Source organism: Micropterus salmoides, unplaced genomic scaffold (assembly GCF_014851395.1).
Source record: "Micropterus salmoides isolate LMB-PRFRI ecotype aquatic unplaced genomic scaffold, ASM1485139v1 Ms_hic_scaffold_4, whole genome shotgun sequence".
In the NCBI taxonomy this organism is placed as follows: domain Eukaryota; kingdom Metazoa; phylum Chordata; class Actinopteri; order Centrarchiformes; family Centrarchidae; genus Micropterus; species Micropterus salmoides.
In genome coordinates, this window is record NW_024043372.1 from 13,113,003 (window position 1) to 13,185,091 (window position 72,089).

Sequence of the window (72,089 nt, forward strand, 5' to 3'; positions counted from 1 at the left end):
TGCAATAAATTATGGTGTTTTATGTATTCAGTGTTCATAAATAAAGTATGTTTTTAAGTGTAGTTTAGATGTGTTAAAAAAAAAATTATGTTTTGTAATCTAAAACTGTATGCAAACAATGGTCAAATTTGGACGTTTATTAATGAATGTCTTGATAAACATTTGTGTTTGTGTTGCGTTAATTGAAATGTATGTTATAGTTAATAAATTGCAAATCTTAGCAGCACAAAAACAAAAGAGAAAGTAAATATAGCTAAACCTTGTTGTTGAAACAATAATAATAATGTCTTTGTAAATGTTTGTCTAAGTACCTAAAACTGCTTCTTTGTGTGCATGTCTACTGGTGGACTTGCTTAGCTTCATTTGGCTATGCAAACAAATCAAGAACTTACCTTTGAGATGCAGAGGTCCAAACCAGACTGAAGTTGTGTATTCCTCCAAATGGTTTTGTGTTTCTCTCTCTCTGTGCCTGTAGGTATAAACTGTTGGATTCCTCTTGAGGAACAAGGCTGGAAAGGGTTGGTTCCAGGTAGGTACTGTGCGAGACAGAAAACAAACATATTGGCCCTCTTCTCAGCTGTCAAAACAGAAGCTTTGTGTTTTTGTAATTGTGTGTGTCAATGAGCGGGCAACCGGTGGAAATATGATTGTACAGAGCCTGTCAAAGATATCCCTGCACACCAGGAAAGTCAAACACAATAGACGATCAATCTGCAAATGTTTTCTTCCCTCCCAACGCGGGAAGCTCCACGGAAAAATGTAAAAAATGACAATGATCCGAAAACTTCACCGAGACAAGCGGCATGAAAAAACCCCCCAGAAAAGGGCTCTATACAGATAGAGCGATAGTGGAGAACTTACCTTTTTTTATTCTGGCAGTTACCTCCTTCTCAGTGAGAGCAGCTGGACAGTTTAGTTAGTTTGTTATAATTTGGCGCCTTGTTGTTTTCCGTAATATTTCTCAAGGGTTTGACAGTATAAGTGGAATGTTAAGTATGACTTTGGTATGAAATCAACGCACTACACTGGAAAACGAAGGAGGAGGGAGAAAAAAAAACACTTTCAAGGAGGAGCCATTGGTGCGCGTCAATCAACAAGCTTGGGGGCAGTGACTTCACTCCAGGATCCGCCCACTAAAACCCTGCACATTGAGGGGCAGCTTCCTGCCTTAAAAACCAGCCTCTGACAACATACTTTACGTACATACGCCAATTTATCCGTATTAGATTCAGAAATCCAAACAGACCATATATGTCAGGCTGGATTTGGGGGAATGTGTAGGAAATGCAGTGGTAGAAGAAGTACTCAGATCCTTTACTCAAATAAAGTAGTAACACCACAGTGTATTAATAATACAAGTAAATTACAAAGGTATTATAAGCAAATTGTTCATCCAAAATAAAAAACATTAATTTGACACAGTGGCCCTCTCAGAGTTTTATATTATTATATATTACTGGAATATTGTTATTGATGTGTTAACATATTAGCTGAAACATCATATTTTATAAGTTGTTCCTGAGTTTTGTTTGTGAAATCTACTGGCATAAAAAGTGCAATGTTTGCCTCTGAAATGTGAAGAAGAAGTATGAAGTAGTATGAAATGAGGGTGCAATTACTTTAAAAGTATACTTAAGTACTTGAGCAAAAGTACACAGGCCTAGTTAATGTATATTTCATCACTGATTTAATGATGCAGAAGACATCTATCCTGGTTCCAGGCCTCTCAATCTTTGAATACATTTTCCAGCATTGACCTCTATGATATTTCATAAGTGTGTTCCATATTGAGTTTGCTGTGTTATTAGTGTAACCTCCATGTAAACATTTTTTAAAAAGCTTGATATAATTATACATTTGTATAGTATGCTTGCTTTTTGAAATAGCAAATCAAAACTTTAATGGAATAAATACGTTTCAGTTAGTTGTTTGCCAGCTGAGGTAAAATAAATAATGCAATACATTTTTAAAAATCAGCCAATCAGACTGTTCTTCCCACATTAAATACGCTGTATGTAAACAATTGTTTGTTTGTTTTTTCTTTGAAAATTTCTAAAAGAAAAACTTTGAGCCTATGCCATTTTCCTTCTCTTAGGGCTAATGTATGAGGTGGAAAAACTTTCTATTATTGAGAATGTGTTCATCAATATAAACGATATAAACTTAGACCCTGTGGACACACATCCATCCAGCAACAGCTCCTTCTGTTGGTCAACAACATGGTTGCAAAATCTTAACATGTATTTAGCCATCTTAAAAGCAGAGCTACTGTATATGCAGATGGTGTGAAAATGACTCCCTTATGGATTTACTAATTGTATGAGCATTTATAAATGACAACACTGATCTTGGCAGTTGTTTAGCAGGAACTCCCGTAACTGAAAAAGACAATGGGGGAAGAAGAACTCACCTTACAGCATCTGTCAAGAAGAGCTGCCAGCTTCAGGCTCCATTTAATCTGCGAGTTTGGACAACTGCCTGAGCAGGTTCAGGCAGAATACACACCTCTCACGTCCTCTCAAGGCCCTCGGCTCAAACAGGTTTTTCATCCTGAATGAATCTCCTCTCAACATGTGAGGAAGCTACTGGAGAACAGCGTGGGTGTCTCTTAACACTTGCAACTACAAGGAAGCTTTTATCTGTCATAAAATATATACATACACACATAAGGTCCCTGGCTGCAATCAAACTGGGAACTTTGTTGCCACCGGACACCCAAAATCCATTAATTTCTATTATATGATTTTAATTAAGCACTTTTGGTAACAGAAGCTAAACAGTTACTAAGACAGACACAAGAAGTGGTCAACATGCAACACACCAGTAACATTTACAATAAATGTTGACTTTAAGGAAATTACTTCACACGCTTTATTAAATTACAATAAGCCTATAAATGCAACAAAGGCAGTGTTCAGAGAAATAAATACATTTTACAAAATAGAAACAAAAAACACATAATAGAAAAATCTACAGGAGCAGAAATCAGACCCAATCGTGTAAGATGGGCAGAGAAATCTTCGCAAAAGTAAGAGTGAATACTTTGTCAAAGAATTTAAAAGTAGATACCACGAACTAAAGACACTCCTATTCCAACATGTTATATATTCTATATATGTTACTCTGACAATGCCTGACAACTGGAATTTCTGTTTCAAAGTCAGTGAAAGATGGACAGCCGGTTGTGTAAAACAGCTGTTTTGAGGCTTATACTACATGCTGTACTTCAAATAAAAGTAATTTTTTTTCTCTTTTTTTCTTAAAGCTATCAGTTATTTTGTGAGAGTTAACTGTGTTTAGGTTGTTGATAACTCTTGAATTTGGAACTACACATTCTCGTTATGACTTAATTTTTGGTGTGTTTGCATTTCAGTCACATCAGAAACAAGACATTTATATACAGCCCAATACACAGCAATGAATTGCAACACAACAAAGCCAAAACACAACACAGTTCAACATATTTTAATGATGCTTGTAAACACCCACATTATCAAGGTGTACCATCATCCCCTCAAAAAGCCCACAACTCTCCAGTCAATGGCGTCGTTTAAAGTGTGTCTGTCTGTGATTCACACAAATTCAGACGTTTCCTCTGACAAACCGAGACAAAAACCAGGACTCTCCTGTGCTATGTCGTGTGAGATCAAATGATAATATGAGACCAGTTTTTTTTCTTATTTCTGGCGGGAATCACACGCACATAAGGGCGACAGCGCAGCAGCAGGTATTGTCACATTCAAAGAACCATCATTTGTTAACGGCACCCACCACAGGAAGCGTTGAAGGTGGAGTCCAGAGACATGAGTTGTTCTAATGTGAGTGTATGCGTGATGCATACTGGTTTCAGTGTGAGTAGACAACTGGGGATCCAGTTATTCACAGGCGATTTTACCATCAAAGCTGGAGAGCGCGATGGCAAAGGCCTGCACGGCACACAGTGGGTAGTTGTAGTCCAGCGTAAAAATGTCATCAGCTATTCGTCCAAACTGCATCACAATGTAGTCCACTGAAAAAGGCAAGACGTTCTTTAAATAGGCAGGCAGATATTTACGTAATTAATATGATTCAGGTTCATTTAACGGACAATGCCAACAACTTGGTGTTTAACAGGTATGTTTACCACGTTGACCTTTTTAATTTAGCATATTAGCATGCAGACATTTGCTAATTAGCACAAAACACAAAGTTCAACTGAGGCAGAAAGTATTGGACAAATTGTCTACTTTATTTATTTAAACCTTATCATTGCCAGACAAAACTAAAGAGATCTAAAGTTACGCTTTGTAGATAATAGTAGCATCAGATAGATACATAGATAGATACATAGATACAGAGATAGAGAGATAGACAGATAGATAGCATCAGATAGAGAGATAGATAGAGAGATAGATAGATGGACAGACAGACAGTACTCACAGTCTTTGGTATGGACTATCTGGAAGTTCTTGATGGAGGCCTGGGTGACCCTGCCGTTGAAGTTGAGCACATGAGACGCCGTTTCTTCATTCCAGACAGGCGTCTTGTTGTGAAGCTCGATCATATTTTCCATCCTTCTATTTTGGTGCCTTATCAACAAGCCATCACATTCCTATGAAGAATAGGCAAAACATATGTCAGGAAAACTCCACACCAACAAGAGTAATATTATTTTACATGTTGGCATGTGATGCTCTCACAATTAACGCACAACATGCCATAAATCAAGCTGTGAGCAGTATGGATATATTTGTTGACATTGTGCATAGCAGGGGATTCTGGGATGCCTGATTTGACTAATGAGTCATCTGATGGTTTTAAGCACATGAATCAACAAGTCAAAATATCTACGGTTGGATGTGTCCACTTGATAATCCCAATTACACATTTATTACTTTTTGTAAACTAAAAAGTACAATTTAACACAAGACATATAGTATTAAGAATTTTTGTATACTGATAAACATTCAAGCAATGACCTTACTAAACACAGAAATTGTATGCATAATGGACACTGGCCATTTATACAAGGCCAATTCTCTCTTGTTTAAATCCAGTTGGGGACCATAAGAGACTTTAATGGACATAATGTAACAGCCCAGTCATTTTGACGATTATTTTTTTCTTTCTTTTTCATTTCACTCTACTCTCTTGGGCAAATACATATATATCGTGACCAAGAATTGGCATTTAATGTATGGAATAACAGGTATATCTGAGAAGAAGAGAAAGACTTACTTTTGGAGTTGTTTTGTGTGTGTGTGTGTGTGTGTGTGTGTGTGTGTGTGTGTGTGTGTGTATTTATTAAAGACATGTATACCTGTTTCCCCTGTGAAACACTCATTATGTATGAACTTACTCTATTGCCCCTTGTGACCAAGTCTGTTTAGTATTTTATTCCATTCATTCTTCGGTCTTTTTGCTCTACTCAAAGCAATAAAAAAAGTTTATTAAAAAAACTTACGTTTCTTGGTCGGAGAGGTACTCGCTCGTTGTCCTTATTCATTCCTGGAATAATAACCGTCATCCTTCGGGGCCCTTTCATTCCTAAGACATTTGTTTCCTGATGCCACAAATAAATCAAATCAAGATTTTCACATTTTACCACTTTTGTTTTTTAAATCAAATGTACCCCAAAAAAGTATCCATTAATTTCTTAGATAATAATTAACTTACATAGATGATGCCTGCTAACTCCTGCCGTGCATTAGACATGTCTGGAAGAGCTCTTTCTGGATTCAGAGCATTGTCAAATACAGTGAACTTAGTCCCCATTAAATTGGACCTAGACAATATATTAATTAAAAACTCACAGTAAAAGAATACTATGGTGATATTACACATTTTGAATGCTGCTTTTGAATGAATGATCTTTGAAGTGCTTTACCTCAGCTTTCCAATAAAATTCTCTCCACCTCTAGATAAATTTGTGGCATCAATGGAGATGAGGTAATTTGAAGTTGCACATTTCTTTCGTTTCCTTCCAGCCAAGAGGAATGTCTACAAAGACAAATAAATGACAAGCAGACCAGTTAGATTTAATGAGAGAGAGCAATCCTAAAATGACAATTATATTACTAAATGAACTAATACAAAACTATTGACAGAAATTATATTTCACTTATCTTATTTAATGGTGTGTCTGTTTTTGTCCAAATCTGGAGGACTACTCATTTACATCAATGTTGCTCTGATTGCAAAACATAATATCTGCTAAATGCCAAAACTATGAACTATCAAACTGCAATAAAGATAAATCCCTGACCTTTTTTCCATTGTCTAGGTGAAGGTAATACAGAGGGTAAAGACTCTTATCCATCCCTCTCTGGTCACGAGTCAGTCTGCATTTGATGGTCACACCCTGCGGAGCCGGCTGCATCACAAACTTCTCCAAGTCGTCAAACTCAATCTCAGGTGATGGAGATCTCTCCTGGTCAAGAAGCATGAATATATTCATTTTGATTAAAACCATAAATGATTAACCTCTTTCACTGAAATTAAATGTTGACTTGCCTGTGTGGCATGGCAATAATTTACTTAAATGTATTTTTTATTTATGGGTCATTTATACCTTTTTCTTCTTCCCTTTGCCCTTTTTCTTCTTAGACTTTTCTTCTTTCTCTGAGTCAGAATCATCACTCTCTTCTGCCTTTCCTGAAACATACAACACATTGTTACATACTTGTCAGTGACTCAAAGGGAGGATAAAATTAATGTTAAACCTGCCTTTCTTCTTTGTCTTCTTGTCTTTGTCTTTGTCCTTGTCCCCCGATATTTGGAACATGGATGCTGAGGCGGCAGTGGGTTTCTTTTTTGATTTGGCTGACTTTGTCTCCTCTTCACTCTCATCACTGTCTGATTTGGCAGCTGCTCAGGGAACAGGTATAAAGATTTTTAATTGAATTTGATGCATGATGCAAGATGCATGCTGTACTGTACTATAAAGTCAGTTAAGATGTGAGGTCTCATTTGCAATAAAGGATGTTCAAAGGCTTAGGAAAAGGCAAACCATAATGTTTTCAGCAGTGACCGTTTATCAAAATGTAAACACCTTTCTTCTTGCTTTTTGAGTCTTTTTCTCCATTTATCTGGAACATTGAAGCTGGTTCTTTCTTCTTGTCCTTCTCCTTTGACTTGGACTTTTTTTCTTTTCCATCAGAATCTTTTTCCTCTGAGAAATGAGACACAAATAAAATTTTAAAAATGTTATCTGTCTTGAATGTGATACCAAACTAGAGAATCATGGGCGCACACGCTGAGGAATTCAATCTCTTTTTTTCAAAGGCAAGTACAGTACATTTCGTTCCATTGTGTATTAGATAGTGGACTTGGAGAGATGTATGAAATGAATGGAAATCAAATCCAAACTGTAATCAAGCAGCATGGAGCAGGATTTGAGACCAGGACAGATTTGTAAGAGCAGAACAAATTTTGAGTGTGCAATCCTGATTCTGTGTGAGCTCAGTTTAAAATTTGCTCTCCCTGTTTCTTCCAGCTGTTTTGTAAAATTCTGAATGCTTGAGAACATGAGAGGGATTCAGGTAATAACATGGAAGATATCTAGATGAAGGTTGCCACATTCCTCACTCATATCTAGTGGCACAAGTCTTGTGCCCTCAAAACCTTGATTACACTCACAATGCTGTCAACGCTCACTTTTAAAACACAATGACGAATCTGTCCCAACATGCTCTCATATCTTGACTTGCTGACTGATTATTGCCCAAAGCTTCCTGTATAGTTTTGGTATTAATGAACTTTTGCCTTTTTACATATCTAGTAGATACAGAGCAACTTTAGCACTCTATTATAACTTCTATCTTTATAGAAGTTTCTGCTGCCGCACCACCAGATTGACTTTACATTTAAATTCATCCTAAGCACTGCTTCATTGAATATAGTATATTTGTTTTTACCATTTTTAAAATTGCTTCTATAGTAATGTATATTGTCTGCTACATAGAAGAAGGGAGTTACAGACTCATTTTCACTCTATAACCTGTTGTATTGTGACAAAATAAATCTACCTACCTACCTATTAATTCGGAGTCATGTTTCTGGCCATCTGTAAGTCCATTATTGACTTTTATTTTAGTTTGTGCTGAGCAAGTTAACAGACCTTTTTTGCTGAAAACAGCTGCCTCAGCACAAAACAATGCTATGAGAGTGGAGAGAGTGAACTAAAACATTAAGCTCTGAGCCAGAAAACCAAACCAATGAGCTGAAAGATGCTAAAAACCTCAGTGAACTGACTGCAAATACAGAGTCGAGTGATAACTCTCCGTTTGTTCATCACCTTACCGTTCATTACCTTTCAACAAAAGTAGTCATGTGAACCGATGTTAATAAAAAATAAGTATTATAGGTGCTTAAACAAAAGCTTTATAGGCCTAGTTCATCATATTAATAGTACCAAAGGTGATACTTGAACTTTTAGGATAAAGCTTTTATAGACGTGGAGAATCTTCTTTGAACAATATCTAATACAAACATGAAAATGCTGATATTGTACTGATATTGTGCAAGAGACAGGGCTAGCTGCAGTAGCAAACATATTGCCAACCATAAATTAGGCTACCTATATAATGAATCAATTTCAGTGGTTACCATACACTGAGCACCTGGCTTTCCTTTGCAGGAGGAGCAGGGAGCCACAAACACAAGTTAGAGCAGGTTGATCTGAGGTGGAGGAAGGTTAAGCTCTGAGGCAAAAGCTCTGGAGATGATCCAGCCAATTTATTACAAACAGCAACATTCTGGGCTATATCATACAGTAATTCAATAATGACGTGACAAATTGCTCAATTTAAAGTTATATCTCTGCAATGTTTTTCACTTGATTTTAGCTCAAGTAAGACAAAGGAATAATTAGCTACACTTATCAGAAGCTGTGTAAGACAGGTTTTTCCACATTCTTACTGTTTTTTCAAAAGGAAGAATTAGTGACATTGAGCTAAATGTTAACGTCAGCATGCTAACATCCTCATAATGACAACACGCTGATGTTAAGCAGGTATATTGTTTACCCTAGAGACATGCTGCTAGCGTGGCTAATTAAAAAGGTTAAGTGTGAAGAAATGCCAAAATCTTATTAGGACTTACCAAAATGTTCAGTCCTCTTTTAAAATCAACACCAACTGACACTAAAGTGGAGAACATCATAGCCTGAAATTATGAGGATTTGACTGTTGCAGTCATTTTAATTACACTTCCCACAGTTGATTACCTAAGGGCAAGCTACTCACTTGATTGCTGTGTTTGTTTCCTCTGCAACTAAGTCAGTGTTTCCACTCACTCACCATTACACAATAAAATGATCTAATCCTCTTAATCTGGTCTTAAAACTGTTGTTTAGATTACCCTGTTGGCCTTGTTTGGCCTTAATGACAAAACCATGATCTTTCTTCTTGCAATACCTTTGGGTTTTGATTTTTTATCTTTGGCAGAATGTGCGGGTGGAGAGGTGTCCTTGATTGTCTTTTTCTTAGTCTTCTTTTTCGGAGTGTCTTCTGCATCATTGTCATCATCATCGTCATCATCTGTGCCTGAACCTGCATAGATGAACAACATTTATTAAACTATTTTTTACATTTGAAGTGTTTATTTGTATGACATTTAATTAAAGAAAAGTCTTCAAGGTTTTCACACTACCTAGTTTTAACACGCCACTAATGACGTACCTTTCTTCTTTTTTGGAGCACTTTTGGCTTTCTTTTTTGGCTCTTTTTCTTTTTCCTTTTCTGGTTCTTCTTTATCTTTTTCTGGTTTCTTTTTCTTCACCTTCTTTCCATCTGTAATGTTGATAAGGAAACAGCGGTGTAACCAATGTAGTGAGATTACAGTAGAGATACAGAAACATGCAAAATATCACAGTTTGTCATCTACTTTCTTCGTAAGAAATGATTAAAAAATCATAGCCTCTTCCTCACTTTGGATGGCAGGACTGTCCTCTTCGGATACATCTTCACTTTTCTTGGTCTTTGTTTTTTTGGGCTTGGCCTCTTTTCCATTTAGCTTGGCTTCTGTTGAGCCATTTGCCTCATCTTTCTTCTTTTTTGGCTTCTATGGATTTTCTTTAAAGATACAAAACAGATTAGAGGTGAGACTTGTGGAAGAAGGTCAGGAGAGAACAGATGACAAAACTGAACATGAGAAAAACTGGGAGACAGATAAAACAAATTTTGGAATATTTAAATAAAAATTGCAGCATCATGAGATCTTTATCAATAATAATGACTCACCAGTCAGATGTAAAGGGAAGCAATGGGTTGAAATGAAAAGAAAATATTTAGAGGGATTGTATTATTACTACTTCTACAGCTCAACATTGTTGATCTAGCATACAATAGAAAGTATTCATTTTATGTTACACGGTTCGCATTAAAATGTATAAAGAATATCTTTATATTGTTCTGTAATAGCAAATGTAGTAATAGACATGTTTAGCTTCTGGTAAAGCTGTATGTTGAGCTGCTGATGTCAATTTGGATTTACTGTTTAGGTACAGGAAGTCAATGAAGCAACAGGCATGATAACAATGATACAATCCCCACACCTGCATTTTCTAGAATTGAAAAATCTGTTACTATTTCTGATAATACAGCAACACATAGTTAAACGTTTCGTTACTGTTTTATTTAAAACTTGCTCAGGCCTCCTCCTGAGTACTAACAAACTAAAAATAACACAATTACAGTAAATCACAAACACACTTTACATCACACATATTAGAGGATACAAGAAAGCAAGCCTCTTTTTTGTCTGTTCTGTATTTTTTTTTAAATGTAAATCTTCACTACTTTCTCCAATTTCCTGTTTTCAGCTTTCATCTGGGCCTTTAGACACAAGAGCTTAAGGCAAAGTCCAAAGGGGGCTCAAACCTACTCCTCTATGTGACCAGACACTTTCACATAAAATATATCCACGTTACAATTACTAAGAAGGGAACCCAGTTGTGTTTATACCAAGTATTTCATAAGTGTGAGGAATCTGAAGACTAAACCTTTGTAAGTGACAGGCACAACGTGTCACTGTCCCAAGTCACACTGAAGGAGGTCAGTGTGATTGCGGCCAGCAGAGACAGTAAAGGTAATCCTATTAGAGGTAGATCCTGCATCGATGGACTATCTGTCTATCTGGTCTATTTGTGTCCACAACTCTTAAGTAATGGCAGATTTGACATTTGTCATATTGCAATTAATTGCTGGGTCAAAATTGTCAAATGTTATTTTACACAAGTTTGAACTTTTTTTGCAGAATTACTAGACAGTTCTTCACTAACAACTTTTATTCTTCTCTATTTCTTTTCATAAGAAAAGTGTCTTGTGTCATAAGAAACTTGCTGCTGCCACAGATCATTTTCATGTGCTTGGTTATTACTCTAATCAAAGCATTGCTAAAAAAGTGGGTTAACTGTTGGCAATACAAAAAAAATCCTTTCATAATAAATAAAATAGACATTAAAGAAGGAAATGCAAAAAGGAAGTTACATTTGGTTAGTTGCAGTCACATTTGGTTTGGACGTCACCACAGCAGCACTATAAGTGGTTTGGGTGACTGGATGCCTAGAGTGATGCTTTTCAGTTTCGAAGTCTTGTCTGAATAGGGTCTCTGTTGGATAATCTGTAAAACTCTAATACAATACTTCCCATATTGGCGTTTTTATCCAGTGCAGTTAACTCACATGTGGGTCAGAGATTATTGTCTATGTAATTGTTCTTCTACATGTGTTTGATTAATATTTAAATAACTGAAGTATTCTACATCACAAACTAAACACAAGGCAATAAAAAGATTGAAAAATGTCTCATGAAAGCATTGCACCCCAACTCCAAACTCTGCACTTTAACTGTAAGATTGTTGTATGACAAGAGCAGAAGTGGTATTTGACCCTTATTAAAGTAACTTTTGTTACCCCTCAGGTCTCACTCTACAAATATTATTACATGTCATCACTAGGCAGCTGAATAAACACTGAGAAGTAATCTTATTTGATAGAGTCAATTAAAAAAAATCCACAAAACCACAACCCCACCCTTTTACCTTCTCTGCTGACATGGCAAGGCCTCCGACTTTCTACCACCGCTTCTCCTTAGAGGTTAGAAAATAAAAAAGCAGGCTTCTCAGCAGAGATAATGAAAGAGTGAGAAAGCCTTGCACTCACTGCGTCTCCATCAGCAGAAAGTTGTTAATAGGATTTATGTATAAAGCCATCTGCTCTGTAGAAACACGTCAACGGGTGAAACCAACAAAGGCTCAGGGGGAGGGAGAAGACTTGTTTATCACATTTGTCCAATATCCGAGACCTGAAACTCATTTTTGTGTCCGGGACATCCGTGTCAGCTTCACACCTATTGTACTTTAGATCAGACAGCCAGCAATGTCAGTAAAGTCTATCATCTTTGTTCACTATTTTTTCAACAGTTTCAATAGATGGAATGGGATTCTATATTTTCTTAACCTTAAATTTAAATAAAATATTTTCCTGCAGCAGTGGGTCTGAAGCAGAATCCTCATCCTCTTGACTCCTGGGGAAAAAACAATGATAAATGCAAGTTGTTAACAAAATGTAACAATATTACTAAGTTAGCCATTTGTCAGTATGGTAGCAATTCCAAAGTTCCATCCATAAATTATATTATTGTATAATTTTAGTGTCAACAAAATACTCAATGTTCCTAAAAGGCAGGCTTTTATTTTGCTATACCGTACATAATCTGAATCACCTGCTTGTACATGTGTGATCTGAAATAGGGCTATACCTAACGATTATTTTCTTTATTGATTTACCTGTCAATTATTTAAATGATTAGCTGTTTGGTACTCTCTTTCTTAGCATCATCTAGGCATCTTAGGATCCATGTATAACAGCAGTCAAGATGGTGTCAAAAGCTTCTCATCTTGCACTTCCCATAGCCCAGTGAGCTCTGTGGTATCAAGTGTGATTGTTACATTAACAGGTCACAGGTAACAAGGTATGGGAATCGGGCCTAAGTAGGTCTGCCTGACAGCAATGATTAAAGCCTCACCTCTCTTATTGGTTTAGTACCACTTGGCTAGTACCAGCGGAAAGTGGGGGTGTTAAAGCAGTAAAAACCATTCAGAACACCACAAGTCCTCAGGGGATATCTAACACTTAGATGGCTTCATACGAAAACATCTTAGACATACATGTGCACAGTTCTATATTGTTGTGTGGTAATGTTGACATACCTGTCCCATGTCCAGGCCTCTTTCACGATGTGATTGTGGAGGGGCATGGCTGATGTGTAAAAAAGTTACATCCAGATTTTGGTCTTAATGAGCAAACAGGTGAAAGAGAGTGTACAGACAGAAGGACATTCATTGCAAATCACTGCATTTAAACCTGCATGTAAAAGGTATATCAGTATGAATGTAAAAACGTGCATTACATACAATCTCTCACCATGTATGTAATTGGTTTTCTAAGCAGCAGTGTGATTGTCTCCATCTGGCTTGTGAATGCCCACAATGCTCCATACACATCCTGTACCCCACGGAGGGGTCATATGACCCGACTACTAAGAGGATTTTTAACAAAGCAACAGGTCCCTCCATTGACTATCACACAACCAGGACGCCCGACCCTTCAACTGGGATTACACTAATCATCTACTCACCATCTGTGAGCATTTCTAGGATTTTCATTGAAAAGCTGTGGATGTTCCCAAGGAAAAGAAATATGGCTCGTGTGTGAATTCACTTTACTGGGGGAAAGTGAAATAGTTTCAGATTAAACAAAATGGGCATGGTTTAAATTCACCTATGTTTAATTAAATCATGAGCAGAGGTTAACAAACGATCACTTTATAATAAAAGTCTTCTTTGCTGTCAAGAAAACAAATTTACTGTCACCAGGTTTATAATAACAAAATGATATGTTAGTTTCACCAAACATTTTCCTTGTTTGTTTCCTTTTGCTATGTGCATTTCTTTACCAAGTAAATGTCTTGTCGATCATGGGGTCTTTAGCTTTTATATGATATATCTGAATATGAAAAACACATATCAAAAACAAATGATAAAAGTGCACAATCATCAAGAGTCTTGGTATTAGAGAGGGTGGTTTATGGCCAGAAGATCTCTTGTTTGAATGCCTGACAAGCTGGAAAAATCCAGGTATAAAGTTGGAAAGTAAAAAGGAAAGGGTCTCACAGCTTCAGGTAAAATGCCTTTAATAATATAATCTCCATTTCCTCCAGTGGAGCAGCTCTGTAGCCTGTATTTGACCAAGAGCACAACAGTATGAGCATAAAGCAGAATGTGTTAAAAAAAAAAAAAAAAAATTCAATACAGTGTGATGTCCTCAGTCAACCACTAGATGTTGCTGTACCCCAAGAGACGAAAAACAATGCAAGAAACAGCTGTGAGGCACCAGGGGGCACATGGAGGTACTGTAATTCAATTAATGCTTGTTTATGTAAAATAACTGACTAAACCTCAATCGTGAAAGGTATAAAATATTTATAAATATCCATCGTAAAGATGGTTTTCTACAAGCTCAAACCCAATCTCAGTCCTGTCAGGTGGCAGTCTCATAGCTCACAAGAGGCGATGCGAGAAGAGTAATCACAGCTGAAGTGAACAATAACACATGATAGAAAATAAAGAAGGAAGTGTAACGTGCTGTAGTTTTATAAGACCAGACCCTTAGCATCACTGTGCTGCTCACGCTGTCCAGTCTGCTGACTGTTGAAAAGGGTCTAGACTAATGGCTTTGCTGGCATTTCTGCAAATGCTTGACAGTAACATGGCAGTTGGCAGGCGGCCTAAGGAAGGCCAGCGACCTCAAGGGAGCAGCGGAGAAGCCATCAAGATCTTAAAGGGACAGAAACAGTGGGTTTCTCACCATACCGTGTTCATACGGTGTCAGTTGTGTTTTATTACTGCGTGCAAGATGGTAAACATTGTTGAAGCAATGAGAAGCAGCAGGGTTACACTAGAGGCTTTAAAACCCACTCTTACTATACAACTGTAACAACAAGCCTGAATGAAATGAAAACACATTAATCAAAGTTATGGTGAAACGGGGACCATTCAAAGTAGTTCTGCAACAGTGCAAACACTAAAGAAGAATTATGTTAAATACATAAAGGTAGAGCTTCCATTGGCAGTGACCTGTGTTTGAGGAGGGAGTATGATGATGATATTTTAGTTCACCCGCGGTTTTAGTGCTGAAACAGCACGTTGTTGAGGACGTGAACCTGGTGGAACTGTAAAGCTGGGTGAATCATCAACTCAGAGAGGGCCCATATCTCAGGAAGGACAAACAATGAAGACGAAACAGGAAAATCTAGAGTAAATGAATCTATTCCCAAAGGAAGGATTGTTCAAGGAAGGTGGAGGGGTACAAAAGAAGACAATGGCAGGAGGTCTCGTCCATTCATTATAAATGGAAAGATGTTATTCAGGAGCAAAAATAGTCTCTAGGGTTGAAGGTAAAATGAAACTCACAATCTCACATTGTTAATTCAACAAGGTCACATCCTGAAAAATGGAGAGAGATGTTTTTCTATTCTGAGGTTGTAATCACTGGTACGGAAAAAAGTATACCTTTTGGACTGACGGTGGCGCCAGAGGAAAGTGTGGTTATTGAATCAAATCAAGGCCGCGGCTCAGCTTGTCAGGCTGAGCTCTACATTGCTAGGTTTTCTTTAGCTATACTTTGTCCTTGTGAACTAACAATTCTTGATATTTTTAAACATGCTAATTGTTTGCTAACGTTAATGTTAAGATTGGTTTACCAATGTTACGTAGCAATTTGTTTGATATGAAACTAATTCTCAGAAGCCAGTAACCCCATTTCAAAGGTTTACAAGGAAAAAATTTACGAGAAAAGTTACAAGATCCATTTGTTATCTCTGGTTGTGATCAAAAACTTAGTTGGTTCCCGGACTAATTAAGTCCAACTGAGAGATAGGCCATCACTTCATCGATATTTAAGTTATGAGCATCTCAGAAATGGACTAATTAGCAACAACACTTATTCACTTTCCAAATATCCAGAACACATGATAATTTCACCTGATAATAAAGAATTTCAAAATGGTATATACATTTGTATTTTATACCACACTATATCACAACATTTATCTTTTTTTCCTATATGGAATTCTCATGCTTATAGTCTGAATTCATTTGTTGATGTGTACTGTTACTGCAACATACTATGTTAGCATTGATCTCAAAATTCTGAGGCTGGTGAGAAGTTGGCCATTTGTTTTAGAGACACACTGTCATAAATTGAGTTATGGAACATTTAACCTGTTAAAGACATTAGATGAAAAGGCAAGCATCACCTAAATCTTCTGGGAACCATGCACGTCTAAACCAAATTTCACGGAAATACATTTTATTCACTGACCATTGACCAGTATTGCCACTCCTGACATCAATCACATGGCTGAAAAATCTACTAGGCCAGCAAAAATATACACAGACCTCAGAACTCCATTTGATACTGTTTTGTTAGGAGACCTTTAACAAGTTTTGTTTTGGGATATGATTTGGTAAAAACAAAACATAATAAATGCACTTTTTTAGCTGGTCAAGTGAAATGTCTAATCAAAACTTCACATAAATATTGTAATGCTTATATGAAACTACTCCACTTATATTTATGGGTAATATCCCCCTGAAGGTTCCCCGAGTTTCCCACTTTGTAAACCTGTATAAGAATTTTCTATTGCAGTCTCGGGATCTATCAAGTTATCAAGGGTTATCAAGTTTCTGTCCCTCTCAACATAAAAGTGTCTCTGTACGCATGTGGTCTTCACTGGACCACCAAGATTGGCTTGTTGAGTAGATAAGAGACCAAGCTGAAACAAAAGTTCCCCATGAAGGCTCCAGTAGCAATGTGCAAAATCTAATAAAGAGCATATTGAGAATACTCCTTCACGCACGCTTCCCAGCAAGATAATAGGTGATCATATTATAGGTTTACAACGCATAATGCATTACTTGCCCTTATTGACCCATAAGAGAAAAGGAGAGGCCACTGAAATGCACAATGACGTGCACAATGCACAGTTATCATATGACTGCTGTATTGTGAGCCGCAAATGGATGGTCCCCGTGGGCCCACTGCATATATGCATGCAGACAAGATATTAAGTAGAAGTGTGACTAACGAGCTACACAAGAGCATAATAATAATAATAATGATAATAATAATAATAATAAAAATAATCATTTGAGGATTTATGTGATATGTGGACAAAGTCAAATTTTTATGATGTTGTAATCAATGCACAGTTTATTAGCTGGACGTTTTCATATGATATTCAGTATTTTTGGCAGCTTCCTGCATGTCAGTATTGTGTCAGTATTACTATAAATTCCAAACACAACTGTGTTTTTATAAGCTCTGAGAAGAAGCAGTTGTTTCTCATCATTTCACAGCTTACAGTAGGTTATGTAATCTTTGCATCCTTCCTTTGGCAAACAGTAGTTCACAACTTTGCACAGCTTTTAGCTTTTAGGAAAGACTGTCTCACTTTCATTCGAGAATGTTGAAATAATATCTGACATTTTTAACAGGATTTCTGTGTGTACTCAAATGTCAACCACTCAGTACTGTCCTTTTTTAACTTTTGGGCACAGTGGGGTGAGACAAACCTGAAAGTGTTAGCAAATACTGTTAAACACAAATCTCCTTCCTGTATGCCCTTGGCTGTACACTGTATGCTCCATATGATCTGCAATGAGAGGTTTTACAATAAAGCAGGCACACCATAAGAGGAAGAGCTTACTCATAGGATATGAGAATGAGAACTACTTTGTGTTTGTGAAACCACTAATTGTTTTTCTAAGTGTGAACATAAACCTACTTTTGTGCATACTTGTTTAAAACTATTCAGTGTAAATGTTGTAGGGGATAACATGGCAAGAGAAAAATGGCACAATTGGTCCCGCTATAAAGTGTAGAGAAAGAAGCAAAGTGGAAGGTTAGATGAGAAACCGTAAGCCACTCAGAGCAGAAAGAAAGGCAAGGCAGCCAGAACCTTGTGTGAACTGTAACACAAGCAGCGCTGAGCCTCGTGAGAGTTTGACACACATCTGAAATTGAGGGCAAAGTATCCAGGAAATTGTGCTGTGTCGTGCGTTTCCTATTCTCTGGGTGTTTGTGATAGAGACCAGCCTCTCTGGAGTGATCCAGACTACCTTGGATCTCTAACAGATAAACAGATGCCTTAACGACTGAGCTGGCCCGAGCTGGCATTACCCTGACAGAGAGAGAGAGAGAGAGAGCGAGAGGGTGACAGGAGAGACAGTGCAGAGAGCCAGCACTCCTCTCGCAGGCTTGTCCCCTCCGTTTTTCTGAAACAGGCAGTGCTCTTTTGAAACGGTGCCAATGGAGGCTGGCCCAAGCCCTTGCAGCTGAAACTTGTACAAGCTCAGTCTTCGCGAGACAAAGTTAAGATTGGTACAGGGAGTTTGCAGCTCCTCTCCCCTTATCTCCTCTTCTTCAACCTGCCTGAGATGTAAGCACATTGATTCATGCTTGCTTTTTTTGTTGCTCATTTAAACTACAAATTCCTCAAGAATATGTACAGAAACTGTCTGGAAAGAAGACTGCACAAGGAGAGAAAGGATTTAGAGTATGGGAAATAATTGCTTTAAAAAAAGGAAGAGTCTGTGACGTCACACAGGAAGCTGTCTCGGATTTTGCCTGAGGAAAGATACTGATGAGTGTCCGTGGCACTCTGCGGCATGGACATTTGAAATTAAATTGTTGTGCCCTATTCAAGACTCGCACATTGGATTATTTTAGTGTTTTTAATTTTTGGGGGGAAAATTTTCTTTGGATTTGCTCGTTCCCAGAGATTGACCCTTCCCTTGCCCTTATTTTCACTTCAGAGCACCTTGACATATTCTGTAACTTGAGGATGTATTCTGGTAAACATCCCAGACCACTCGTTTGGTTTGTTGTGTTGACAGTAAACACTGCTGTTACAATCAAATTAAATCAGAACCGCACGGGTAACCGTTCTTTCCATCGACTCTGCAACAAATCCGAATAAAAACACAGGCAGGTGCAGAACAACTAAAGACGTCCGGAGTGACTAACAAAAATGGGAACTATGAGGCATGTAGTACCTGGGATTGATGCCAACTGCTGACAAAAGGCTTTACTGCACTGTTCTGAGAGAAGCCTTTAACTCATTTGCTCTGAAATGCTTCAGGAAAATCCGGCACTGAATTGTTTGGCCAACTGAAGATAAATCTGTCAAACCTTTTGGCTTTCTTACAAGACAGCATGTAAGTACTCATATCTGATTCCTTTACTCAAGCTTATTACTTTGTCTGTCTCTTTCTCTTTGTATCCACCCCCCCAGCCCCAAATCCTATTGTCAAGTTAGATGTCTACTTGATGACACATAATCTACAGTTCATGTGACGGCTCCTCTTTCTGTGGCTAACTAATTCTGTGACTTCGCGCCAAAGCAAAACTCAATCTACTTTTACATCTTTAGCAGGAGCATGTAAGCACAATTTAGTAACTGCATGGTTTCTTTTGCTGCCTCCCTTTCTCCTTGCTGTCTCTCCATCTTGGCAGCGGGAAAAAGTGGGCAGGGAGAGAGGAGGGCATGGCCCAGAAATTGCTCTCAAGCCCCAGCCCCTGTTCAAGTGGGGTTGCTTGCTGGTACACTACTCAGCCTTTCCCTCATCTTGCAGACGAAAGAGAGGGATGTGGAAATGCATTCTTGTCTGTTTTCTAACCCACTTTTTTCCCCCACCGCCACCATGGCCTAATTCTCTGCGGGAGAACATTAGCCTGGCCTGTACAAAAAACCTCACCTCCAGGTATTTCTCATATTTGATTCTGCTTCTTTTTGGGCCTAGATATTTCTCTTTGTACTTAAGTCACCCATTATCTGTTACTATTGCACTTTTACACTTCTTTTACTGTCACCTACACGTGTCCGCTTTGCTTGCACCGAACACAATCTCTACATCTCCACTGTTTCTGTTCGATTGAGACACACTGGGATTTTGTTTTAAATACTGTCATTTTTGGTTTATATGTCTTAAGAAATAATGAGCAAAGCATTTGTATATAGTTAATTTAATGGGAAGTCTGTTTACATAGCACTGTTTGATAAAACACATGCCCTGAGTAAAAAGAAATTTTAGTGGTTATGTTACTGCCTCTTAAAGGACTGTAGTAAAAAGCAACGTTTAAGTGTAATTTACAGCAAGTCGGAGCCTAAAGACACAACAACTTCAGTGGCTTGAACAAACAAATTTCACCCCATCAAAAGCGATTATTAAGGTTCAAACAGGAAATTCTCAGAGATAAAAGGCATTTATCTCTTTTAAAAAATATATACATTTTGGTTTCTGTGTTTTCTGGATTGCTACGTAGGTGTGAGAAATCTGCACCAGAGGCAACAAAAAATATCCTTCAGCTGTACTGTAGCTACTGCTTGTCATGCATTTTACCACAAAAAGAAAAAGTATTCCACATGGGTGGAAGAAGTATGTGGTTTGTATATCATACAGGCAAATGGTATAATTTTCTGAAGTGTTCTTAAAGGCAGTTGTTTGATAGACCTGTTCACAAACCAGTATGAACCAGATCGCTTTGTTGCAAGCATTGTTCTATACATGAAGGGGCTTGTATTGTGAGATTGCAGGTTCTCGGTTTCAGATTTGCTTGTTTGGGTTTTTTTTAACCACAAGAAGCGCGAAAGCTATTAAAAAACAACTTTAACATTAAAATGAGTTACATTTACAAAAACAGCAGTCTTTTTTACTTTTCAGATTACACCCCTACATGAACCAGAACTATTGCGAACTGACTGTGTTAACATTTTGGCACGTGCTACTTGGTGTGCAGTTGGCAGTCAGCTTTTGGCTTCATGTTTGAGTGTGCAATAACGAAAGATTATGGCATACTGTACTGTACAGATAGGGTGAATGAAGAAAAAAAGGGGGAGGGAGCAGGAAGGATGGGCAGACAGAGAGAAAATGAACTTATTTCCTCCTCCCCCACAGTTCTCCTCAGATGAACTTGCTATGCTGCTTGATGACATGTTGTTTGGAAACCCATATCCTCTGCTATTTGCATTTCTCTCCTCCCCATGCTTTGAGTGACTTTGTGGTTACCAGGATCAAAGTCTCTTTTTGAGGGGGTGTGTGCTTTTATCAGGTCATACTGCAGTCATCCATTCAGCTCTTCCTGTTTGTTAGCAAAACTGATTCATGGGCTATAAACAGCATTTGATCTGACTCTTTTGACTCTGGCTGTTGTATATAAACTACCACTTCTTCGCCATTTTAGTTTCAAGCAAAAGCCATGAGCGATCCATCTTGACAATAATGTCTGGATGATCCTGGTGTTCCACCGGTATCCTAGCATTTGTTTTAACCTGGAGTGGAGTGGAATATTAGGTTTCCCGTGACCGGACAGAGCCACGTATGACAACAGTTCACTGAACAAACTTTCAAACTCTCTCCTGCGTTTTCCTAAACTTCAAACTAAACATCAAGCTGCTAACTTTGACTAAAACAAACCATAATATGTACTTGCAGAGCTTTATTTCACCCTGGGCTCTTGAGAATGTCAAAGAGCCATCTGTCGCCAAAAGACAGGAAACTTTCACTGCCCGTAACAAAATATACAATAATATTAAATGGTTTCTGTGTTACTATGTCCAATAAAACAAGGAGTGCCAAAAGTCGTATTTTTTGTCAACTTAGATGATAGTCGTTACAAGTAAAAAGTATATTCTAATGTAGTAAATGCCCACCGCCTTTGGTGTAAGGGTATTCTACAAGTTTCTACACTGTGCTTTATTTAACAAGCATTAAGTAGTAGTAGTGGCATAAGTAAATGCGTTATCTCGTTGTACAAGTGGCATGGTAACTCTGAAAACTTTTGAGAGAGCTAAGATCAAAGCCCGCACCAAATGTACTTCATGTCCAGACACATGCCATTTATAAGGTCTTAACATCCTCTTCTACTAGAGGTTTAATCTGAGTCCCTAAAACAAAGCCAGTTTATCTAATGATGCTCTGTCATTCTGCAGGGGACCATTATACCCTCCAATTAGGAACAGATAAACTGTGTAGTCCAGTGGCTCTCAGCCTGGGGCTCGACCCCCACAAGGGGAAGTAAGATTAATCAAAAGGACTGTGAGATGATTACTGGTGCAGGAAATAAGAAAATTCTGCTACAAAAAATCTAACTTTCTGAGAATGGAAAATCACTATTTGATTGAAATGATCACAGATGTGCTCCTTATCACATGTTGCATGACTAAATATATACTGCCTCTAGTTAAGGGGTCACAACCAAGAAAAGGTTGTGGGCCACATGTGCATACTACACAGTTGCTGACAATATTTCCAGAATTACAAATGCTTTTGAATTTTTAGTCTTTAAAATACCCCTAAACTTCTAAGATTCAAGGTTTTTAAAAGTTCTCATCCAACCTAATATTAAAAGGAAATGTAATTTTGGAAAGAAATATCAAAATAAAAGACAACAGAGAGTACAAAGGAATAAAAAGGAACTTAGAAGAAATTACTTTGTGGGGCCAGGTGTGGTATAATGTATTATGTTCCCTGCAATAGGCCTATGACTGCAAAAATGGTATATTGAAAAACTGCAAATTAAAATTTTGAACAGTTGAAACACTTGATTTTCCATGAGGATAATATTGTCACAGTCAGTTACAGCGCCAAAAAATTTTTCTTTAGCTTGAAGTCTCTGATTGAAGTGTCCTGATTGGCACCATACATAAAATTAATTTTTTTAATGTTTTTTTAGTTTTTCCAGTAACTTTAATGTATTCAATGTCAGTCAGTATAAAGGCAGGCTGGATAGAATTTGTGAGAAAATATAGAGGACAGCTCAGTTATTTGATACTCCACCTAAGTTACAATCAATTTGGAAATTATTTTCTAAATAAAGACAGTTACCGCAAGTGAAGATTTATAGCCTGCTAGATGGACGTAAACTCCGACTGGCCTGAGTTTATTAAACATCACAGATGCTGAGATTCAAAACAAAACAAACATATAAGTTTGCTTATGGAACAATGGACCTTTCTCTAGATGAGTGAACACCTAGCTCACATAGCATAGACACTGAACATCTGGCAGTGAGCTATGTCACCATTGCTTATTGTGTGGTATCATGCCCCCTGTCTGACATGGCATCCTCTCATTGCTTGGCTACAAATACTCTCCTCCCCCCTCAGTGGTGGGTTCTGCCATGCTGCATCCACGACATCACCCCCTTTTTGTCTCATTGAGATTCAGCTTGGCATGCAGACAATGCCCATTTCTTGGCACCAAATATTGGAGAGAGCCGCATAAGAGAATGAACCTCAGTCTTTTCCCTCACAATCGTCCCCCGTATTCCGCCGATCATCATGGACCAATGCCAACTTGTAATGGGTATTTTTTTGTGCCTTCGTCTACTAAATTCTCAGTTTGTTCGGCACCTGGGCATTTGACAACATGGATATCTTTAATAAGTTGAACGGTTTCCAATGTAAGACGAGCTGGTCTAGACATCTCTATCTGAAGGAACAGTGAATATATTGATTGGCACGTTGATTGTTCTGAGTCTCAGATGAAGGTCATGGATTTATAACACTATTCCTTCGGCAACACAGCAGCCATTTTTCTATCATCTGCAGCTTGGGGATAGACTGTGAAAGTCAAACCATCACTTCCGGTTGTAAAAAAAAAAAAAAAAGAGAAACATTTGCTTTAGCTCTTGGTTCGTAATGGAGGTGCTGCTAGCGTTTACCTCAAGCATAGCTTTTGTTAAAAAAAAGTTTATGCACAATCACAAACAGGATATTTGGAAACAATCAAACTAAGGTAAGAAAATAAAAGCGTGCCTGTTTGCATGCCTCACTAGCCTGTGGTAGAGAGATGTATTCCGCTTTAAAATCAAACTTCTGTCTAAAGTTATGGTAGCGCTTTAGCAATAGAACTGATTGCTGATATTTCATTGAAACAATGTGAACAATTAAATTTGAGATGGGATTATTGGGAGAAACAGAGATGTGAGTCGCATCATGTTAAATTATGCAATGTGGCGGTTAGGTGTGTTGTCTGAATAGACCAGAAGGGAAGAAAAGACCATGTGGTTAATTCTTTTCTTTTTTAGACTACTTTAGATATTAAATGACGTTTACATTAAGATACCAAAATATCTACCTTTGAGTTGAACTGACTGTCCATATTGTAGTATAAGCTTTAAGTAGTTGTAGTTTTAATTACTGTAGTTGGAAAAGCAGTTGTCCGTATCAATAAATTATCCCAGAAGTTATTAATGTTTCACCAGAGAACCACACAGTGATGGCCCATAAACACAACAAATTTTGTATAAAAAATTTATTGTATAAAAACTTTAAATCACTCTTTCACTCCATCCCCTCTAGCCAGTTAGAAGAGTTTGATACCATTTACAGTCTAATTAATTCAACATCTCAATTAAGGCCTCCCACTCTCTGGTGCCCTTGTGCCTTTTCAGTCCGGCCCGATGAGCATGCCCTGGCACCACAGCCGCACAGCCTGCCAAAACATTTCAATCACTGTCGGCATTAATTAGTCTAAAGAGGAATTCAGAATGTTAATGAACTGCCCAGCCGCTTTTCAGCGACCATGGTTCACATGCTAATTTATGCAAAGCGCCCTAGCCGTAGCACGGATTGACCATCGCTGTCTACCACAACAGTGTCTGGGCTCAGTCAGCTCTGCCAAAGTATGGCTCTGTCGGGCCCCAGACAGCTCTGCCCAGCTTGTGTCCCAGACGCTAACTGGCACAGTAAACAAGACTCCTTTTTCAATGGACTTAAAGTGGCTTTCACACCAAGCAAAAAGGCAGTTTTCAGAAGTCAGACCTTGAGCCTCCTCTACCAAAACATCTCAAGCAAAAACGGAAATCTCTAGCAGGATTTTTTGGCAGGCATTTATGAATCAGCAACGATCAGCTCTGTAAAATAATTTATAAACAGGCAATTCCTTAAGTCAGTCTTAACATCCCCTATACCTTTATTTGGGGAAAATAAACAGGTATAGGAGACAGAAGTTAACAGGTTGCACCACAGATGTTGGGTACAGGTGCCAAACAACACCATAAAATGGCCGAGGTACTGCCATTTTCCATCTTTGCTCTCTGCTTTGCTGTGGATTAGTTTCGGAAGGGACCAAACTGGAGGGAGATGTGCTTAAACCTTGACCTTTAGGGAAAAATAGCTGAAAAGAACCAAGCTTAGTTTTATAGTAAAATGGGTACTATTTCTTGGCACAGCTGCCCTTCAGTATGCCATACCTGAAACTAACTGATTTTTACCTTGCAGGGTTGCAATGTCACAGTTTCTGTGGTGATAAAAGTGTATTTTATCTTACAATATGCAGGTCACTAAGAAAGCATTTATTTTGTACATTTTCATGGTTTGCTAATGTGTAGTGTGTTCATCACCAGTCATTCATAAACACTGGCCAAATACATTTGTGCTGACCAATGCCAGTGTTCAGATACTGTATATCACTTACATAAACACAGTAGCACCATCGGGCTGTTTGTAAGCCCGGTGATCTCAGGCTACAATGTGGTGAGTTTAAAGAGGAAATTGCTCCTAGAAGGTCATGCCTGATAAAACTGTTACAGGCTAACTCATTCCATGGCAGTGTAATGTGGTTTAACAGTGTGCACATGTTTTTACTGTTTTTTTCTGTAAAGTGCTGCTCTAAGCACAATTTGAAATGACTAGATGTGGTTAAACCTACACAGAATATTTAATATTTTTTCCAACATTGTTTGCCCCCACGCTGATCTAAAAACTCACTTATTCTCTCTTAATTTTTGTCTCACAGTTCGACTGACAAGTTTCCACCACTACCAGCAAAAGTATCTGTCCTTAAGGCTGAGGTAGTAGATTGAATAGTTGTGGGGTTCAGGTCCTCCCTCTGTGATAACTATACAATCTACTGTCTTTCCTAAGGAGACAGGATGATCTGCAATAGTGCCAAAGCCTGTCTGCACACGAGAAGCTCCGTGGATAAAGGATCTCATGGACTGACTAAAGCGATAACCCATCCCTCACCTATGAGGAGGACACTGCAGAACAAACAAAGACTTTATATATTTACCCGGTGTAATGGTCTACTTTAACAACAAGTATTGAAGTTTGTACATATAGTGGAGTCTTATTTTTAAGGATATTCATTGGTGGCTGAAGTTGAGCCTAGCAAGGTGAGGTAGTAGGTTGTATAGTTTGTGGGATAGAGTAAATCCTACTCAGGTGATAACTATACAGTCTCTTACCTTCCTTGAGAGGTACAATGAGTGCTTGGAATGAAGCTTACTGTCACTGACTGAGTGGCGAAGCAGCTACTCTAATGCCATCTTTTGGTCAAAGAGTATCATCGCTCTGGAAATTATCTGACACCGTTATTATGTGCATCTGGTGTTATTAATGATAATAAGCTCATAACTGGTGGAGTAATGTGCTGCAGATAATGTGTTGCATTGCATCAGTTTTTCATCAATAATGAACTTTTAATCCATATTTTCAGGATGCAATCAGCTCACCAAAACAATCCAATAAAACACAGCCTGCCTCAACTGTCTATCAGAAATATTCATCAAACCAAAAATGCACTCTTCAGAGCCCAATTCGTTTGACTCATTAGCTCAATAAGTGGACATTAAATAATCATCAACTGCAATAAACACATAAATGAAAAGCAGTGCTATTTTCTGTTCTGTGTATGTTCTTGTTGAAGTGACTAAGTTGACTGTTTTGCATTGTTTAATTAATTATTATTACTATTTTTAAATGCTTGTTAAATTCCCTGTTTTGTGTCTGAGGACCCCCTTGAAAATGAGCATCTCAAGGGGTTTATCCTCAAGTTAAAATTTAAAAAAATTTTGTGGCCTAGAATAACCAAATTAAAACATGATGATTTGTTTTGTCAGCTGGAAAAATATCACATACTGATGGTATTTGATGCCAGCTACAATATATCTATATACAAGTCAATATTTTACCATGTTTCATGTGTGAAATCTGTGACGCAGTTTATGAAACATCTTTTCAGTGATTTTCATATAGAGCAGGTCTAGACCATACTTTTTGTGCTATTATTTACAGAGACCCAACAATTCCCACCATGAGTAAGCACTTGGCGACAAAAGGCAAAACTCGAGCAGAACCATGGCCCAGAGTCGGCGGCCATCTGCCTCGACCGGTTGAGGTTGAGAGTGAGAGTGAGAGTGAGAGTGAGAATGTGAGTGAGAGAGACAGAGAGATATAAATCCATCCATCTACCTGCATTTAATTTGACTTTAACTATCAGGAACCATAGGGAAGCTCATCTGCATGCTTGTCATCCTCATTGGGGTCTCGATCTGACTGCAATTTCACGTCGTAACCGACTTGAGTGGGCAAGTGCTTACAATCGATGGCATCTTGCACTTTAGAGAGGAGTTCTCTTCACAGATGAATCCCGGTTTTCACTGTACAGGACAGATTGCAGACAGTGACACCAGATACTGACTGGTTTCCAGACCCCCCAATACAATGAAACTGCACATTTTCGAGTGGCCTTTTATTGTGGCCAGCCTAAGGCACACCTGTGAAATACCCATTCTGTCTGATCAGCATCTTGAAATGCCACACCTGTGAGGAGTGCTCACTAATACAGATTTTTGACAGATTTGTGAACAATATTTGAGAGATATAGGCCTTTTGTTTACATAGAGAAAGTCTTGTTAAGTGAGATCTGATGTGAAATACATGAGTTTCAGTTTTGGGAGTTAAATTATGGATTGGACGTATTGATGAGTTGAAATTGTGTATTTCTCAGTGGAGTTTCAAATAACTAATAACTAATAAGTTTCTTTTTTTAGTTCCTCCTTTTGTTTATTTCTTTCTTATTGCTGCTTATTTTGCATTTTAGTGTATAAGATCGGAAAAAATATTCCTATTCCTTTTTCGTTTGTTAATTGTGTGAATTATTTTGTGTGAAAAGGATGGTGTAAGCACGTAAGATTTTTGCACAGAGCATATTCACACAAATTGTCATTTTTTTGGTACATTATAATGTCAACCGAAATAAACTATTCTATGTAACTACAGAAATTAGGAACTTCTACTGGATTTCTGAAATAAGAGTAACATTAAAACACTAAAACTTTAAAACAACAGAATAATGAGATAAATACTGATGAGTCAAAGATAACTTGAATTAAATCGATGTACCTGCAAAAGCAAGTGTCAGCGACTGTCCTGTCATATTAGTTAAAAAAGCTGGTACAAAATGGCGACATATATAGTACATATTTTATTCTAAGAAAGCTGATGGTTTGGTGTCTTTTTTTAGTATATTTTTAGTACATACACACACACACGCACACACACATATATGTATATGTGTGTGTGTGTGTGTGTGTGTGTGTGTGTGTGTGTGTGTGTGTGTGTGTAACTGTAATTTGTAAAAAATTTACAAATATAAAACATTATTACAAAATGCAATGCACATTGCCAATAGCTGCCATTTTAATGACATTAACAGGATTTAGGTTGGATTTCTTCCTTAATTTGGCAGACACGCATCCATAAGCATTTACTCTTGAGACAATATATATATTAAAAATAAACTGAACTGACACAAATAACAAAATCTGTACAGTACACAGTTTATCCATTCATCCATCGTCAACTGCTTAACCTGTGTACAGGGTCCCAGCTGACATCGGGCGAAAGGCGGGGTACACCCTGGACAGGTCACCAGTCCATTGCAGGGCCACACACAGACGAACACCCACTCACACTCACACCTAAGGACAATTTAGGGTCACCAATTAACCTAGTCTGCATGTCTTTAGACAGTGGGAGGAAGCCAGAGCACCCGGAGAGAACACCCATAGACACGGGGAGAACATGCAAACTCCCCACACAGAAAGGCCAGGGCAACCGGGGTTTGAACCCACGACCTTCTTGCTGTGAGGCAGTGCAAACCACTGCAACACCATGCCACCTCGTTATTATATTAAAAACTCATTTAAAAAAAATAGCCAATGCCATCCATTAGAACAGCTCTGCAATAAATTCTACATTGGTGAAACTTTTAAAAAAAGATTAAAGATTAAAAAAAGAAAATACAAATTTAAAATGTTTCGCTGAATTAACACCTGTCTGATACAGTCTGAACAACAATAAAACATTTTATGTTTTAAAAAATAACTTGTTGCCGAGCTGTTATATTGGATTATATTACACTGTGCATGGGTTTCTATTTTTCTGGTCAAGTGTACGCAGTACAATGCATGTTGTCATGGTAATGATGACAATCACACACAATCACACTTAAGATGTCTCAATTCACCAGTAAATGTGGACAGACCTGGTTTACATACATAGAATCTCGAACAAGGGTATTCAATAAGAATTCAAAGAGGTCCAGTTAGAGAAAATTTCCTGAAGCAAAGGTCCGGAACATCAGAATGACTAACTTGCTTCATCATTCAGTACCATAACCTATAGTTGTAGCAACATGTTTTTAGTCAACAACGGACTGTCAAATCAAATAATATTTAAGTCAGTTTTCACATCAAACTGGAGGGATAATAAATAATAACTACTATAATAATAAATTCTAAATTTAAGTAAACTAAAATTGAAATAATGAAATAAAAAGTGTAGCTGAAGTGATGAAGTGTAGTCTTAACCAATTTTATAATAAACACTCAACACATCATAACAAATGAACAGCTGTAATGTCTCCTCTTCTCTTTCCTTCCCTCTTACAGAGCTACAACTCCTACTTTCACTTGTTCAGTGAGAAACGTGAGCTCTAGTTTGTCCTGCCAGCTAGGATTGGAGTTCTATGAGATATTCTGGTTTTGAACTGCCCTTGGGAGGAATGTACATGTAAAAATCTACAGTCTGGTGAATCGGGTGAATCTCGCGGACTCGACTCGCTTGCTTCGGAATTCACAGATTTGATTGGCTGAGCAGCGTCACATGAGACGATTGGAGCACATGCGATTGGTCTGTGAGTTTCCTCGTCCGCTAAACCCTATGGCTAAACCAGTACAGTAAATGCTAGAAAAGCTGCGCAGGTTAAAATAGAAACGCTCCGTCACGAGATAGTAAGTCTCAAAAATAAAGCGGCTGTAGGTCGGCGGTCTGGAGAGGACAGCGGCTGGGTCCTCGCTTAGTGACCTCTAGTCTAGAAGTTGTATCCTTTTCTAAAGATAGGTAAGAAGGTAATTTTTGAGACAGAAAGAAACATGAAGAACCGAAACTTGAACAGAAACAGAAAAATAACAGTGAAACTTTGTGAGAAGCTAAAAGTTAAATGACAAATGGAAGTTGCCCTTTTCGTCTGCAAGACAGTTTTCGCAATACACGCAGGCACACATGCATGCTCAACTGCATATATAGGACACACGCAGACACACAGATTCCTGAACATAAAAGACAACAGATCTTTCAGTAAAGATGGCTACATTTGTTTACTGTATCAATACACAGAACATCATCTTTCAAAATCCATTCAAAAGGTAGCTTTAGGATTTCAATACAATCCACATATTTGAACTGACTTTCTTAACCTTTCACACAATGTTAACATGTTTAATTATGTACAACAGTGAGTCAAACTTGGTCCTTAGGAACAAAAAAGCTCTAAAACAAGGAAATATTCCTTCACTCATTTTTTAACACTTACTTACTGTTACTATTGTAAGTTACTACTAAGATTGTTGTCTGTTGTCTGGCTTGTCTGAGATCCTTGATTTTCTTCTCCGCATCCAATATATCCTCTCCAGAGCTTCAGGTATGCAGTCCTGATCTTTTGTATTTTGAACGCATACACAACTGGGTTTACAGCTGAGTTAGCATGAGAAAGCAGGATGCCAATGTAGAAAGCTGTTTTTGGTACATCATTCGGTCCACCAAAGTAAACAATGCAGTTCATTATGTGGAGAGGGAGCCAGGACAGGGCAAACAGAGCCAAGACCAGAGACAGAGATGCTGCCAGCTGTTTCTCTTTCCTTAGGTAATTCTGAGATTGTTTTTGGAAACCGTTGCCTGGTTTCTCTCGAAGACTTCCTCGAATAGTACAGAAAATGTAGCCATACAAGAAAGTTATCACCAACAGAGGTATCAGGGTGCAGAGAAAAAAGTTGAAGTAAACCAGGTATGACATTGGGATCACTGATATAAACCGGCAGGTAATAGTAGAGTTGCCTGGGTTAGGCAAGGTTTTATGCTCGTACCATCCAAGCATGGGAGCAAAACTCAGTGGTATTGCAACAAGGCAACATGCTGCTACTGCAAGCCAAGAATGTCTCTGTGTTACAGTCCTTTTGTACCTATAGAAAAAAGCAATAATGATTGGTATCATCAATTAAGGTTAAGATAAAATAGATACAAATGTAAAGATTATGAATTTTTACCTGAGAGGGACATACACACGGAGGAATCGGTCCACTGCAATAGCCGCGAGAGACAAAACTGAGACCAGGGTCAACAGGATGACCACACAGCTGATGAAGAGACAGCCATAGAATGAAGTCTTGACTCGTCCGTCCACCAGCACAGCCAACGGTATGGCCACACAGCCAACCATCAAGTCAGCCACAGACAGACAGACAATAAGGCAGAAGGTAGGTTGCTGAATGCTTTTACTGGTCCACAGTGCCAAAATAACCAACATATTACCAAGACAGCAGCTAACAGCAATGAGCACCTCCAACAACGTGTAGATCACAACCCCTACATCCATTATTAGTCCTATCCAGCTAATGTTTGATGGTAAAGGGTGTGGCGTGTCTGAATGTGAGTGTGAGCCTGAATGTGCTGAGCCATTTATCATTCATCTCGGTCTTGTGAAACCTTTTGAGGAAGTCCCTAGCCAATCTGCTTTTTCTGTGTGTGTGCAATGCTTTGCAAGCGTATGTCATATTTGTTTGTTAGTGTAAGATTGCATTTCACTTTCAATGCTGTAATATGATACAATCTAACTGTATGCTTTTGTACTAGATTATATGGATGATATTTGTGTTAAAGTCTATAATAAGAGCCCTTATTAGGTTTCTGTTGTGAGGAAATGAGACTAACTTCTTGAGAACAAATGGAACTGATTTAAATTAAAGATAAATATTTGCCAATACTAATATTAATTTGCATTCCTATTAGCTCACATAAGCAGCTTTAAGTAATCCTAGATGCATAGAAATTTTATGATTATTTACAGAGTCAGGGACTCCTTGTTTTGAAACTACCACCCTGGAGCCTGAAAGAACCACATTCAGATAGCGACACTGAAATCAACAAGTCAGCGACAGTGGCAGGGCTAGTCAAGACTGAGCTGGTTTTGTGCTGCATTCATCATACAGTGACATATACTGTCGACAATAGACTGAACAATAATTAAGGATTTTTTAAAACATCAATATGACATATAGGCCTAGTTTATTTTATAATAAGCACTGAATGCATAATTGATAATTGATAACCCCCGCTCCTCTCACGCTGATCCTAATCTAAACCTATGCAACCTTGTTGCGGTTGTGGGGGTGTTGGTATATGCATCATCTAATGATACACAGTTAATAATAAATCATCTCAGCTGTCTCACCATAAACAAAATATTAACATTATTGGCAAACTAAATTACACTTTCCTGTTACTTCCCTTTTGGATTGTTTATGTATTAGCACCACATTTTCAGCTGGAAGACATTCTTCCACAGAACTACAAAAAAATAATAAATGAAAAAGCCATCACAGAAAACAACCTTTTTAACTCGTCTTATCTGCAGTAGAGGTGTTGTACTGTGAACACACATCCATCACATAAGAGACCTGGTTTCTATCTTCCTACATAGAATTGTATTCTTTATTGGTCTCTCCTTGCTTGCCTTTTTTATCTTCATCATTTGTTTGAATGAGGGGTTTGGGGAGGGAAACTCTTTTTTTTTCAAACTGTTTTACATTTTCTCAGCTGGGTTTTGCTTGTCTTCTATTTTTACATGACAATGTAAAACTGACTTATGGGCCAGTATTGTGTGATCAAGTAATTAAAAACTGTGATTACTGTGTACAAGCTCATAAGGGTCAGAAGGGGCTGACCACTTTCACTTGCTTTATCATCATGAATGAAGCCTGAGTATTTCTGAGCTGGCATTTTTTCTCTGTGACAAGCAAAGCCAATGACTTTACCAAAAATGTATGTTATTATTATTATTATTGTTATAAGTAAATAGCCAACTATGAAAGTGATGATAGCCGCAGTACAGAGAGGAACTAAATAGCCTAGTTCTTCTTGAAAATGTTTTTATGAAGCAATTTTACCCATAACACTCAAGAAAGAAGGAAGCACAAAATCAACCACCACCAACACACTGGTTACTTCTCAGCCCTCATGTTCACACTTCAAACATCTTATCAATCACAATCAGAACTGTGTAAACGCTTTAAAAATAGACTAAAAACTGTATTCAGCAAAGAATTTTTGCTATCATACCAAAGTTACTGACTGGAAAAATTGACAGAGAATACTGGAGCCTTTACCAAAAGTCATAAAATAAAGAAAAGTTTAAATCATCCAGAGAAATAAAACTGTTACGCTGAAATATGTGAAAAGTAATTTGAGATGGTAAAACCACCACACACAAGAAGTCAAACCACATAATGTTAAGGTAATAAGTGACAATTACGATTACTTTAGCAAATTATTTATTATATCATAAAGTACATTTTCTCCATCCATTCAGCTCCTTAAAATAGGAAGTTCAGCTAGCATCTTGTTGAGGCTGTCAGTGTTACCTAGACTACAGTCTATGTTGTTAAGATAATGGTTAGCTGCCTCAGCTGTGAAGCTAGCTGTTGGCGGTAACTTAGTTACAACTTTTACAACTAGGCTTGGAGTCAAAGTGGGCCGGGTATTCGTGTTATCCTAGTAGGCTAATGAATACTTTATAGACTGCATAGGCCTACTGTCTGGATTCTGTGCCATGTTGTTAAAATGCCTCCCTTCCCTCTTTGGACCACAGTCAAAATGGAAAGTAAAATGATATATACATATGCAGTGTAGGTATTCAAACTTGTGCAGTAAAAGGTATTCAAACATATTATGTGTAGTGTGTGTAAATTTCTTCCACAAACAACGAAAACATGCATGGAACTGTTTTGCATTCTGTAAATCTTCAACCCTGCCTTGTGCACAATTTGGTTATCAGGATACCTTGTCATTTGTTATTGCTAAATATGTCTTTGCTCTCACCTCCCTTCTATTGTGCCATCCTGATCTTAAATGGACAATGTTCATCATCAAGCAGTGTTTCTGGTGGCCCTAAAACCCATATAATCAGTAGTTCAGGCAGTTAAGAAATATATATATCAAGAGTCTTTAAGGCTTTGGGGTTTGAAAAGTGCTGAATCCATATGAATGTAGCCCGCAGAAATGCAAATCTCTCTTCTCTTATATTTCTAAACTAGACACTTCATAGCGGGCAAACAACTTTGCACATGTCAGAAAAGTTATCTTGTCATTAACTTTATGGCATGTAAACACATTTCTTATCAGATCTATTTATTTAGCATCATTGTAAACAGTTAGGTTGAAATCTCTAATCAGCATGATTTTAATCAGGTTGAAGAAATATTGCCTATGTAACTGCAGCTATAGTTGTTAGGGTTTTGGTTTTGTGTTCTGTATGTTTCCTGTTTCAGTTTTGCTTTGGCCTGTTATGTTGTTGTTTCTTCTCATTTTGCCATTTCCCATGTTTGTTGATTGTTGATTCATTCCCTGCCCCTGTGGTCTAGTTCTGTGTTCTGGTTTAGAATTGTCTGATACTTGTGCATGCGTTCTGTTATATTCTGGTACTTTCATCCTAGTCTGTTGTTGCATGCTTTACTTCCTGTTTATTGTGAAATCATCAGTGTCTGCAGTGTCGGCGTCTAGTTTTGCTTCCTATTTTCCTGATTACCTAATGTCTTTCACAGGTTTGCATTCATGCCTGTTTGCTCCACACCTGAGAACAACTGGCATCTCACCGCCTGGCCACCGGCCTGCTAGAACACAGTATGCTAGCCACCAGCCAGCTAGTAGCTTCCAGGCTGCTAACAACCAGTATGCTAGTTACCAGCTAGCTAGCAGGCTAGCTTGTTCACTGGAGCCATACAGGGGATCCCTGACCTGCCCGGTTTCCCGGCGGTGGTCCGATCGACCCCTGCTCGTGGTTCTTTGTTGGTGGTCCGAACAACTCCTGCCCCCAGGTTTCAGCCTTGTTTTGTGTCAGTGTTTCTGCCTGAACACATGGTGCATCCTGACAATAGTGAGTGTTGTAACACACACACATTCTTCTTCTTCTTCTTCTTATCTGGTTTATTTTTGACCTACCCTTTTGTGTACTTGCCTAGCAATTTTGGATACCTTTGCCTTCTTGGACTGATCATCTGTGTACCAAACCCTGCTTTCCCTAAAATACTTGCATTCTACCTGCTCTGTGAGTTGCTTTGAGTGTGTCCATCTGTGCCAGCACTGATAGTATAAATGTATAATGGTAGGGGGTAGGCTATATATTTTTAAGATGGTGCACATGATAATTCAAAGACACTAATATGGCCTTATATAGGCCAAAACCCTTAATAATAATTAATAAAATGTCTGAATTGGTAGCAATTTCATAGGGATAGATACTAACAATTGATCACTTATGCTGCAGAAGAATGTAATTTCTCAGTCATGTTACATTCATTATTTTTACATTACTGGAATGGGTGGGAGGGAACAAGCAAATCACAACAGGGTGACCAATAAAAGTACACACACACACACACACACACACACACAGACACACACACATATATAAAATTAGTAATGGTGTTCTTGAGTGCTGAACCAATATCTTTGATACATACTGCAGTGCTTACATTTACAGATATTGCATAATAATAATGCGATAATGCATGTAGACTAATGCATGATGCTTGAGCTCATGAATGCTCTAATGCATAGACCAGAGCCTGAGATCATAGCCAATGTCCTAAAACAACATCCTGAGTCATTGTTATTCTTTAAAAAAAAAGTCAGTGATCAGACTGAATATATTTACAGGCAGGCATTGAATCTGCTTCCTTAAGCAGCTGAAGACCATCTCAGTGATTGCTTGCTCAGTGATACTTGCTGCCAAAGTGTTTTCATGCTCGGATGGACAATTAAATTAAGTTTTAGTAAGTAATAGAACTTTTGGATCTAATTCCTTCCTGCATTTTACCCTGCAGAGTCCAAGTTATAGAACGGCTGGACTTCATGTGGAGAATAAACCAAAGAATAATTAAAAATTTGCCATTAAAATTAAATGCAAACTACTAATTTTAGTAGATAAAATTAATGGAATTGATGGACCTCAACCACCTGTCACTACAGAACTTCAATTAACCCCATGTCTCTCATGTGTCAATATATGTATATAATCATAAGGTATCTATGCCCTACAGCATATCCTGTTTATCATCTATACTCATGCTCATACTCATACATCATGCTGTATTGTTGTAGTACTCGAGACCGGTCTTGGTCTCTAGACCGGACTTAAGACTTATAAGACCATAACTTTGGGAATATAAATAAATTGCTCTTGCATTGTCTGATATATTTGTTATCATCCTAACTTTGATTGGATGTAAAACGTATTGCTTCAAATGCAACCAATAACCCTAATTAAAAATGTGTTGTTACCGTTAACGACTGTCACTCCTCCCCGCGATGGCGATGCTTACATTGATTTTAGCTCTTAGTGTTTGTATGTGGGTGTTTTAATGGGAATGTGGATCTGTCTTGACTCGGTCTCGCCCTCCCTCTGTGTTGGTCTCAACTTGGTCTCAGTCCCTAAAAGTCTTGGTCTTGACTTGGTCTCGGTTTGGGCGGGCTTGACTACAACACTATCATGCTGTTTGGAAGATGACATGAAACTAGTAATTGATAAACTTACTGGGTAAGGGTTTACTGAGGTAATAAATCAAGTGAAAAGTAGGGTGATTCTGTCAAATACCTTTTATACAATTGGTCATTAGAAAGACTGCAGGTTTAAGGCACTTACATACACTTAAGGCTTTACTTTTCAGACCCAGTGCTTCCTTGCTTGTCTACAGCCAGCATCTAGTTAACTTAGCATAAAGACTGGGAGCAGAGGAAACACAGCCTTGTTCTACCTAAAGGTAACAAAATCAGCACCTACCAACACTCCTAAAGCTCACTAACTAATAAAGTATTTTTTGTTTTTTTGACCCGCGCAAAAGCGTTAAAAGAACACATGGTTTTTACGAGGGTATTGTTCTTTGGCTGAGGGCAGTGACTTCCTGGAGCTTTGTTATTATTGGGAAGTCGAGTGATACTGGATTTTTGAGAATACTGGCTAATGGATTTTTGACAGTTAAGAGTAGCATAATATATTGGCCTTTATTTCTTTAAGAGAACTATTAGTTAGAAACAACTAATTTTGACAAGGATCCCCTGCAAGTTTGGTTAATAAAGAATTATGACCAAAGCAAGTGTGGAGCAGTTGAAGCAAACTTATCGGCACTGTCTGATGGACAAACTATGCAATATCGACTCTATATACTCTATAACACCATCTTTGGTATCAGTTATTTGAGACCATGTAATATTAAACTCTTATCAAAATGCATCCTTCCAGTTATTACATAATGCTGACACTTCCTCTCAAAAACCACACACGCACACAAACGCACACACACTTAATGTGAGAAACTATTGCTGCAGGGTTGCTGCAGAAAGCAAAGTCCCCTCCCCTTGATTTTATGACTTGTATTTACAGACTAGTGAGAGAGTGAGAAGGAGAGAGAGAGTAAGGATGTAGAAGAGCAGTGATGCACTGGTACCCAGTCCGCGTTGCGCTTGTTGAGCAAGCTGAGGATTAATCATCCGACATCCCTTCATGAGCATAAGGGCCACTCATTGTGTGAATGTGGCAAAGAGGAAAAGTACACTTTTTTTTCCTATTTTTTTTTTTTTACAGCCATGGGATATAAATAATAAAATGTTTTTGCTGAAGCAAACCTCTACGTGGAGGCAAGAAGTTAAGCAATTAGAATTTTTAAAAAATCTGAGTAAAGGTAAGCGAAATTTGTGAATAGTAAAAATGTCTTCCTCTCCCGGTATAAAGCCTCGGGAGCATGTGGACATGATGTACATCTCCATGGAGACAGCCATTGCCTTGGCCTCTGTGCTAGGGAATGTGCTGGTGGTGCTGGTTGTGTGTGTGAACCGGGCTCTCCGCAACACCACCTTCTGCTTCATCGTGTCTCTGGCTGTGGCTGACATCGCTGTGGGGGTTTTGGTCATCCCTCTGGCGATTGTCATCAGTCTGCGATTTAACACTCAGTTCTACACCTGCCTCTTCCTCTCCTGCCTGCTGCTGATCATCACCCAGAGCTCCATCCTATCCCTGCTAGCTATCGCTATCGACCGATATCTGCGAGTCAAGATTCCCACCAGGTGAGGAACTGTTGTAAAACCAATTGGTTACACTTACCTTTGAAAGGTGTAATTTGTTTTTCCTGATGATTTAGACAGAAAGAAATTAAAGGAAAGTAGAGATTAGTTAGGTTAAGATTGTTCTGCATAATGAATATTGTGATGCCACTGTCTGGAAAACTATTGCAGTCAAAGTAGTAAGTAACAGCGTTTGTGGTAAGAACAATTATATATTCACAACATACTTAGAGCAACAGGAAGTGATTGCCTGCTCCAGTCCATTGCAGCTTTCTTGCTAAAATGAAAGTATGATCCAAACTATCCCTACTCTGAAATATGTTATTGACATAAGCGCTATTTATTTATCAAACTCTATTCACTAGAAAGTATTTTTTTATTTATATAACCCAAAAATGTTTCTTAGATTGTACTTAGAAACAATATGTTGGTGAGAATCACTGAATTTAACTCCTTTCTCATAAAAGCAAATTAAATCATTTTTGGATAATCTTTAAGAAAAAGTTGCTCCAGGAATAATATAATATTTTAGAAGAACACAAAAGTAACAATAGCCTCTAATCATAACCTTTCATTGCCTTTAGCATCAGAGAGCTAAATGTGTGCTTTTAGCCTCAGAGTAAATCAAGAGGAGGAAGTTCTTATTGTTTATGTCTGACATTGCACCATATATCGTTGCTTGATTCAATGCAAATCGATGGGCTGGACCTCAAAAGCTTTTAAGCAAATTGAAATGTCCTTGTCTGACTAAGTAACTGACATTTGTTAAGAGACAGTCCATACTACTTTTTGTTCATCAGTTGGAGCTTGATGTCAGAAGCTGGCACTTGAGGAAAATGCTTCTGAATAATAACCTATGGACTGGCATTTGTTCAAAGAAATACTAATCCAGTAGTATGGATGTGTGCATTTGGGTGATTGAAAAATGTGTCTTCATTTCTTCTCCAATAACCCTGCCCAGGTACAACACCATAGTGACCCAGAGGAGGGCATATGTGGCAGTTTGTCTGTGTTGGATTCTCTCCTTCCTAACTGGATTGGTTCCGATGATTGGATGGAATAACCGTGATGCTCAAGGAAACATCAGCATTTCCAGCGAAATTATCTGTGAATTCACCACTGTCATGAGGATGGACTACATGGTGTACTTCAACTTCTTTGGTTGGGTGGTGGTACCGCTGTCGATTATGATTGCTCTGTATGTGGAGATCTTTAGGGTGATCCGGCGACAGCTCAACCGTCGTGCTGAAGCCACTTGTGACGGTGACGGAGACAGGTACTATCGGAAGGAGCTGAAACTGGCCAAATCATTGGCCTTGGTGGTCTTCCTCTTTGCTGTGTGTTGGCTGCCGATACATATCATGAACTGCATCAACTTCTTCTGCCCAAAGTGTTATATACCCAAGTTTGCCATGTATGTAGGCATTTTCATGTCCCATGTGAACTCAGCACTCAACCCCATGGTTTATGCATTCAGGATAAAGCCCTTTCGTGTCACACTGATAAAGATCACTCACCGTTGCATGTTATGTAAACCCACAGAGCCCACCATGTGCCCCACCAGCACACCAGGCCTGACGGAGAAAGTGGGTGGAAACCTGTAACAATACCTGCAGTACTCTTGGTGTACATGATTTACATTGACACTTGTGGGATTATGCGCTATTTAGAATATCAACCCACTATTATTAACAGACACAACAAAGTACTCATGGGCCAAGTTCATTTCTGACCTATTCATATTTATTTGACATTGTTAGATTTTGATCCTGCAAGAAAAAAATGCATTATTTTGTTTCCACTTAATGCTTCCTTGATTGATTCATATTGAATTATAATATCTACTGTATGTCAACATAATAAGTGATACTACAAACATTTCATGTTCAAAAAGCTTAGTGGTAAATTCACCAAAATAAACATTCATAGTGTCTTCATTTAATTTTCTGTCAAATCAGTTTAAATACATTTTGGAGTCTACATCCAGGCCAGCATCTCTGTGAGGCTGTATTAAGGAACAGCGGTGCTTTGAGCTAAATGCTAACATGCTGATGCTAAGCAGGTAAATGCACTGAGTTTAGTGTGTTACCATGCTAACATTTTATAATTAGTATTTGGTCACAAATTGAAATTTTTACATTATGATGGCGCTTGATGAATATTCAAAGGTTCAACAAAGTTATTTCAATTCATACAGAAGGGAATATGAAGGTCTGTATTAACTTTCATGACAACCCATCCTGGCGATGTTGCGATATTTCACTGGATAAGGGAAAACTTTCACTTAGAAGAAAAGAAAGGGGATCACCAAATTCATTAGGATTCATCCCTCAGGGCTTCATACATGTCTGAGCAAAATTCAAGTGGTGGACGGTCAGATAGGCTGATAGACCGACGTTGCCGTATAGAGCTAAACAGCTAAGACTGATTAGATGAGATTAGATCTAGAACAAAGAATGTTACAGTGGATGTTTGAGTAGGCATATGTACAAAGCAGAAGTCTGAATGAGATCATTTTTTGGGGGGGTAAGGTCAATAGAGAGCACAGTGTGTTCTGCAATTTTGTGTTTCATGGAAAACTCAAAAATTCAATATACAGAGAAGTGAAAAGGTCCTGTCTGCACATTTTTGACTGTGATTTTCTTTAACAATAAAGTCACTTAACCAAATGGAGCAAAACTCTGGCAACATAAAAGTAATCTAGCAATTAGTCTTTATCACTTGGTGCAGATACCTCTTCTGCTAATTCAGCTAGTCTAAGTTATATTTCAATAGCTGTGGCATGGTGTTGAAAAGGCTCGGAAGCATTCAAGTAAATTACCCACAGAGCATTATGCTGAAGTGATTTATTTCAACTCTAAAGCTTTGTCTAAGCCAAGCTGTGTCAGTTCTGCTTTGTCATCACTTTGACTTCTTTCTGGTTTCAGTCCATATCACACTACTTCCACTCACAGAACTTAATGCATAAGAAAAAATGTCTAATTTGGTTTAGATTGTAAATGTTTAAATGTTTTTTATCATATGATATATGGATTTTGTGTGTATATTGCAGTGAGGTCCACTGATAAATTTATTTTGCTCACATTTATGTACATTCACCTGTCAGGTATTTGGTGAGACTTCTACGGTTAAATAGTTTCGCGTGAACTTGCTGTCATCTGAAATGTTCACCCTCTATCTCTGTCTCTGTCTGTCCCTCCCTCACAAACGTATCTCTACGTATTTCTCCAGCTGTCACCTTTATCCTTGTTGAGGGATTTCAAACTGCTAAGTGTGGTCTAATCCCCAGCCCTCGTCTTAGTGAGGTAGGTGCTGTGAAACCTGCTGTTTACTGCCTTCGCAGCACACACTCCTGTGGCTGGTGGCCTACCGAATGCTGAAAGGGCACAAGAATGGTGTAGGTGTGGAGACAAAAAGGCGAAAGTCTCCATTTTGTGTGCACATCTTGTCTTCATCCTGAACAAATCTTCTTTGAGGTAAGAGCCTTCACATTCATCCTAAAACATGATGTGAATAAAAGATGTGTGAAGCTCCATAAGAGACACGATCTGTACTTTAGTTTCCAAAAGCAATGATGATACTTTAATATTAATTATCTGTGTTAATATTTTCAGACAACTGAAGAAAACTTTCATTTTCAGTATCAATCCACTGTAAAATGGCTGACACGGACGGAGAAGACAGTGGCCAAAACCTGGAAGATCCACAGGAAGAGGTGGACGATGAAGCCTTGTTACACTTCGGCAAATATGTTGAAGCCCGTCGTGCGCTACCTTGGGAGCAGTGGACCACCAGAGAAAAGGCAAACTTTTATATGGACCGCATCTTCCTTGGGTTCTTGATGACGTGTTTGCTTGTGTTCCTGGGAGAATTTGTCTATAAAATGTGGTATGTGACAAACAAAAACAAGGTTGCAGAGTTTGTGTCAGAGTCAGCTGTGATTCTGTTCAACTGGCTCTTCACCCAGGACAGACAGGAGGAGTTGGCTGAATTGTAGGTTGTTAATAGAAGTTGACTGCTTGGTTGTATTATGTATTTTCTACAATGTTTTAGGCACATGTGGTATTACAAATGTCAAGTAAAGAATCAACTTATAGCTACATCTTAACTGGAGATACTGCAATGTATTAATGATTTCTCAAATTAATTTTTGATGGTGAATTAATGGAAATAAATAATGTATGCAATCGACTGTGTATTGTCTCATTTGTGTATTCAACAGCCTAATTAACATGTTCTGTTCAGCCTGATAACAAAGCAACATGCATTGTAAAATGCCAAATCAGTATAAATCTTTCCTAGTTTGATTCTCTATAAAAAGTTGTTTAAATTGATGTCAGAGTAGATGGAGAATATGTATAAGCGATATACAATGTAAATTTCCAAATTTAAAGTAATTGAAGCATAGGTGTCATTTACACTGGGGACTTGTCCCCACCACTTTTTGAAATGGCTGATTTTGTCCCCATCACTTTTTGAAAGCATTTGTTAAAATGTTCTGAAAAACAGCTAGCAATATGAAATGTTAACCAACCGGTTTATTTGCACAATAAGAAACATGCAATGCAATGTCAATATAGAAGAAACAAATGTGCATCGGCCAAAAAAAAATGTATTGACTTTGAATTGTCACCTGCCACCTGAATTCTGTTTCCCTTTATATAAATAAAGACATTGCCACCATAAATTGGTGCTGAATGTCTCCAGAATAAAGGCAATTAAGTGTTTAAAGCTGAAAAAACCCTCCACTCATATTTCAGCATTGAACGTTTCTGCAAAATAGTGTTAAAATAACTTCTTGTCTCGTTCTCATGAACCTAATATTGTGCCTCATCACTTCTTGTCACCCCTAATCTCAGCCCTTAGGTCTCCACCACTTTTCAACGCAAAGTGATGCCCTTAAATTGAAGAGACACTTTAAAGGGAAATATTAGGTTTCAGGGGGTTAAAGTAACCTCTGCTAAATTCAGTCTCTTCTACTAGTTTACTCAAGTACTGTACAGTTTTGAGGTAGTTGTACTTTACTTGAGTATTTGTTAGTTACATGCTACTTTATACTTCTCTTCCATTTTAGAGGAACAAATTATACCCGTCGCTCCATTACATTTCTTTGACGTATAGTTACCAGTTACTTTGAAGGTTAAGATTTTAAATAAAAATTATATAATCAGCTCAAAAATGATTCATTGTTATAGATTAACCTACAAAATAATTAAATTATATACATATTGAATTAATTAAAATGCTGCTTCCCAAAATGCTAAAGTAATAATAAACCAATAAAAATTAATCAAATTAATAGAAGGAGTTTAAACCAAGTGAGAACAGAAAGGTGAGAATAAATGGGAAAGAAAGGCAACACGCATTATATGGCCTGTCTTCACTGGAGAATATTCTATTTATCACCTGTAGCAAAAACGATGGTGAGAAATAACTCATAATAATAAATAATGATAAAACAGTGATTTTATTAACACAGTTAACAGTTTATATTATATTAACAAGTTGTAAAATACATAGTGTGAGTAAATTATGAGATAAAGGGAAGAGATTTCTTTCATTCATTGTTTTATGGAAATGCCAACGTCATCCAAATGGACCAATGAAGTCGACGCATTCTGCTCTTCTTCAATTTCCGGTACCGCCTCTGTCTCTCTTCCAGATTTCTTCAAAAGCGTGACCGACGTTTCGTGTCTGTTTAGACTTAAAAGTAAGTCAGTATTTGAATAATTTAAACGGTGTGTCGATTGCTTCATGTCTCACAGTGTTTCTGTTTCGACACGTCCTCAACAGTTGCTTTTAATAACTGAAAACGTAGTGTTGTTGGCGCAGAAACCTCTGTGACAAATGGAGGGCAGTTATATTAAGACACTGGGCGCCATGCTCCGTCTGTTAGCGCTTAATCACTCATAACGTTACATATAACCGTTGCATTATGGTAAAGCACTGCTGGAGAAGTAGAAAGTACAGTTGTAAAGACTGAAATACACACCGGCCTTTATTTCATGTCATCCTGTCTGTGTTTGACTTTAGTCTAAACATCGTTTTTTATATACGGACAGCCAAAGCTAACTAACCAAGCTAACGTCAACTAGGCCCCTCCCAAGCATAATGGACGCACTTGTGTTATTGTAAGATAACTAATGTTACAATATTCAGACCATTTTGTGTGCTAAGTATCCTCTGTAATTTTATGTACGCGATATGTGCTTAGCGATGTTTACTTTATTCACGTTCACATGAATGGTGGGTCGGCCTATTAGTTAACGTTAATGAACAATTGTGGAAACCATGTATTTCAGCCTCCTAGTGGTGATTATAAGCACTGATGTGAGATGCAAGAGGAGGCTATTTCTCAATAACAAGATACTAAATTTAGGGCCTGAACAGAAAATAAGGAAATGTGCATTAGTTAAAGAATCATACAATATTTTGTCTAATGATTTTGGTGATACCACAATTATAGGTGCATGAATAGTCAATTACTTAGTTAATGGGCAACTTGTTTGGACTGTTGGCGAGATAAAATAAGTCTGATTACGTGAACTTACAGTAGGTCAGCATTTTGTTTTGCCATTTTTGTATGTTTATTTGATTTTGTCAATAAAATGTAAGAAAATGGTAACACAGTTTACAAGAGGTTGATATATTTACATTGCTAATTTTGTCCAACAAATAGTCCAAAACCCAAATAGTGTACAGTATACATTGATGCAAGACATGAAAAATGACTCGGATAACAAAATAATTGCTAATTGATTTTAATGACGATCTGCTAGTCATTTCAGCTCTAAATGATTGAATTAGCAATTTCAGATGTTGATGAAATCTGCAAAAGGAAGTAATATATTTTAATTATTGTTTTTTAACTCACAAAAAAGGAAGGTTCCAGCAGGTTTTAACACATAAGTTGAGATGTCATTCTATTATTTTACCAGACTTGACATCAGTGTTGCATAACTTGCAGAGTCGCACACAATTTCTTCAACTGTAATTTTGTGTCTTCTCTGTCGATACAGAATGCGTTACGTGGCCGCTTACCTCCTGGCTGTTCTCGGTGGAAATACCAGCCCCTCTGCGAAAGACATCAAGGCCATCTTGGGCAGCGTGGGAATTGAGGCGGATGACGAACGCTTAAACAAGGTATGCCCCTTTTACATCTGTATATTATGCAAGTACCAAAACATGATTTATTTTTTTCCTACTTAAGATGCTGCATGGCTGAAGTTAAATCTTATGTTACTCTACAGGTCATTGGTGAGCTGAATGGGAAAGACATCAATGAAGTCATGAACTCAGGTAAAGGCCTCTCTGTAAACATACATTGAAGATTTCAATATGTCATACATGGAAGATGGCTAAATTCTGTTCTTTGTTTTTTCTGCAGGCCTCTCTAAGTTAGCCTCCGTACCAGCAGGTGGTGCTGTGGCGGCTCCTGCTGCTGCTGCTGCTGGTGGGGCCGCTGGAGCTGGGGCTGCACCTGCTGCTGGTGAGTGTACATCCCTCATTTGTAGCTTAAATCGATGTTTTCACTCTCTATAAAAATGCTTAAATTTCTAAATAGTCTATACATTTCCATTTATTCATTTAGCTGATGCTTTCATCCAAAGCGACTTACAAGTGCTATTTATGTCAGAGGTTGCACGCCTGTGGAGCAACTAGGGGTTGCTCAGGGACACATTGGTGGATGTGTCACAGTAGGGGTAAAATTATATTATTGCATTTTGCTAACAATGCAAATACTAGGACGTCTCAAATGAATCTGTAGTTGCATTGGGCAGTCCTAAATTGAATATATTGGAGATCAGTGCTGCTAAATATTCTTGCTGTCTGTAGTATTTGACTCTTTGTGTTTTATCTGTCTCCTTTTTAGTGGAAGAGAAAAAGGAAGAGAAGAAAGAGGAATCGGAAGAGTCAGATGAAGATATGGGCTTCGGACTCTTTGATTAATCTACCTTCTCTGTGTTTAAAAAGCAATAAAAATGTAAAAGGTTTACACACATAAAGTTGTCTTTTTTGTCCTTTTTAATTGGTTTAAAATAGCCCTCTCAAATTATGACTGTGAGGTAATTATTCCAAAGACATTACCCTTAAGTGTTGTAGAAATAAATCGTCTGGCTTTCAACGCTTGATGATGGAAGCTATTGTTACCCGCTAAAAATAGTGTAGACTGGGCAACCCGTCATCATTAGGCAATCCAGACCCTGCATGTGGTCAGTCTGTCCTGCTGTCGGCCAGATAACCGACACCACATAATGGCACTGGCTTAAAGGGACAAGCCGTGATCCAACCGTAAACACAAAGGCGGCCCCACCACCACAATTCAAAACAAGACTGGAATCTGCTGCCACTTTAGCTTTATGTTAATTTTTTGTAAAAAAAAAAAAAAAGCAGTACTACTTAAATGGTTGGTAGAGATCCACAATGCTGATTTTTTTTTCATATGTAATTAAGATTTTATTTTTGACAATTTAATTTCATTTGCAGCCATGCACAGACAGATTTTTAAGTTGAAATGATTTTGTTGAGGTTATTGACTCATGAGCGATGTCGTAAAATAAGGAAAAACCCTCAAATTTGAAGAATGTAACCTCCCAGTGTCCACAAAAGATGTTTCTCACAGCAAAACTGTTGGGTTGCCAAACCAAGGGTTTAAGTAATGACTTGCACAATACCAAGCAGGGGCCTGGTTTAGTGTAGGCAGGGACACCTCAGTGCAGCAGAGCTGTCAATAATGTGCTGTGGCGTCTGCTGTGAGATGGTCCTAGGATAAAGTGTTTTGGCTCCAGGCTCAGACTCTAGCTACGTGGTGTATAAACGAGATGTGAGTCATCAGTCACTTCACATCACTTTTCATTTTTTATTCACCTCTGATTGCATGACAGCTTATTTAGTCACTAGTTTAATCAACAGAAAATGTGACAATTATTCCAGCACCTGCCCCCTTGCATGTCCTGATTTTGTCTCACCTGAATGTGTGTCAGCAACATAAACAAGTTTAGCTGTAGATGTCAACTTCTACTGTCAGGAAGAGAACAAAAAACTCCTCTGAACTTGAAGACGTAAAAAATTTTACCCTAGCAGTTAACACTAAGTAGATTTCTGTGGTTCGTGTCACATGGCAGTGACACAGAATGGCTCAGGATATTGGGACTATTGTGGTAATTAGGTGGACTCTCGACCTTTATTTGCTTCTGCCCTCTTTTCTCAGGTGTATGAATTTCTGTGCTGCTGGATGCACAATAATCATCTGTAAGCCTTTTTAATTCTAGCAGGATATTAAGGCAGTCCTGTTTTGGTGGAAAGGTATGGAGACCCTGAAGTTCCCTTAGGTGATATTTTTTACCTTGTGCAAACAAGTTATCTTGTGCACACAAGTTATTTGTCTTGTGGGACAAATCTTGTGCAAACAAGTTATCTTGTGCGCACAAGAGAAAAAGACATTCACCTTTAGGGTCTTCGTGGAAAAGTCTGCTGTCTACATGGGAACCCGTTTCTCATAATTACCTGCATCAATTATAGTAGATGCTGTCAACTTCCTCAGTATTCTTAATACCCGGAATACATCTGGCATTGATGTAAAACTATGTTCTGCATTTGTACATGATTTATTACAAAACACTGAGTATGTGGTTGAAGCGGTTATTGCCATGGCCTGTTAATTTCAGTGTCACTGCCAAACTACATGTTTTCATGCTGCAGGCTTCTGCAGTTCAGAAGGTATGTAGTAAGACTACTGAGGTGTGGCAGAAGCAAGGTCTTGTTTGTTCATTCACTCTTCCACAGCTAGCTTACTTCATCTAATAGGGAGGGACTTCCCCAACCTTGTGATCCCTTAAAATAAAGCATTGGGACCCTTGTCCCTGGTTGCATATTTCTGCCAGTGTTTACCTGTTCCACCAAAAAGTGATTTGTAGAGAAAAAAGTCTGAAAAACTAAACATAATATTGTGTCTTTTCACGGATCCTGTCTTTATAAATTGTCTCGCAAACATTCAAACTTATCTTGTGCCCCTGAGCCACTACAGAGGCTCATCTTAGCAAGCCTTGATTTTGCTTTATTCTTTTATTTTTTTATTGTGAAGAGTGGCACAATTAGGAAGACATATGTCCAATTAAAGAAGAAAGCCTGGCAGTGATTTCATAATGACAAATAAAAGACACATTTGAGCATTAAAATAAATATCTTTTATTTGAGTATGTAGTATGAATGCCAGCATCCAGATCAACAAACAACATTCAGTGTAGCTTATATTAAATGAATGAATTAAATATTAAATTAAAGGTTTTATTCTTTTTGAAATTCTAAAAAAAAAACAAAAAAACAGTAATATTGTACAGAGGTGTCTATTTACAGTGCCAGTACAGGTGGATTAGTTAAAAGAGAATCAAATTTGTAGTGTCGATTGAAGTATTAGCTCTATGTGATTCTTAAATATTACAATGCTACATGTTTCAGCACACATCCTGTTGCAGCAGAATTACAGTATATATATATATATATATATATATATATATAGTATTCTATCAAAAAACATTAAGTAATTTGTTGTTTAGAAGCTTAAAATGTGTTTTATATAGTCCAGCATGATCTTAAAGGAACATGTTTGTAAAGCGGAATTCATGCTTGCGACACATTCTTAACCACATCTGTGCTGCTGAGAAAAGTTGAAGCGTAAATGTTTCACTTGCAGCAATGCTGTTGTTTCTGTTTTGTTATGGCTGCCTCTCAGTCATCACTGTCCGACCATGGATGATCAGTACATACCTGTAAAAGACAACAAAAGAGTTTCAAAGCAAACCTCTTGGTGTGCCTATTGGTTTGCTCACTACCATTTTTCACAGATATACTGCACACATTTAAATTTAAGCTTGATCATTACACTTTGGTGGTTTAAATAATATCATAAAAAAGAAGACCAAAGCTGTCTTCCCCCAATGTTTAGCATTCTCCTCTGTTTTATCGCTTTTCAACAGGTCGGACACTCACCTGTCTGTATTCAAATCGTTCCTGTAGATAACGGTTCCCCAGGCTAGTAATGTGACCTATATTCTGTCTGGAGAGGCCGACTATCCTGGCTGTAAAGTCGTACGTAAAAGCCAACTTGACCAGCTCAGGCGCTGTTGGTAGCACACGGGGAGGATTGTGGATCGGCGTTGTTTCTTTCTCCAGATACGCGTCAGCCAACTTCTGGAAGGAAGAGTACGACATGCCCTGGAAGAAGCTGTTCAGGGTGGGGTTATCTTTCAGCTGGAGGAGATAAGGAGAGGAAGCCTGTCAGTAAATACAATATACCAATTGGGGATTTTACTGCTAATAAACATTCATTGTAAATGGACAAATACACCATATAATTGCTTAAATAACACGGCTAAAAAACGTTATTGGTAAAATAAATTTTTGTTATTCCAGCAGGCAACTGGCCAAACATAGAAGGTGTCGCAGGTCATCTCTTTGAGATCATCAACTCAGGTACAATGACCTTGGTTGGCACTGCCATTTTGCACCAACGTAACTACCATTAATGATTTCTGTCATCAGTTAATCTGCAGATTATTTTCTGCACGCCCTGACATAAAGAGAACTTGTTTTGAAGTTTGCAGACGACAACACCATCATCAGCCAGATTTCAAACAACGATAACTCTTCATATTGGGGGAAATCAGAGAGGAACCTACTGCTACATAAGCAAAACCAAGGAGCTGTATATCATTTCTTTATATAACATTTGTTTTTGTGAGTAGCATAAAGGGAACTACAACCTAACCTCATTATACAACCCTGTGTTGTAAAATGATAAATCTACTGTGTACCTTGTAATCGTTGCAAGCCCTTCAAACATGTAAAATCAACTTCAACAACAGTAATTTTGACAAACCAGGATGCAGAGCAGTCACATGACATGCTGTGTTTTCCCTAGCAGGCATCATGACTGTCTAAATCGCTAAACCTTTTTATCGCTGGCTGTTATCACACTTTTGCTACTGTTATCAATATTGCAGAGCCTGTCTCTGGGGCTTTCCGAGAAACAGAAACTGAAATGAGGTAAAGAAAGACAGGGTTGCACTAGATAAGTTCAAAATAAATCAATAAATATCACAGATTGACGATATTCTACTGTTTAAAAGGGTGGCTTTTGCTTTTAACATGAAGTTGTGTCATGGAGTTTGTACTTTTTATTATATTGACTTTATATGCCTTTTTATGGTTCATTGGTGTGCTTTTACATTCTGTTGAAGCACCTGCTTACTAAAAATACCGTATACATTACCTTGATGTGACAATCATTATTTCATAAATAATTAACTGAATGCATAATCTTACTCTGTCTGAAGCATACAAAGCAATTATTGTGTATTTATTTACAAATGATCAAATGCTACACAGAGCTTCATCAACAAACAGCAATGAATACCAACCTTGTCCTCAATGGCGTCGCCCTGCTGCTTCGTCAGGGCAATGATCCTGTTGATGACTTCCTCTGAGCGTGTGAACAGAACAAAGAATAATCAATGTGCTGAACAACTCATGATCTACAGTTATAGGAATTAAATAGGAGTGGACATGAATTAATTTGTTTTGTTTTATTACCATCGTTATCAAATTAAAAGGCTGTTTTAAAGCATTTTCATACTCCCTTAATCGTGGCACTTTAACTCACTTCCCTTAACTTCCACTCACTTTAACATGTAAACAATGGCTCAACGAATGTGAAGTGAAAAGGTTTCTCACCATCAGAGAGGGGTTCTACTTCCTCTTTCTCTTTGACCTCGTGGACGATTCTTTCCAGTTCCTCTGACACCTTCTCATAGTATGAATATGTCGGTTCCACACTGACGACAGCTGCAAAGCAACAACCAATTATTTAAAAACAGGTACTTCTGCAGAAAAAGCATGAAGTAAAATAATTTTTACAGCAGTAATACGACCCAGATATCCACTAATTCTGGTTACATCAAACAGACATATTAACATTGAATCATATTGTTTGTCAACCAAATAAGGTTTACTTTTCAAGTCATCCTCAAACGTACCTTCAACTCGGGTGATGTCGGCAGGGTTGAGCTCTTTACCAGGTTTATGTGGTTTTGTCAGAGATAGACGCCTTTTGGAGAACCTTCTTTTTATGGATTTCTTTCTCATGGACATTCTTTTTTGTGAAAGGACTGGAGTCATGAGCAGGCAGATGGTTGCAGTGTCAGAGTCCTGTTTTTCTTGGGAAACCTTTGGGATCTCTGACGGACTGTCCTGCTCTTCATCTTTCTCCTCGTTACTCTTCCGAGAGAAGATACCAAATAAACTTTTCCAGAAGGTGGGCTTCTTGTTCTTCTTTGTTTTTTTCGTGGGTTTGTCTGGTTCTTCATGACGTTTCTCGGGCTGGTTTGGAGTGGGTTTGACCGCAGAAAATGTAACAATATCCTTGTTGTGTAATTCCCCAGCCAAGTGAAGGGAAGGGTCACTGGAATGTCGTCTGTGCTTTTTTGGCATCGTCACCCACTTTTCTTTCATCTCAGCCCTCTTAACCCCCAGTGTCCCGTCATTTACGCTGAGGCTGCGCTTGACGTACACCTCCAGGAGGCGGACTGTATCTTTGTGAGGCACTGAAATCAACTGGCCGTTATTAGGCCTTTGTGTTTTTGTCTGTGTTTCCATGGTGGGACAACTAAAACAAAACATACACATACAATAGCTTAGAAGATTGTTTTGCATCATCATCAAAATTGACTAATTAGTCAATCCAAGGAAAAATTGTTTCAGCTATTCTTAAAGCAAAAATACCAAAAAATGCTTTTTCACAGGTTCTGAATTGTGATGATTTGCTGCTTTTATTGTCTTATGTGATAATAAACTGAATATCTTTGGGTTTTAGAATGTTGGTCGGACAAAACAAACTCTCAATAAGGGTTGCAGAAAAAGTGCTTTCTTATATAGACCAAAAGATGAATCAATTAATCAAGTAATCATTAACTAAATGACAACAATGTGTTGGGGTTGCAACCTGCAACCTGCCAATTGTTTTCTTGTTAATGTGAAAAACACAATTCTCTGCAACCCACGTTAACTTTAATGGCTTGTTTGTCTCACCAACAGTCCCAAACCCAAAGGTATTAATTTTATTATCACGGGAGACATGGGAAACCAGGAAGCTGGAACCTTTTAATTTTTGCTTTAAAATTGCCTTAACAATGAACAAATTATTAAAACAGTTGCCAATTAGTGTTGTTCTGTTAACTGACTAATCCTTTCATATTTAATCGTATACATGTTTTCTATACTATATAATTGTTTACCAGAAACTGCATTACCTATTCTACCTAATTATATTACAGTGCCTATATGAAGATATCAGCAAACATGGCCAGAAGGAAGCCTACTGTAACATTAGTTAATGTAATACTACAGGCTTAAGCTACTGTATCTGTGTGTGTATCTACTCACCTCCTCTTCTTCAGCGGTTCAGTTATTTCATGAGTCTGACTCGCAGCAGTCTTAAAAGCGTTGTCTCTCTTGTGAAGGGACTCTTCGTTGTGCGTCTACCTGCTCACGCAATCCGCCCATGTTTGGACACGTACCTACAACCCCGCCCTCCTTACCTGCGCAGGGCTCCCGTCACATATAATTAAAGAGAGAGTGTGGGTGCAGGACGGGAAAAAAACAGTTTTCTTCCTGCTTTACATGTGATCTCAGCTTTGTTGTTTACGGTTTCGCCATCGGTCTCGGCCACGTTTTACAGGAAGTAAAGCTGCAGAGGCCGTTTCCTGTCAGAGACTTTCTTTTAGAAGAAACTCTGTGTCATTATGTAGGCGAATACATTTTTCAGGCTATTGAATAAGATGGCAGATTAAAAACATAGGACTTTGCCATGAAAGAGAAGTATTTATCAAATATACTAAAAGTACCAAAAGCACCGATTAATAATAATAATAACAACAACAACAATAATAATAATAATAATAATAATAATAATAATAATAATAATGATAATTTCCTTATTGAAATTTTTATTATTACCATTACCAGTATCTTACAACACAATATGGAACTTGTCACATAGCCTACTTCTCCCCCTCTCTCTTAACCCAACCGGTTGAGGCAGTAGGCTGCACACTGAGTTTAGTTCTGCTTGAGGTTGCCTAATGTAATAAGGGAGATTTTCTTCCCCACTGTTGCCAAGTGCTTGCACGTGATGGGAATTGTTGGGTCTCTGCAAATAATATTACAAAGACTACAGACCTGCTCTATATGAGTTTGCATTTATAGACAAATTAGATAAAGATTAGGTGGGTTAGAAACAATTTAATCAAAAGACTCAAAAAACTAGAACGGTGCTTAAAGTCTGAGAATGGAGACTGGACTAAAGCCCGCTGTAGTCTGTGGTGTTGTTGAACAGTGGTGCTGTTGAACAGTGTTGACTTCAGCTGAGAGGAGTTTCTAGTATTGCTAATCATTTATAATTAATTATTTATTAAAGATATTATATTATTAATATTAACTAAGATAAGATATGGCAAGCCTTTACTGATACCCAGAGGGGACATTTGATTGTTGCAGCAGCAGAAGAACAGAACTTAGTATAAATAGGGAAAGTGAAAAAATAATAGGAGGTTTACAAAACTAAAATAAGAATGGAAGTAAAGTAAGTTCATACATTAACATACATTTATCTATTTATGTATAGTCCGGGTTATACAGGTAAAGGTAATATACTGTAAACGTATGTAATAGTCTCATAGGTACATGAGGTCAAATCTAGGGTTGCAACTAACAATTATTATTGATGTCAATTAATCTGTCAATCCTTTTTTATAGTTCAATTGATTGTTTAGTCTAAAAAATCTCTCTTTTTTCAAAGCTCAGGGTGGCATCTTCCGATGTCTTGTTTTGTCCCACCAACTATCCAAGGATATTCCATTTGAGATATGAAACAGAGAAAAGCAGTAATTGCTAAATCTCCTTCCGGCTTGCAGACATACATGATCTGAGATCGGAGTGATACAGTCATGTAATGCTCTCAGAGATTTACAGGAACGGACTGTGATCGGAGTAAAACTATTTTCATACAAGATAAACACGTTTGTGTCCTTGCTTATTTGGCTATCGACTAACAATTTTTATGACATCTGACTTCATGAGTAATCCCTTATGTAGCTTGTTTACTGGAAACATGAGATGTGTCCTGTGGAAGCAATGTTACTATAACTTCCCAGTGTCTGGTGCAACTGGTTTTTTAACAAAGCAGCTTCTTTTTGTTGTTCTGCATTGTCTTCTGTTCTGACGGAGAGACTACAGTAGACTGTATATGTAGGCTATGTTTGATCATTATCAGCCTCCAGTGACCTTGTGACACCAATCGGCCTACATCTCTTCATCATATTGTTTATTCTTTTTATGTTATTAAGCAACCTCAGGACATTACTTTCTCCTAAGTAAGTTTTTTTTCATCTCAAATACATTTGTTCCAACATTTAGACAGAAAGTAAATTTAACTGTCATTTAATCAGCTTTAGATGGACAAATATCTCGCTTGTTTTAGGTTGTGAGAGAAAAGATAGTACATATATAATTTTCTTAGAACCCAGTCCAACAGATTCACACAAAAGCAAATGAATTGGTGAAAACCTCACACCAGTTAACTTTAGTTAAGTGTAGTACCAAAGTGAAGCCACAAGGTGTCCTGCTAAACACTGTGAAACAACGTCCTGCTGTCTCTGTGGCAAGATAAATTAGTCCTGTAAGTTATCACGCAGGTCACTTGATTGTAACTAAGTACATTTTCTCAAGTAAACAAATACTTGAGTATTTTCATCTCAGGCTACTCTATACTTCTACTCCATTACATTTCAGAGGATATATTGTACTTTTTACTCCACTACATTTAAATGACCACTTCAGTTGCTATTTACTTTGCAGATTAAGATTTTACAGACAAAACATATAATGAACAAATAAAATATGATGCATTGTTATAGACCAAACTACCCAATAGTATATAAAATAGGTCTAGATCTAATATTCTTTGCCTCAACCAGCTACAACATAAAATTCCATTTACACATTAATACATCAGTGGTAATGATATAAAAGAATAACGCACACAGGCCAATTTTTCTGTATAATGAGAACTTTAACTAGTGATACTTTTAGTACATTTTGCTAATACTACTTTTACCTAAGTGAAATTTTCAATGCAGGTTTTTAACATGTAATGAGGTATTTATATATAACAGTGTTTCTACTCTAACTGAACTAAATGATCTGAATACTTCCTCCACCTCTCTCTGTAGTTTACATGACTTGCCAGCCCACATCTCCCAGTTGATTTTGAGATTTTCAAACAGTAACCTTTAGAAAAATTTTACGCATTTGTTCATTTTTGGAGTTTGCGTTCCAAGAGAAAATGTATTTCAGTACAAGTACAATAACAATCCTGGTAATGACTAAATATTACTTGCTAAAAAAGTCTAAATGAACAAATCTTTCCTTGTTCTGGAAGCAATTATTTCATGTGCAGTAGTCTTCCCCATTGTAAGAATATTTAAGGTAATTGTCTGTATAGTGTTATCCAGATTCATCTTTGTAATGCCCCACAGCTAGATAACCCATGGTCTTGGCACAATCATATTGCCTCTCAGTTGGTGTAAACATTTTTAGCCAGATGTGAAGAGCAGCCTGTTGTCATCTGAAAGTAATGAGTCGTCTACTGCTTGATCCCGGGTGATACTTAGGTCACCTTCTTCATTTTTCATGGGCGTTAAGCAGGACAAATGTGAGACTCACGTTTCGTTCCACAATGTCCTGTCTTTGACCTCCAGGGCTGACGCACTGCAGCGGAGCAGCAGTCACTGTGCAGTTACCTGTCATAAATCTTTATCTCCTTTAATCATTACTCACCCTCTCTGTCATGGGACTCCACTCTCCACTCTTAAAATGATAGATGGGAAATAGTGAACCCAGGCAGAGCAGAACTGAGCAGACCGATAAGAGAGAATACTACGGCATCCAGTATTAATAATTACTCATTACTCGTGCACATACAACATACCCTAAATACTTTATTGAATTACTACGATATTAACTGTAATGGCGTATTTGACATATTGAGAGCTGGTCATCACAAATGCTCCTTTAAGCCACTCTGAATTATTAAAGTAGACCAAAATGTCATTTGAATAATTGAAGAGTTTTTAGGGACAAAGTCCTTCTGCCATGCACTCTCAATCAGGATCACAGGAGTTTCTTGTCATATCACTAAAACAAGAGTAAAAGAGAGACTCTGTTAATGTGCAACATAGTTTTATATTTTCTGGCAACATATGTAACAGTATAGCTTTTTCCATAAACACAGACATTAAGTCAGTCAATCAATCTTAAAAGGTATGTCTTTATCAGTTCTCTTTGATAGCTGTAAATAAATGACAAGGCTTGCAATAATCTGTATTTTGGTTATTGTTCTGCTCATGAAAAGTTTGTCAGGCCATCTCTCAACAGGGGTGTTGGACTTGGGGGTTGGGGGGAGTGTACAGGGCTCTCCCCACATGAGGGACCACACGAGGGACCACAAAAATACTAGAACTCCTGGGAGGGGCCCATAGAAAATGCTTATCTACAGGGCCCAGATTTTTGTGCGACGCCCCTGTCTCTCAAAACTTTTCACATCTATCTGTGGCTCTCATCTTCAAGCCCATTGGTTCCTACTGTGGATGTAAATCTTTTGAAATAGCTATAGCATAGCTATATAGATTCAATGAAGGCTAAGTAATGGACCAGCTGGGCAGTGTTGTTTTTAGCAAGGTTTCTCAAACAGAAGTAAACAGTGAATTTGTTGGAGACTACTTTCAGTCACGGATTTGAACAGTGCTCGTGTAATGAAGGATCATGTCAGCCAGTGAAACAGTGTGGCTGACTGATATGTTTTTAATTTTTTTGGAAAACAATTGATGCCTATAGCAAAGAGAAAGAAGATAGATGTGGACGCCGGTCTCCTGACATCTATATATCACTATAGATGGTCTTCCCAATTACGTTGCTGACAAAAATACACTTTCTGGATTATGTGATCAAAGTGGACAACAGGTGCACAAAGCGCAGGACTGTGAAACCAGAGTTCAGGATTCACATCCAGACTCCAATCTGCAGTTAGGTTTAATCAACAAAAGCACTTTGGTTACAGTTCAGGAAAGATTGTGGTTTTGGATAAATGTCAATAATCTGAAGTCACAGTGGACATTTTCTGTATTAAAGCAGACCATGAGGGCTGTAAGTGCCTAAACATAACCATTAAAAAAAGTCTGATAATGTGGTCAGCACTATGAACAGATATTGTATTACAAGATTGAATATATTGGCGGAAAAAACATGCATGTGAAATAACATATTATGTATATATTATATAATATTTTTGTGACTTGTGAGATATGTTCAACAACATCTCCTTATTATGTTAATAGAAAACATGATCTGTCCAGCATTACATTTACTTCCAGATGTATTTGCTGTTGCAAATTAGTTGTATATAAATGTAATTTTTGGAGACGGGGTTGTGGATACACAGACTAGACACTTGTTAGTAGGATCATTCATTGGTAATAATATAAGATATATTCAAGTTGATTCATGCGTTATCTTGGGTGAGTTGCCTGGATGACATCAAGGATTTTCAAAATGAGTGAGGCAAATGAAAATAAAAATGATAAATAGAATGACTTCCCAGTGTTTTGTCACACTGTGTCAGGAAGCCTGATCCTCCATCACCCCCAGTGAGAGGCCGGGAGTGTCCACCTGTCTGTCCTTCATCTCTCCAGTGCTGAGAGAACAGATGGAGCGCCTCACAAGCTTAGTTTAGCTTGTGCCAAAAACACACGGCTCATTTGTCATAATGCACCCTTTCCCTTTTGGTGAAGATCTTTTTGCTTCTTGATGTAATCATATTAGCCCTGTAGTCAATAAAGAAGTGATAAAAGTAATGCAAAACCCATGTCTGAATGTTCTTGGTGTCAGCAAAGTTAGAATCAATGGCTAAGTTAATATTGTAGGTGAGCACAACTTTCATCAATATTAAACCCACAAAAATAGCTTTGCCTTTCAATATCACACCTGCTGTGCTCAAAAACAGCACCGCCTTTACGCTTTGATCAAAAACCTAATGGCACTGCAGCCTGATGCCATCGTGTGCTCTGTCCTGCATCTAGAAGAGTTACAGTTACTTGAAGAAACAGGTACTTTGGAGGGATTTAATACAAAGTTGCCCAGTTCCAAGTGACTTCACCCTCTGGAAGAAGTGAACTACAATACACAGGCTGCTGTCTGTGCAGGTCTGAAAATGGCTTGTAATGTGTCTGCTGACAAAACAGTAACCCAATCTACTCACGTGAGACTTATTGTCTGAGCTTTCGTGTGAGACTCGTCCATTGTTTCCCTTTAATGGAGGTAGGACACTGAATTGGAGAGGAAAGGGAAAAATGTTCATTCAACAGTGATATTTTTAGATCCATTAAGGGTTGCAGAACTGTCTGTTGTGTCAAAGTGATAAGACTATCTGCTGGTCTTTGAATGAATATCTTGGGGTGAATCTTTATCAAAGGCAGGATGGATGTGATCTCTTCATGGAACCCCTGATGAATTATAAATGACAGCCTCACGTTGGCTTTGACCTTGCCAGAGCCACCTGTCTGTTAAATACTAAAATACTATCAGGCCTCGTCTTCTGGTGTATCACGATGCGATCAGTGATCAGCAGGGCAGAAGGGCAGCCCGCTGACCAGACCGTTAACTAGTGATAAGACAAACAGGCCTCTGAATAGACTGCAAAAGGAAGAAACCACCTAAAATCAAATTTTGACAGATCAAAATTAAATATTCTTTTAACATGTTAGCATTAACATATTAGCATTAGCACATTAACCTAGGCTATAATATGTCCTTGATGTGACTGTATGAGACACAAAAGCATCAAGTGAAACAGCCAGCTCCTAGACTTGGACGCCAAGATAGATAATCTCATAAATGATTCATTTGGTCTGAATATTTAATTTGGTGCTTTTGAAGCTATCCCAGTCAAAGACATTGTGTCAAGCTCACGGCACTAGAATTTCTCCATAAAGAAAACGCCAACTGTGTTTCAAAGCAAACAAAAAACCCTCAGTATGTCAGGTTTACATGTGTTGCATGTCTGCATGATTTGGTGATCCCCATCTATTTTTATCCAGACTGTGTCCTACTCATTTACTCATACTCATAATTAGATAACAGGCTTGTTACAGTTCACAGAGAGAAATGTCTGCTCCTGCAGTCTGCCATCTACACCATGACACCAGAGATATATATAAAAAAAACCTAACTCTGCTCTTTTCCCCTCGTGATGTGACACATTCTTAGACAGGACTAAATGGGGAGAACTTTCAGATAGAGAGAGGGACGCCATCATGATCATGAGTGCACAGAACCAGCAGCGAAAAGGCGTTAATAGCAGCTAAGATGAGGTGATAATGAGTGTTCAGCCCTGAAGCCATACACTAACACCGTCACCTCCATTCATCACAATTATTGTTGAACAGACAACTTAAAGTCTGCTTGCTGTCTAGTGTCACACGTACAGATGAAATCATCAGAGGGAAACTTCACAGGATACATGTTTAATGAAAGGCACTCTTTACAGGATAAAGAAAACATAGCAAATTATGACATTGTATACTGTACAATGCTGATACATACAGTAACAGTCCTCAAATATGATGTGCTTCATAACATAGTAAAGTGCTGAGTACCAACGTGACTAACTGATGTCACCTTATTGCATTTCATTTTAATTAATTACAGGTATTGCTCTTTCCATGAGTGAAAAATACAACATATTTATTTTCCACCCACACGTCATTATTATTGCATATTTTGGGATTATTAGAAAGGCATTGAGTGTGTTACAACTACATCCAAGCTGGATTTATATGTATAGTAAACCCACATACAGTACATTTTCAAGATTGGAATGTGGCATGCATATATAGTACCAATTAATTTTTTCCCAGTGAGACACAGACGTCATCATTTGTTGTCATCATCTCACACATCCAGTAGAAGTATTGGCTTTCACATGGAATATAATGATCATCACTGTCTGATTAAAATGCTACAATATATTTTAGTATTTAGTTACAATAAATATTTCAAACTTTCAGTTACTGATTATAACAGTTAAACCTCATTTGGGCACACTATGCCATGCAGTAGAAATGTGCAAACAATGGTAAATGGAGAAATGTTCAACTGCAAGTTGTTTTTTTGTCTTGCTCTTTCCTTGGTTCTCTTGATCACAAATATATATGTCATCTTACATTTCTATACACTCTAATAGATATGTTTTCTCTGCCAACAGCTGACGGTGTGAAGCTCCAAAGGTGCTAATGAGATATGTAGAAAAAAAACTTTAGTGCAAAAAACTGATATGGATTTAAAGGGTAAATTCACATTATAATAACACGTTAGAAGGTGACTGCATATACAATCTGCATAATCTGGTGCAAAATGTCAAGTAATAATTATGAAATCATGTCGATAAACACTTTTGTGATTTTAAAAGTTGAAACTGCTGCATGCAACTATTGCATGTACTATAATGCGGTTTCATTGTTTGATTTATATTTTGCAGCCTATGTACAACAATAACAGCAGACATGCTATCGTGACAACTATTTATCACACAGATATTGTTACGCTGTGTCACATGGACAAGTGCTGCTGGCTTAGCATTCACAACTATAGATTTGCTGATAAGAGAATGTGTGCGCTGCTGTCCTCTTGCCTTACACTGGACACATTCACCTGCCCTTGAAAATCATGCCAAGGTCTATCTAGAATTTGCTGAATCTGACGAAGTGTAGACTAACAGGGAACTGTGATGTAATACGAGCTCCAACTATACTCCCAGTTTAAATGCTACGATAATCTAAAGGGTTTTTTATATCTTTTGTGGGATAAACTTACTGTTATGCAAACAGACACATTTTGATCAAATTTACAACTTACTCTGACTTTCACTTGTACAGTTTAACAATCTATAGTTTCAAGGTGAAATGTGTTTAGTACAAATGACCCATCACATTATTCTTCAAATTGCATTGGATGAAAGGTAATAGGTCTACCTTTTTAGTTCTTCCCAGTTAACTGACATAGTAGTTGCTGAGTTGTGTTAATTGCACTTTGACACATCCACAAGCAGACAGACAACTTGTGTAAAGGCTGTCTCACCACAGAGTGCCTATTAATACTGTAACAATATGCACAAATGCTGCCCTGTTTGGAGTACAAAATAGCGAGAAAGATACGCTGCTATCATCCAGTGCATCTCACTACTGCATATGTTTGATTTGTCCCTGTGTTTTTCATGCCCTTGAAATAAATAAATACTTTAGTTTCTCTATCAGTGCATGCCGTTTTTCTCATTCTGCCAGGTGCCGTTACTTTTGTTTAGTGAAGGTGTGCTTCCATACTTGTTTGCAGCTGACATTTTCTGGGCAGCCTCTGCGGCTGCATCCATGATCTGTTTCTCCTCCTGCTCAGTTTCACGGTGGTAAAAATAGTTAAAGTTGGAGACGATGACAGGGACGGGCAAGGCAATGGTCAGGACACCGGCAATGGCACAAAGGGTCCCGACCATTTTGCCTCCCATCGTGATGGGGCACATGTCTCCGTATCCTACAGTGGTCATTGTCACCACAGCCCACCAGAAACCATCAGGGATACTAACAAACTGCGTCTGGGGCTCATCCACTTCTGCAAAGTAGATGGCACTTGAAAATAGGATGACTCCTATAAAAAGGAAGAAGATGAGCAGCCCAAGTTCCCTCATACTGGCTTTCAATGTCTGCCCCAAGATCTGAAGCCCCTTCGAGTGTCGGGAGAGCTTGAAAATTCGGAAAACTCTCACTAGACGGATGATTCGTAGAATTGCAAGAGACATGTTCTGACTCGAGTTCATATCATCATCAGGGGTCGTGGCCAGCTCTGTTCCCAAGGTAACGAAGTAGGGAATAATAGAAACTATGTCAATGACATTCATAATGTTATTGAAGAAATCACTTTTGCTCGGGCACACCACAAAACGAACACCAACTTCAAAGCAGAACCAAATGATACAAATAGTCTCCACAATGAAAAAGGGATCTGTGATATATGCCATCACGTCTTTAGTGGCGGGATGAGGAGCAGAACTGTCTTGGCTCCCGTTGATGATTTGGGTTAAACCCGGGACAATGTCACTGTCATCCCTGAACTCTGGGAGAGTCTCTAGGCAGAAGATGAAGATGGAAATGACGATGACAAGCACAGAAACCAGAGCTACAGATTTGGCTGCACTGGAGCTTTCTGGGTATTCAAACAGGAGCCAGAATTGTCGATGGAGTTCGTTGGTGGGCAAAAGGACTTCTGGCTCTTTGATAAACCCCTCATCTTCACGGAACTGCTCCATTGCTTCATGACCCAACTCATAGAAAACGATTTCATTAGCAAAAACATCTAAGGGAACATTGGCCGGTCTGCGGATTCTCCCCCCTGACTGATAGTAGTACAGAATACCGTCAAAAGATGGACGGTTTCTGTCAAAAAAGTACTCGTTTTTCATCGGGTCGAAGTAGCTTATCCTCTTCATAGGGTCACCAAGCAGCGTCTCTGGAAACTTACTCAGGGTGCTGAGCTGGGTCTCAAACATCAGGCCTGAAACATTGATGACGACTTTCTCATCTTTTTCTTCCATACATTGCTTTTCAAACAAATCCTCATTCTCATAGCTATCCTTCGCCATCTTACTGAAGACACTGTCAGTGGGAGACTCACTGTTGATCAGGAGCTTCAGATTAGAGATCAAACTGCCACTGCTGGAGTTTGCTTTTGTGGTCAGAGTCTGAGGAGTGGACGGCGACAACCCTTCTTGACCAGACTGATGCCCACGTCGTCCTCTGTGCGGCGACTGGTGAGGGGAAGTCAAACGGTGAGTTAAAAGATTTTGATCTGGGGCCTCTGAGGTGGGTGAAGTCGGGTACCCGGAGTCACTCGGGTCTCCCAGGTTGATGCCAACATCATCCATGTTCTCAAAATTAACCAGCGGCACCTCCATCCTCTGTCTTGTCGCTAGCCACAGCTCTGTCTATCAGCCTGGTTCAAGTACAGGAGACAGAGGCCACACCACAACCAGTGCCACGCTGAAGATCCTGGCAGGGCCTCCCTCCCCCAGATAATCATTCAGGCAGCTGTTCACTGCTTTTGGATTCAGTGCTGTGTGTAATCTGTAAAAGATGGAAGGGGAAGCAAAGTTCTGTTATATTTTGTTATAGAGCAATTCAGTTTTGTTGAGATTTTTCTGTCAACTCCCGTTTGCATCAGCAGAGAACATGCCATATGATACTGTGCAGTTATTTTTTCCCCCAGTTCTCTCCCATGACCTAAACGAAAACACAAACTCAGCAAGTTCGGCTGTGAAAGTGCTTACATGGAGTTTGGATAGTATTATTGCTGATCATGTGCTACAAAACTGAACATGTTTAATTTCCTCATGGAAAAACATCTGAGTCTTCACTTATGACTGAAAGCAGAGACTCATCAAAACCAAAACACATTTTTTTCCATTTAAATGTTTGAATGTGAGTTTCTAACTACCGTCTTGGTTAAACCATCTCAGCCCTGTTCAGATTAGTCTATCAGCATCACGTTTACTTTATCTCCAAGTAGCTGTTTATCATTCCATTTGTCTGGTTCGGACAGGTAACCTAATCTTGACACATGCTTTTAAGCTGCAACCTCTGTGTCCACTTGACACCAGGGGCCCTGCGCAGTCAGAGAGACTTATCTGGTTCTATTTCCAATTGCACTGTAGCAGGTAACACAACAGTCCAGGATACAGGATTGAATCTTCTTATGTAAGGACATCATGATAGGGCTTGTGCAAAAAATAAACGTATTGATTGTGCCTTGTCAGCAAATAGGGGTTACTGAGTCCAAGAGAAAGCACAGTTGAAGATGCCGAGAATAGAAAAGTGCTGTTAGATTTACATTCTTGCATCTTAGACACCTAATTGTTTCTAAAAGCAACTTTGCTAAATTAAATAAAAAATCTCACCACTGAACTAACTTATCTCACCTTATCTCACACACAACATTGAAAGACACAACACATCCACTGACATCACTACCCTTATCAGATCGGAACGTCAAAGCACCCACAACTACATGCAAATATATCTTTAATTAAGTGTAAACGTTTCAGTCCAGCAGTGCGCAGATGTCTGCCCCACTCACCCTTGTCCCCGGCTCTGCAGAAGTTGTTGTGCCTGCTTTACTCTGCCCGGCAGCTCCGCGGTGCTCCACCTTCAATCTCTCCCTCATCCACAGTCACAATGAAGAGTGTCTCTAGCCCTGTTAAAGCTCCCATTGGGTAATTTAATACCCAATACGAAACCAAAGATGCCAGAGGTACCCACACACACTCACAAACTTACACATGCGCACACACACAAACACAGGCAAATGCAAACACACAGAGGCAACTCACTGTATTTTGAATGTGGGGGTCACTTGGCTTTGTTCTCTCTGCTCCCTGTTCCGTCAGTGGGATAAGTGAGGACATTATAGGTAGCTCTCTGATAGGAGATTTACTCTGCAGGAGCCAATCGCTGTTTGACATGGTAAAGGGAGAGTGGGACCCTCTCTTTTCCCTCTTTCCTGCAGAGCAAGCATCCACATGCACTGGATCCATCCAATCCACCCTCACCCTTGGGGAATAAACTGTATTTTTTCCGTCACAGTATTTGTTATCACTATCAATACCTACAGCTTCAGCTTTATATTGTTTACATCGTTAGTAATACATGCTGATGTGAAGTGTTATTTCATCTAACATCAATATTCTGTGAAATTTTATTGACATCACAAATGTTTTCCAAACCTTTCCTAAAAAATCTCTCTGTGCAAACCCTAAGCCAGTTCCTCTTTGGAAAAACAAAAAGTAGGCAGTAGAAAAAGTAGGCACTAGAATAGATTTTATAGATAAATACTTGAAATTTTCACTGGGGCAATGTATTCTGGGCATAGGTCATAGGTGTAAGTATAGATTTGTAAGAGGGTTCACAGGGTTGAGAGCCTTTTTCCAAGAAAATCCTGCCGATCTATTAGTTTTTTTTCATTTCTGTTGTCCCTGGCAACTCTAAAACCTTGGTGCCTGCCAACTATTGAAGGTTTGTCAGATTTATAAAGTAGCTCTGTGGCTTTGAAGCCTAATTAAAAGGTTAAATTCACATTACAGAAAGACAGCACTTCCTTTTTTTAGCTCTGCTGAATTCTCTCGAGGAACGAAAACTTTAATCAAAGTTAATCTTGTACTTTCTCAGAAGGGTGGCCAATTTGGCATCATAGGTTGAATATTGTGTTACCTGATAGAGAACTGAATGCCAGAGCTGAGAAATCATTCCTTATCTCACTCTCGTCCTGCTGCAGCCAGGAATTGGCTGTGTGCTGGTCCCTATAACATTGCGGCGTGAGCAGCACCACTGCAGGCACGGGCACACGGCTTCAAGGTCATTGAAAACTGTTTCAAGACTTCACACTCTGTGCTTTGCTATACATCACGACACACCGTCACCACCAGGAATCTCATTATGTGTCCTCACAGGAGCATCATGTACATGTGCTTCAGTGAGTATAATTTCACATGTTTGGAGCTGAAATATACATTCAGGTTTGCCTATGCACATATAGCATAGAGTAGCAGGGATGCAGGGAAGTGCACTCAGCTAACTCATCATGTTGGATGTATAGGGATCTTTTTCTTGTGTGATCCTGCAATGTCCTGAATATGTCATTGAGAAAAAAGTCAGCTGAGCCATGAACTGTCACTTAAACACCTCATAATAGAATCTGCTTACAGGCAAAGGGAGACCGGAAGATGGACAGCGAGAGGGCGATCAGAGACCGTACAAGTCTGGGAGGGTAAGTAATCGATCCACTCCCCTGCAAAATGATGGGTGTCAGTAAAAGTGGGAAAGAGGAGGTAAATGGGTGAGATGGACTGCAGCTACTGCAGCGTCACTCAGGATTCCTGACAGTATACTAGAGGGATAACGTCCCTCCCCCTGGCCTTCTTTGAAACCCTCAATCCATCATCCATCCCTCCTCCCTCCCTCCCAGCATCCAGCCCTCATCTCGATGACACTGTCACCTTACCCATTAACAGTCTGCGTTGACAAAGCAATTTCTCCATCAGCATGCTTGTGTGTGAACTATACTGACGCTGCATCGATATATAAACACCTCCTGCTCACCTTTATAGAGCTTGACTTTGAGTCATAGACACCTGATAGGAATAACAACATTTGTTCAGGGAAAAAAAGTTATAACTTCAACACTGAAGTACCTGAAGTGAAGTGAAGGAAGTATTCAGATTGTTCGGTAAAAGTAGCATTACCACACTGTGAAAATACTGTACACACTAAATAAATGTGTGTATTTTTTACGTTTTTTAAATTAGTAACTGAAAATGTAGTACAAAGGTGTCCTTTTTTTACTAACATTAATACTCCTCTGTTTTTAATCCTGCTCTGCTTGCATGCTTTCAATAACTCTAAATTTTAATCTTATAGTCTTTCTTAGTTTAACTTTGTAACATCTTTCCAGGGAAAACAGACGAGGATGAAAAAATAAAATAGCATACAGCAATATTTCACTATGTCTCTGTTAAATAAATCAATAATTAAACACAGAAAATAATAGCAAAATGTACCTAAAGTCTTCCTAAAAACAAAAAAGTCATTATAAACTATTATTACTAACATATTCATGTTTACATAGTATATCATCATTGGTGGAGGTGGAGCCAATTTTTACCATTTCATGAATCATATTTATCTTATGTTTCTAATGTAAACTCTAGTTTTAGGTTTGTGGTATTTTTGCTTTTATTCAACCTGGTCAACAGTGACTACATGTTGAGTTTCTTAAAGGCATCATGACACAACTTTTCTGTAAACTCGTAATCTGTAATCTGGTTAGTATCTACAGGTTTCAAATAAATGTAGTGGATTATAATAAAATACTGTCCTCTCTGGAATGTAGAGGAACAGCAATATAAAGAAGCATGAAATGGAAATCAGCTGTTTGGATCAGAAAGTTGCGAGATCAGACTGAAATCAAAGCGTTCTCATCTCAATGCGTCATATCTGACGCTTTCAGACAGCGTGACAAAGCGTAAGTATTTTAGGCTAAAGGTACCCTTATTATTCTCTTCTTCTCTACTTTGTCTATGAATCTTTCTATATAGTAGTTTCTATGATAATTGTTTCCTCTGGATGATTTATGTGATTCATGCCTTAGGTTTTTTTTTTCTATTTTTGCCCTCTCCTTAGAGGCATGCTTTGTCCCTTGTATCAGTCCCTTGTTATCCAGTTCTGCTCTGTCAGTTCAGTGTAGATCTTTAGTCTGTGTTTTGATCCAACAGATATGAGCGCCTCACACTCTGGTTGTCTTTGGAAATGACAAAGTAACAAAATCTGTGGGCTACTCATTGAATGCACAGGATCTTAGTAATTCTATCGCAAAAGCCCATATGCCCATCCATTAAGGGTGACAGGATTTCAAAGTGCATGTCAGGTAGCACGGATTAGATATTCCAGCCTGGTAATCTTATATCTGTTGTAAAGGCAGCTGGTTATTCCAGTCTAGTAATCCTATATATTGCGCATTCTCCCCATTGCAAGGTTGGGTCAGGAGCATACGAGAGCATAACAGAGCTACAGAATATAAACCCCCCAAACAGTACAAAACACATAAAGTCAAGTAGCATGTTCTTCCCAAACATCAGAGTGCCACATATTCATAAGAATTCAGTGTTCGTAGATCTCAGTAAATCAGAGCCACAAACAATTGAAATTGTCCTGGTCAGGAAAGGCAGCATCAACAATAACAAACAACGTACTGTAACTCAAAATGTGTCTCAAAATCAGTATTAAACAGAAATGCAATTATAAAATCACGAATAACATTTGTATTATCATGTCAGAGATGTCACCATAAAACAACCTAAATTACACCTTAAAACAACTAGAGAGCTGCCTAACAACATAAAAATAACTAAGACCAAACAACGATATAATATTTGGACAAATTATATTTTGATGATTTGGCAACATTGTTCCGAAACATTTATGCAAATAAAGCCTTCTGAATTGAACACTTTGACAAATCAAGATACTAAAGCACTCATGTGACAAACTGAGAAACCCTGCCCTATACTGTACTTCCTGAGTTTTATTAGTCCAATGTGTTACCTATAATACATAAAATATTGTGTAAATGGTTCACTACAATGACATGAGTGTATATAACCTTATATAAAGCCTAATTGCAACATAGCCGGTCACATATTACAAATACTTTAAGAGCCCCTCCAAGTTATGTTGCTGTAATTAGATATATAAATATACTTTATGAATAATAGTTTGTGTCTGATATTTTCCAAAAATAATCCAAAATGGAATCGAATATGCAATATTTTTTATTTTAACTGCTGGACAGAAGATGTAAATACTTCAAAGGAAAGGTCAATTTTCAGTGTCTGTGACCTGGAGGATTCAGGTTTACATAAGTTACATTTTGGAACTTGATTGACTTCCAGGCTAGCAGTGATGTTACAAATTCATGCTCACATGTCCACGTCTTAAACTGAGAGGTGAGCTCAGAGACACTTTAACCTTTTAGTAAATTCATGTAAAAGGAACCTTCTAGTAACTCTGCACATACATCATTCTGCACAGTGAACAGCAAACAACAAAAATAACAACAAAAACAACACATTTTTGACTGGAGGGGGACTTCAAATCTGCTGGTCTGTCAGTAAATGTTTGATGGAATAATGGTTATAATAATAATTGTTTCCTCTGTGAGTGCACTCTACCCTTCATTTGTTGGATTGAGGATTTGCAGTTGATAAAGACGCCCGTGGTGAGGACTGTTACTCCACTAAGGAGATTATGCAACGCAGAAGATAAGCCCGGAGTATCACGCTCATAGATGAACAGTGGACTAAATACTACAACTTAATTGAAATGTCTGGATTGTTTCCAGCCTCACTAATCAAAAGACAAGTGCTAATCTTGAACGACTTCTTTCGACCTGACACAGTAGTGGAGGGGGCGAGGGCAAACCAATCAGAGTGCAGCCACAACATTTGTCGCAGCAATCCTCAGTGGTTTAAACTCACTGATTAAATTACACTTTCTTTCCAAACACCCAGTCTTTATTTCTACACCTCCTGCTGTTAGACCACAAAGACATCATTCGGCATCAACCCACAGATGCTATAAATCCATAGCATGATGTAAATTCTTTCATAGCACTAGGACATGCTGTGAAAAAGAATAATTCTCCATCCAGCATCCATACAGGGAGGCTGAATGCCACCCACCACCCTGACATCAACATTACTCACCGTTGGACAGGGAGGTTCCCTGGCTGCAGGTGCTCCAAGCTCATCCAAAGCCTCCTGAGTTCCCATATGGGAACATGAGGAGGAGGCCTGTTGTAGTATACAAAACAAAATGATAGTGATAAATTTTAAGTGATATTTATCAGATTGAATCTCAGCTGCAACTTGTTAACATTCAACTCTGATGATCGTATAAAAAAGACTTGACAAGAAAACTGCACAACAGAGGATTTCAGCATTGAAATTCTGGAGGTTTTGACAATACTATGATTACTAATAGTGAAAAAAACAACAATCTTTTATCCACTATGACTACAGAAACAGTCCTAGCAGCATTTACTTTATCAGTTTGCTGCTTACATTTAACAGCATCTATTTAAAATCAGTTTCTCCCACATTTTTCCTTTTCCTCCTGTATTTTTTAATTTGGTTTATTAAAAAAAAAACTGACAAGATAAAACTGCATTATTAAAACATTATATTACAACGAAAAGCATTAAATTGAATTTACCTTGTTATCCAGCGGTGAAAGAAGCTTGTCTAAACTCACTCACGCAACCTCTTAGATTAAGTATCCAAACAGGCAATGTCAGAGTCTTAAGGAGCATTTGTAAATCTCTTTTGGTTTTGACAGAAGGCAGAGCAGTTACAGTTAAATACTCAATAAACAAGGCAGATGTTTCAAACAACAACTTGTTTCAATCGATTCGGTCAGTCTGGGTAATACACAAGTAAACAAATCCTCTCGGTGCTACCTGGTCTCATTGTTTTATTTCAGCTTTTGGACACACAAAATATTCATAGTCAGACACAGTACTGTAATAATGCATCAACAGCCCCAAAATCTACAAGATCTTCACGTAAGGACAGAAGCCAGAAACTTGTTAAGTTTTGTTTGTGCAGCATGGGGCTCATTTTTCTCATTGCAAGTAAAGTCCTGAACCTGTCTGTCTGCCTGCCAGATGCTCTTGCTTGGCTCTCTATCGTATTTCACACTCGTGCGTAGGATTCACTGGTCGCACGCCAGCTTCTCTGTGTGTTCACCTCTCTGCCCTCTCTCTTGTCCATTTATACTTTGTTGAATGTCACTGGGGGTTGATAGATTAAATGAAAAAAAAAAACAAAAATAACAATTACATGTTTGTGGGTAAAGAAGAAGAAGAAGAAGAAGAAGATATACTTTATTAATCCTGCAAGGGGAAATTCAGTGTTTTCACTCTGTTATTATTGTTAGTATTTACGTACAGGTCTGAAATACACGCACATGCAAAACAGGACCCAAAGCAACACACGGATAGATGTCAGAGTGAGGGGGCTGCCACTCAGTGCGTCACCCGAGCAGTTAGGGGTCCAGGGGCTTGCTCAAGGCCTCCTTCGGCAGTGCCCACGAGGTGAACTGGCACCTCTCCAGCTAAAAGTCCACAATCTGCAACTGTGGTCCGAGCTGGATTCACTTTTTTTTACTTCATTGTGATTTTTATCTGATTTGGTGGTACAAAACATTATGTCTTATAGCCACGTCAGTGGTGTGGCTCTATGGCAGCGCTGGTCTGTTGATCCATCCACCAATTTGATCACAAGCCGAATTTTAATTTCAAAATTTGCTCAAATATCACATGGATTACATTTTTGCCACCAGCAGGTCAATGTTTTCAATTAACAAGTGAAACATCTCAACATCTACTTGATAGACTGCCACAGAATTTGTTTGACATGCATGTCCCCCTCAAGATGAATTGTTGTTTTCAATGGTGTTGGCATTGCTGATGCTACACTCCCTAGTGGGAATTTAGTATTATTCTTCCGTTGTTTATTTTTGGGTGGTTGTTATATTTAGTTTTGTTTCTTAGTTTTTTTATGGCGTTTTGTAGTGTCTGCTTTGTTTTAAACAAAGGTTTTGATTAACTACAACCGATCTTTTATCTCTCTAACCTGCGTATCACTAGTGGCCTCCGCCCAGGCTTTCAGCTATATCTGAAACAGTACATGTATTGTGCATTGTCAATGCTAAATAAACAATAAATAAATAAAAATAAATAAATGTTTAACAATTTCAATGCAGGCATTTTGTTGCCACAGTCCAGGATTAACTAGTCATATTTGTGGTCAGGCCGATATTCATT

At 38.3% G+C, this 72,089-nt stretch overlaps 7 protein-coding genes across 12 annotated transcripts in view; 2 read left to right on the forward strand and 5 right to left on the reverse strand.

Annotated features, from left to right (window-relative positions):
• Positions 1-1,029, reverse strand: part of tead3b (TEA domain family member 3 b) — a 30,106-nt gene extending 29,077 nt beyond the window's left edge. For 4 of the 6 annotated variants that reach the window (XM_038695832.1, XM_038695829.1, XM_038695827.1 and 1 more), the window contains exons 1-2: positions 862-1,029; positions 393-536 (exon numbers count right to left, since the gene is read on the reverse strand). The gene's annotated coding sequence lies outside the window, so the exon portion shown is untranslated. The remainder of the gene's footprint in view (positions 1-392; positions 537-861) is intronic. The other 2 variants (XM_038695833.1, XM_038695830.1) reach the window with 1 other exon arrangement.
• Positions 1,030-3,157: 2,128 nt separating this feature from the next.
• Positions 3,158-12,036, reverse strand: LOC119886770 (tubby-related protein 1-like). Its single transcript, XM_038697714.1, is given in 12 exon segments — positions 3,158-4,009; positions 4,420-4,591; positions 5,444-5,542; positions 5,656-5,764; positions 5,867-5,979; positions 6,245-6,409; positions 6,551-6,849; positions 7,031-7,150; positions 9,396-9,530; positions 9,660-9,770; positions 9,909-10,041; positions 12,022-12,036. Coding segments are annotated over 12 exon segments (1,605 nt in total). The 3' UTR covers positions 3,158-3,875.
• An 18,432-nt stretch (positions 12,037-30,468) lies between these two features.
• On the reverse strand, positions 30,469-32,674 carry LOC119886461 (adenosine receptor A3-like). Its single transcript, XM_038697221.1, is given in 3 exon segments — positions 30,469-30,800; positions 30,802-31,354; positions 31,439-32,674. Coding segments are annotated over 3 exon segments (1,068 nt in total). The 5' UTR covers positions 31,858-32,674; the 3' UTR covers positions 30,469-30,704.
• A 3,194-nt stretch (positions 32,675-35,868) lies between these two features.
• Positions 35,869-41,114, forward strand: LOC119886462 (adenosine receptor A1). The gene is made up of 2 exons (XM_038697223.1): positions 35,869-38,507; positions 39,466-41,114. The coding sequence occupies exons 1-2, from the start codon at positions 38,152-38,154 to the stop codon at positions 40,106-40,108; spliced, it is 999 nt and encodes a 332-aa protein (XP_038553151.1). The 5' UTR covers positions 35,869-38,151; the 3' UTR covers positions 40,109-41,114.
• Positions 41,115-44,092: 2,978 nt separating this feature from the next.
• On the forward strand, positions 44,093-46,506 carry rplp2 (ribosomal protein, large P2). Its single transcript, XM_038697224.1, has 5 exons — positions 44,093-44,214; positions 45,524-45,647; positions 45,755-45,803; positions 45,892-45,993; positions 46,378-46,506. Exons 2-5 carry the CDS (start codon positions 45,525-45,527, stop codon positions 46,452-46,454), a joined length of 351 nt encoding a protein of 116 aa, XP_038553152.1. The 5' UTR covers positions 44,093-44,214; position 45,524; the 3' UTR covers positions 46,455-46,506.
• Positions 46,507-48,668: 2,162 nt separating this feature from the next.
• On the reverse strand, positions 48,669-53,233 carry LOC119886819. Its single transcript, XM_038697776.1, has 6 exons — positions 52,944-53,233; positions 51,539-52,167; positions 51,237-51,347; positions 50,924-50,985; positions 49,494-49,754; positions 48,669-49,271 (listed from the first exon to the last, which is right to left on the reverse strand). Exons 2-6 carry the CDS (start codon positions 52,155-52,157, stop codon positions 49,233-49,235), a joined length of 1,092 nt encoding a protein of 363 aa, XP_038553704.1. The 5' UTR covers positions 52,158-52,167; positions 52,944-53,233; the 3' UTR covers positions 48,669-49,232.
• A 6,904-nt stretch (positions 53,234-60,137) lies between these two features.
• LOC119885499 (potassium voltage-gated channel subfamily A member 10) lies at positions 60,138-65,256 on the reverse strand. The gene is made up of 2 exons (XM_038695551.1): positions 64,791-65,256; positions 60,138-63,781 (listed from the first exon to the last, which is right to left on the reverse strand). The coding sequence occupies exon 2, from the start codon at positions 63,610-63,612 to the stop codon at positions 61,921-61,923; it is 1,692 nt and encodes a 563-aa protein (XP_038551479.1). The 5' UTR covers positions 63,613-63,781; positions 64,791-65,256; the 3' UTR covers positions 60,138-61,920.
• Positions 65,257-72,089: the final 6,833 nt, after the last annotated feature.

Coding starts and splice junctions, on each gene's coding strand:
- LOC119885499 (XM_038695551.1), bottom strand. CDS start 63,612: ATGGAGGTGCCGCTGGTTAATTTTGAGAACATGGATGATGTTGGCATC.
- LOC119886462 (XM_038697223.1), top strand. CDS start 38,152: ATGTCTTCCTCTCCCGGTATAAAGCCTCGGGAGCATGTGGACATGATG. Junction 38,508..39,465: donor CGAGTCAAGATTCCCACCAG/GTGAGGAACTGT, acceptor AACCCTGCCCAG/GTACAACACCATAGTGACCC.
- rplp2 (XM_038697224.1), top strand. CDS start 45,525: ATGCGTTACGTGGCCGCTTACCTCCTGGCTGTTCTCGGTGGAAATACC. Junction 45,648..45,754: donor ATGACGAACGCTTAAACAAG/GTATGCCCCTTT, acceptor GTTACTCTACAG/GTCATTGGTGAGCTGAATGG. Junction 45,994..46,377: donor TGGGGCTGCACCTGCTGCTG/GTGAGTGTACAT, acceptor TCTCCTTTTTAG/TGGAAGAGAAAAAGGAAGAG.
- LOC119886819 (XM_038697776.1), bottom strand. CDS start 52,157: ATGGAAACACAGACAAAAACACAAAGGCCTAATAACGGCCAGTTGATT. Junction 51,348..51,538: donor CGACATCACCCGAGTTGAAG/GTACGTTTGAGG, acceptor GTTGCTTTGCAG/CTGTCGTCAGTGTGGAACCG. Junction 50,986..51,236: donor AGTAGAACCCCTCTCTGATG/GTGAGAAACCTT, acceptor TCACACGCTCAG/AGGAAGTCATCAACAGGATC.